This window comes from Oenanthe melanoleuca, chromosome 11 (genome assembly GCF_029582105.1).
Source record: "Oenanthe melanoleuca isolate GR-GAL-2019-014 chromosome 11, OMel1.0, whole genome shotgun sequence".
Lineage (NCBI taxonomy): Eukaryota > Metazoa > Chordata > Aves > Passeriformes > Muscicapidae > Oenanthe > Oenanthe melanoleuca.
Genome location: NC_079345.1, coordinates 3324235 through 3395364, shown reverse-complemented (window position 1 = coordinate 3395364; position 71130 = coordinate 3324235). Strand labels below are relative to the sequence as shown.

At 44.4% G+C, this 71130-nt stretch overlaps 2 protein-coding genes across 3 annotated transcripts; both read right to left on the bottom strand.

Moving 5' to 3' along the window:
- Positions 1 to 28154: 28154 nt before the first annotated feature.
- Positions 28155 to 32233, bottom strand: HSBP1 (heat shock factor binding protein 1). The gene is made up of 4 exons (XM_056500547.1): positions 32135 to 32233; positions 31615 to 31681; positions 30310 to 30429; positions 28155 to 29525 (listed from the first exon to the last, which is right to left on the bottom strand). The coding sequence occupies exons 1-3, from the start codon at positions 32177 to 32179 to the stop codon at positions 30311 to 30313; spliced, it is 231 nt and encodes a 76-aa protein (XP_056356522.1). The 5' UTR covers positions 32180 to 32233; the 3' UTR covers positions 28155 to 29525; position 30310.
- Positions 32234 to 54907: 22674 nt separating this feature from the next.
- Positions 54908 to 70754, bottom strand: KCNG4 (potassium voltage-gated channel modifier subfamily G member 4). Of its 2 annotated transcripts, XR_008841391.1 has the most exons (4): positions 70423 to 70754; positions 68715 to 69514; positions 55991 to 57170; positions 54908 to 55909 (listed from the first exon to the last, which is right to left on the bottom strand). XR_008841391.1 is itself a non-coding variant. In XM_056500757.1 (3 exons), exons 2-3 carry the CDS (start codon positions 69462 to 69464, stop codon positions 56385 to 56387), a joined length of 1536 nt encoding a protein of 511 aa, XP_056356732.1. In that variant the 5' UTR covers positions 69465 to 69514; positions 70423 to 70754; the 3' UTR covers positions 54908 to 56384. The 2 variants fall into 2 exon arrangements, 1 of the variants encoding a protein (XP_056356732.1); XM_056500757.1 differs by having other exon boundaries at positions 54908 to 57170.
- Between the last annotated feature and the right edge of the window lie 376 nt (positions 70755 to 71130).

Below are 71130 nucleotides of genomic sequence, written 5' to 3'. Positions count from 1 at the left end.
TTAAGTGTTAGGGTATGGGTTTGCTTGTGTAGTAATAGCATACTTGTTTTGTGAAGTCTGCAGAATTTTGTAATAAGAAAAGAGTTTCAAACATCAATCCCTGTTTATTTATAAAGGTGCAGCACACAAGGAGTTAATAGAAGGAAAATTTTCATTTCCTAGAGGGAGCTGTGAACATGACTTCAAACAAATCTGTGCCCAGCTGTAACAAGTGCCTGAATATTTCTGCTGTACCTGCTGGATGATTGTGATCTCTGTTTAAACAAAAGATTTCTTCTTTTTGATCCCTCTATTTATCCTCCTTTCAATGAAGGATTTTCAGCTCATTTAATTAGAAGCTGCTCTCTAAGAAATTATTGGGACACCATGGCTTAACATTATCACTTTGAGCAATGGTAACAAACTCCCTCAAGGAAATTTACTGAAAGGCACTTCTTAAAATACATGTTATCATCAATCATTATCATCAAAAGGTGAAATTCTCGTGTTCTGGTGTCATTTTTTTATCTAATACAACATGTTATCTCTTTCCTTTTGGTTTAGTAAGGAAACAAGATTTATGAATTCACTATCTCTTTGTTCCTCTAACAACTTTGGATTCTATTAGCTATTTTCAGTGGAACTTGATAAAGATATAGTGGCATCAAAGAGATTTTCTGTTAACACATCTGCAGGAGAAGAAAACCAGCCTGGTCTGGAGGGAGGTGTCCCTGCCCATGGCAGGGGGTTGGAGTGAGATGATTTTTAAGGTCCCTTCCCACCCAAACATCCTGGGGTTGATCCTGTGTTGTTTTTGCTATCAGACACCAGCAGGTGACAGATTTATGAAGGCTCAAGGAGGAACAGCTCCTCTGGATGACAAGATAAAGAGCATTTTTATGCAGATATGACATATTTCTAGTACTGTTTCCTCTACAGAGGAATCCTACACTATCTTGCCAAATTGGTGTCTGCTATTGCTCTGTGTGTTGAACTGAAATATTCCATTTTCCTCACTTTGGTCATTTCTGCCTTTCCCTGGATTTGAAACTGCCCTTTGTGGAACTCCTGCATGAAGTCAGGGGAAATTTGCATCTGATTTTGGTGGGAAAAGAGACCTGAGGGCAGTGAGAATTTACAGAATTCCAATTTTGTCATGCATCAGGGCAGTGTGGAGCCCAGCCCACCATGGGAATGTAGAAAGACTGAAAAGCAAATCCTGTTCAGGTGCTGCATAGGAAGCAGGATTTAATCCTGAATGTTCCACCAGACAATTAAATCCAAACCTGGTGAAATCCAGATGTACTTACAGAAGGTTACTGATCATCCTGATACAAAGTTTTTGTGGGAACTGCAGAAGTGAGGATTTCCTGGGAAAATTCCTGTTTAGAGATCTGAAATCCTTGGGGACACTGGCATCTCAAAAACCCTGAGTTTCCTTCAGCTTTACAGGGTGCCAGCTTTCCAAGCTGAGAAATCCAGAAGCAATTCAACAGCTTATTTCAACCTGAGGAAGGGAAAAAAAAAAAAAAAAAAAGTTTCACAGCTGCCATTTGCTTTTGTGGGGTGGATCAGCTGCTTCCCAAAAACAACCTGAGAGCAACCCAGTCATCACTTTCCCTTCATGTCCAGGGGCTGGAAGTCTGTTCCAGTGCAATCCACAGGCACAGACCACATTGCCTTGTTTTATCCTCTTGATGGAGCACACAGGGCTTTGCTGTCTCGCTGCCTCTGAAGGGATTTCTCTGCTGGCCACAAAGAAATGACTTTGCAAGCAGTGGTTTTATCTCCACCCCGCTGCTTCTCATTTTCTTTGGCTCCAGGATTTCTCCTGCATTGATTCTGTAAGGTTTTTCCTGCCATGCTCTGCTGGCTTGGACACTTTCCCCAATCCAAATACTGAGCCTGCAAAAAAAAAAAAAGAAGAAAAAAAGGGGGAAAAAAAACAAAAAAAAAGGAAAACTGCAAGCCACTGATTTGATATTGTGAAATTTGTTGTGTTTAAAGGGTTTTCTGCAGGAGGGGGTTGTTGAAGCCTTTCTGTCTCTTGGTTTTTCTACAACATCGTGGATTCAAATCTGGAGCAACATTTTCAATCAGAGAGAAGGTTTTTTATTTTCAGGGCTATAGATGGAGCATTCTGAGTAGCCTTAATCAGATACATCAAGGTTTTAGGTGGTATTTTGTGTGGTATTTTCTGTGTTAGTCAGAGCCATTTCTGAGATTCAGGATGGATCACATCACAGGGCTGAGATAAGAAATTTACATCTTTATGGAAGATGTAAAGAGATCTGGGATATAAGAAAATGGGGCATTTTATTAAATGATGCATTAATGAGGCTTTATATTTCCAGCATAGCACCTGTTTATATGCCAGCACTGGAGTCCATGGGTGTAACATTCTCATATTGAATATATGGCTTGTTCCTGCTCTCATTACAGCCTGATTATTCTGGTGTAAATGCACCACTGCAGGTAGATGCCTTTTTATTGTAGAACAGCCATCTGTGTTTTTAAAGTCTTGATGAGGCTCTGAAAAGCCAAGCAGCATCAACTGCTTACAACAGCCCAATTTTGATAACTTTAGAATCAGAGCATTCAGAAATAATCTCCAGCAATAAGTGAAACTAGATTGTGTGGTGCTATGGGAGGCTTGTGTGCTGATTGGCTCTGTGTGCTCTCCTCAAGCATATTTTTTCCCCCTGCTTACCAAATTTAGGCATTAGATAAAAGATTTTAAAATGGTGCCCTAGGCTCCACTTTGGTGGTCTTAATTATTTACTGCCTCCTTGCACACAGCCTTCCCCACTTAAGTAATTGCACTAACAAATTACAGTATTAAAATGTCTGTCTAAACAATTTGTAGGTGCAGCCTGATATTTAGATGCTTAAAGTGCTGCTCTGAAATCCACAGTTTATTGTGCATGTGAAATTACACTTGAAAAAGAGGAGTGTTCCTGAAAAATCAGGGTCATTTGTGTGAATATATCCAGTGGTTGGAACCAGGGTAATTTGCATAATTATAGAAAAGTGCTGTGCTGGAACCCAGGGTAACTTCACTGGGTCTGTGATAGCTGTCAGGTGAATAAGATGCATTACAGCCTTTGCCTCTTAAGAAACACACCTGTAAGTGATGCCTTGCCTTGATCCTGCCTCTTTCCTGGGATTCAGCATTGGCTGCACATTAATTTTACACTGGGCACTGCAATTTCCTCTTATTACTTTCACTTCTGGGAAGCACTTGAGGCACTGACCCAGCTGAGGGAAATGAAGGGCCCTGCCCAGGGTGACATGCACAGTCAATGACAAACCCAGAAAAGGAGCATGGATTTTTATTTTCCCTCAATTACTCCTTTGGAAAAATGGGTTTTTATCCCACGTCCATGTGCAGGATCATGTTCAGCACTGCAGGAAGGTGTGAGCTCTTTGCTGGGTGCTCTGAAAGGGAGGGTGGAATCCTTCAACTTCTCTTGTCCTCTGATGTTTTCCTCAAGCTGGAAGAGATTCCAGCAGTGATGGATCCATGCCCAGCAGTGCCCTGTGTCTCTGGGGGCAGTGGGGATGGGTGGCTCAGACCCCACACCCAGCTCAGCTCAGCAGAAAAATTCTCACATCCTGAAGACACAGCCCAGGTCTTCCCTCTTTGCAAAAAGAGCTCCCAGTAAATTAATCAAGCCAGCATTTATGGCAGAATTCAGCTCCACTGAGCTTCCAAATAACTCAGTTTCATCATGCTGGGAGTGCTTAGAAACCTCCTTGGGGGGAAAAGCAGAGCCCTTGGTGCCTCTCCTTTTTAAAAGGCAGGTGAGGCTCAGTGCAGGCTCAGGCAGTGACACAAGGACAGAGCTGGGATATCCTGAATTCCTGCTGGAGGATGCTCCTTCTGGGATATCCTGAACTCCTGCTGGAGGATGCTCCTTCTGGGATATCCTGAACTCCTGCTGGAGGATGCTCCTTCTGGGATATCCTGAACTCCTGCTGGAGGATGCTCCTTCTGGGATGTCCTGAACTCCTGCTGGAGGATGCTCCTTCTGGGATATCCTGAATTCCTGCTGGAGGATGCTCCTTCTGGGATGTCCTGAATTCCTGCTGGAGGATGCTCCTTCTGGGATGTCCTGAATTCCTGCTGGAGGATGCTCCTTCTGGGATACCCTGAATTCCTGCTGGAGGATGCTCCTTCTGGGATGTCCTGAACTCCTGCTGGAGGATGCTCCTTCTGGGATATCCTGAACTCCTGCTGGAGGATGTGCTCCTTCTGGGATATCCTGAATTCCTGCTGGAGGATGCTCCTTCTGGGATGTCCTGAATTCCTGCTGGAGGATGCTCCTTCTGGGATATCCTGAATTCCTGCTGGAGGATGCTCCTTCTGGGATATCCTGAATTCCTGCTGGAGGATGCTCCTTCTGGGATACCCTGAATTCCTGCTGGAGGATGCTCCTTCTGGGATATCCTGAATTCCTGCTGGAGGATGCTCCTTCTGGGATGTCCTGAATTCCTGCTGGAGGATGCTCCTTCTGGGATGTCCTGAATTCCTGCTGGAGGATGTGCTCCTTCTGGGATGTCCTGAATTCCTGCTGGAGGATGCTCCTTCTGGGATGTCCTGAATTCCTGCTGGAGGATGCTCCTTCTGTTGAAGAGCCCTTGGCAGGTGGGATGTAAGGCTGAACTGGGGACACCTTCCTGCCCATGCTGAAACCAGGCCTGGCTGAAAGTCCTTGGCAGCACACTAAAAATGGGCTCAAATACAGCATGAAGTAGTGAGGGGGAAGAGGGGGGTTAATTGTAGCAGAAATTGTGGAGATTTATCTTTAAATTGAAGTATCTTGATACAGATCTGTGAGTAAGTGAGGGGATGGTATAGAAAAGGAGTGAAAATCCTGCAAGAGCTGTTTTTTCATCTGGTTTGGTATTCTCAGCAGTGTTAGATGATGTTTGAAAGCATTTGCATTGCATCTGTCCTTTTTGTTCACAATGAGATAACAGAAGCTGAGGGATCTGATCAAAGCACAGCCCTGTACCTCCCGTTCTGAAAGCAGCAAAATATTCCAGGAAAAAAAAAAAAAAAAAAGAAAAAAAGTGAGAAAGCTCAGGCAGGTGTATAGAAACAAATTCACAGCAGATATGTGATGGCTCAGAGGAGACATGCAGAGGAAAGAGGTGCAAATGGGAACTTTGGGCCTCAGCTTTCTGCTCAGGTGGGATGCAGACACTCTCTTTCCACTTAGTTAAGTGCAAGAGGGGAAGTGTTTGTCCATCTGCAGGTGAGAGATGCCTGTAAACAAATCAGAGAGGGGAAAAAGAGAGGACATGTCCCTGCATTTAGAGTGGGATATCACCAGCACAGGCTGTGTGTGTTTACAGCCCTTTAGGGAAGCAAAGTGACAGGCAGGTGATGGTGATCTGTGATTCCTTTTCCCAGCAAGTCCATCTGTAGTTCTGCACAACTTCTCCAAGGATTTCTGGGTAAAGAAATGGGGGAAAGACCAGGTCAGTTCTAAATTCATATCTTAAGAGTAGAAACTATATTGATATTTTTAATATAGATGGGGTTTCATGCTGGATATTTCCTATATGGTCTTTCTCTCTCAGGATAAATATCAAATTACCCAACAAATTTCAAAGATGTAGCAGTTTGGTGTTTTGGCATCAAGAGTTTGGTAACAGATTTAATTTATTTCACAACAGCATGGATAAAAGACAAGATTTAAAGAATAATTCAAAGAATTCAAAGTTATTGAAACTAAAACTTATTATTGAGGCAAGTGTCCTTGTTGAGAGCAAAAACTTGCTTTGTCTGTGGAAGAGACTCTTGTTTTCTGAGCTTGTCAGTGCTGTAGGAGCTGCAGTGAAAGGAGATGACACCACCCCAGGCACTTAAATGTTGTCTTTCCAGGCTATTGAAGCTGAGAAAGATTAGACTGATCCCAAGAATAAAGCACTGCATGGAGAGCCAAGGGGCATCTCTTCATTTCCCAGCCCTGATACAGTTTTGTCCAACTGTCTCAGGCAAATCACTTAATGTCTGTGTTTATTTTCCCCTCTGTAGATTTACAGGAATGCTTTTCCAACTTGCTGTGGTGCTGGTTTGATTTCTGGAGATCTTAACAGGAGCAGGATAAGGTATATAATATAGAAAACTGATTTTAATAAATGTCACTTCATGAATAAGGGCCATGAGGAAATAGTATGGCCTCAGGGGATTTCTGATGGAAGAACTGTGCTTTATTCCTCAGAACTTTTAGAATAATGTTGACAAGTCTGAAACTGAAAGGTGCAACTTAACTGAAGCCAAGGGAGCTCTCCCAAGAACTGATTTATTCAAATTGTTTGAAAAATGAGATACTGGTGGAGTGGTGACTGAGAGATTAGGAAATATGGTGAAAATCAGACCCGAGGCACGCAGCAGGACTCCTGAAATGACATTTCATCTGCCTGAGAGGGGAGGTGAGACCTTCACCCAGTTACTGAGGGGAGAGCCTGAGCCTGGCTGGCAGCAGTGGGAACTGGAGCTGAAAGGATCCTGCCCTGAGGGTGCTGTACAATTGTCCTGGGCTGAAAAACTGAAAACACTTGAACACCTGCTTCCTTTTTCTATTTTGCTTTGTCCAAAGATGCCCAAATGTGAAATGGGCAGGGGAAACAACCAGTGTTTCCAAACACATCTGGTTCTGCCTGAAATGCCAAAAACCATTTCTTTTGAAATGCCAGCTCCTGCCCCCCTGTGCCCCTCCCTGTCTCCTGGGGAGCTCAGGAGGGTGTGCTGAGGTGAAATTCCCTCTGGCACATCCCAGGTTTTTAACAAGGCTTCAGGAGTGAGGGGACTGCTGTGACAGCAGTTTGTGAGCTGTGATAGAGCTCTGTGCTGATTCTGTGATGCTGAAAGCCACCACCCAGCTGCTGAGCACTGACATCCCTGCTGGCAGCGTGTCCTGGAGGCTCCATCCCTGTGAGATGTGTTAATGCCAGCCTTGCCAGAGGGGTCTGCACTCCCTCCCAGGCTCTGATCATCACCAGGGCATTCCCTTGAGCTGTTTTTTATAATATAATCTGCATGGAATCACCCAAAATATTTCCTTTCTTTCCTGGAAGAGCAGTCACAGTGCCCCACATCCATTTCCCCCAGCTCACAGCTGTGAGGGTTCCAGGCTGGTTCCCAGAATGAAATGGGGACAGAACTTTTGGTTTGGGGTCAGCTCAGCACCTGTGGTGGTGTCTGGAGAGGCTGACCTGGGACAGGCTGGGCAGGGATAAGGGAATAAAGTGGGGATTTATTAAAAGCCTTCAAAGGATTCACCTTGGGCAGTGCAAGAGCCCAAATGTGGCTACACCCAAGATGGACCCAGGTCAGGAGTTTTCACATTTTGTAAGTTTTGGTTCATTCCCATATTGGGGTCATTGTCCAATCCCAGCTCCAGGTTCTGCAGTCCCACCCTCCCAGATTCTCTCCTCAGTTCTCTCTGGTTGCACTTTTTGGGGCTGAAGCTGCAGCGTGTCCTTGGTTCTGGGCTGGACAAGGATTGTTCTGTGTGATGAGCTGGGAGGAGAACTTGGGACACTTTGTATGGAGTTCAGAGTCACACACCAATGCAGTGCAGAGTCTGGAAAATACAAAAGCTGAAATTTAAAGCCTCAGTGGCAGCACAGGGGTGGCACTGCCTGGTTTGCCAAAGTAGGGCAGGGCTCTGGCCCGCCCCAAACTGCCTGCAAAGGCAGGAAATTAATGAATTCCAAAGTCTTTTTGAAAACCTTGTGGGGCTGGCACTCTCCCTCATCTCCCTGCAATAAGGCAAGTCTTTAACTTTTTTAATTGCTTCCATTTTTTTTCTCCTTGATGGTGACATTTCTTCCCCAAGTGGCTCCAATGGTGGTTCATTTATCAAATTTTCCCTTTCCCAAGCCCATGTGACTTTGTTTTCCTTAATTTTATTTAATTGATTATAACTAATTGACTCTCACTTCACGGAATAGAGGTTTCTGAGCCTGATCTTAATTTATTTTTGGTGAAGTCTTTTTCTTCCAGTCTAGGCCTGAGCTACAAGGTTATACTTTTAATAAAAAAAAAATTAAAAATTAAAAGATGCCTTACCCCAGCCTCAGTCTATGGCCTTGGAAGACACTGGAAATTTACCTTAATATCCATTGACTCCTCTGTCTGCTTTTAATTTCTCCTTGCCTTGGATGCAAGCACAGCCAGGTCTCCTGTGAATCAGGCTTTTAGATTTTATCTACATAAACATTTCTTTCCTTTCCTTTCCTTTCTGGAGAGTGCATATGTTGTATTGAAATCTAGGAACAAGGCACAGTTGCTTCATCTCCACAGCACAATAGAAGCTTTGCTCTTTTAAAAGAGAAGAAAAACAGATTTCCTTGGCAGGGAAAATAATTTCAGTTCAATCTCTGGCATGTGGATAATTATATTTATTTTCTTATGTAAAATACTTGAAGATCCTCAGAGAGAGAATAGGGTTTATTTAAGAGAGGCATTTTAAAAACACTGGGTTTTCTGCATTGTGATACCAGAGCATCCCAGGACAATTTTGTGGTGACAGGGAATTTCTGGATGTGCTCTTCATATCTGACCACTTCCCCTCCCCTCACAATCTCTGCCACATTTCCTGCTCTGGGTTTTAGAGGACTCCAAGTCACCCTTTGATTCTGAGCAGATCTTGATGGAGCTGCCAGCAAAGCTATTTATTATTTTTGCTATTTTGTGGTTGTGTGCATGAACCCGAAGGGGTGAGGGGCATTTCTCAGTGGCACAGCCCCATTTCCACCCTGTGCCTCCCTCCCTGCTGCTGGTGATCATCACAGGATCCTCTGCAGGCTGGGAACAAACTGTGAAGGAGTCCTTGCTACACCCTGAAAGCCAAGGGAATCTTAATTTCGTTGTATTTTATTTTATTTTGGTCCAGACGCTGTGCTTTGCCCAAGAGCACCATCTTCTGGCTCTGCATTTCTGGGAGCTGAGCTAAATTCTGCTGCCAGGGGAAGGTGGCGAGGGGCAGGGAAAGCTGCCAGAGCTGTGCCTGGTGGGACATTCCCTGTCATTTCCTGTTTTAAAACTCCAAAGATCCCTCTGCACCATTTTCACTTGCTTTGGCACAGCCTCCTGACCTGTTCATTGGTGCAGAGCTGGGGAGGGTTTTCAGAATTCCTTGCAATTCTTGGTTGATTTTGGACACTTCTCTGCATGCTCCTGCTATTCCTGATGTCCTTGCAGTGAGTTCACACTGCTGGGCTCTTATGTGGCTGCTCTGACTTAATTCTGTTCCCCAGAGCTGCTTTCTGACCACTAAAATCTTGCCCAAAACCACTGAACTCCTCAAGAAGAAATTATCTTAAGAGCTCATTTTGATCACATATGAGATTATATCATTGATGTAAGATTTGTGAGAGATTTTTGGATGGAATTGATGCTGGTTCAGGTCAAGAGAAACATTATTAAAAGCCTGTTTTTAAAAACTGAGTGCATATAAGCATTATTTCCAGAAGAATCTCTTTTGAATCAATGCCTCTGTCACAGCAAAACCGGGTGGGGACATTAAATGTGAAGAGGGCCCAAATAACAATCAGGTCAGGATAAAATTTTAATTCATTTTAGCTTATAGTTGCAGTATTTACACAGGCAACAGTTTAAACTTTTTTTCTATTGTTCCTTTAGAGTGTGAACAATAAAGCCACAGCTGGACTGAAGTTCATCACAAAATTCCTGTCACTTGTTTGGTGTCTTGGACAGAGGAGGAGCAGGGATCTGTCAAATACATCCCAGCCATGTTCTAACTAAAAAACCAGCAAACCCCTGCAGTGAAATGTGTGGGATGGAGAAGCTTTGCACTGTTTGCTATTTCATGAGTCATTGAAACCAGGGCAGATTTCACTTCCTGGGAGAAGCTTTGGGATTGCAAGGGTGGTTAAGCATGGAAGAGATTTCCTTGGGGGTGGTGAAGTTTTCCCCTTAGAGGCTTTTCAGAACAGATTAGAGAGAGTCTGCCAAGGGTGGTTTGTGCAGCTGAGGCTGCCCAGGGCAGGGAGATGGACTGAGTGACCCTTGAGCCCTGTTTGGATGATGAATCCTCAGAGGGAGCTCACACACTTGGTGCTGCATGCTCTGGGCCAGGATGTGAGCACGGGGCTCTCAGCAGAGCCAGCTGAGCATCTGTCCTGGGTTACAATGTAAAGTGTGTGTTCTGTCACCACCTGCTGAAACCAGGTGGGGCAGTGACCCTGATCTCTGTGGGAGATATCTCCTGCTAATGGGCCATCTTTAAACCAGCTGGGCAATCATCTTTATCTTCCCACAGCCCATCCTCCCTCCAGGAGATATCTCCTGTTCATGGCCAGTGAGTCCCAGGGCATGACTGATAAAATTCCATCATCCCACTGGGAGATGCTCCAGCCAGGGGGAGGAGCCAAGCCTTTCCTACCCAGATAAAAACTGAGATTTGGAATACCAGAGCAGCCTTTTCCACTGGTTTCCAGAGGACAAGAGCTACCAGACCTTTCTCCAGGATCACTACTTTGACAAGACCACTTCATCTGGACTGTGTAACTAGTGGGGTTCAGGTTGTATTCTGACTCTGTCAGTGGTTTTTCTTTTCTACTATTGCATGTATTTTGTTTTTCTCTTTTTTTCCTATTGAATTGTGTTTCTGACTTGGGGTCTCTCACTGGTTTTGCTTTCAAAGCCATTACAGCATCACTCATGGATTTCACCCCAAGTGCCTGCCCTGCAGAGTGGGAGCTGGCTCTGCCTGGGTGGAGCAGCTGGAGGTGCCTGGGCTCCCTGGTGATCTCTGGCATCACTGAGTGGTGCTGAGCTCTGCCAGAGCCAGGAGGATGTCCCTGTTACAGGTTTGGGGTAGATTCTGATAAACCCAGCTACAGAACCTTGCTGCTGTGTCCAAACAGCTCATAGTCATGCCAGTGAAATCTTTATTCATACCAGTGAAATCTTTATTCACCCCATGTTCCTGTTCCCAGCGCAGACACTGCACATTGTTCTAGCAGGGCTAAATAAAACTGAGCTTCCCAGGGCATCTTCTTAGGCAAAACTGGAGAATTTAGCATGGCAGGCCCTCGGGGTGGATTTTTGGAAGACTTTAGGCATTGTTACAAGCACATATTATCGTGTGGGAAGAGATAAAATGGAGAATTCCTTTTGGAAACACTTGGAGACCTCCAGTGCTGCAGTTATCACTCCCTATCTCCCTGACTGACACAGCTGCAGAGACAGAATTACAAGATCTTATCACAGGAATCTCATTAGAAAATGCCCAGAGAAGTCTTTTCAAAGAGATTTTTTTCAAAATTCCATCTCCCTTCTCCTAAAAATGCATCCACTGTGTTTCTGAATAAAGTCAATGAGAATGTAATGCATCCAACCTTTTTTTTTTTTTTTTCTGGTTTTTTTTTTTTTTTTTTTAAGTTTCCCTTGATAAACCAGTATTTCACTACCATGAGCCTGGAAGAATAGTGCTCAAGTTGAACATGGAAAACATTGTTCAGCAGGACTCACTTTGGGTCTTACACACTGCAAATGAGGTCATATATTCAAAAGGGATCTAAGTGCTGAGGTTTGAGATAGGATTTGTATTGTGCTCTTGACAGGCACTATTTGTGCCTCTGTAAAAAAGTTCCTTGCAGATTAAAGTTACAGCAAGTGCCACAACCAGCTTCTGGTTCTATTTTTAAGCTGTGTAATGTGCTGCTCGATATCCTTTGATTATAGCAGAGATTTGGATTTGATTTGAAGAACATGTCCGTGTGTGAATGTGCTGCACGAGTTGCAAATCCATTATTTACAGCAGACACAGGGTTTTTCTTCATTGCTTTTCAAACCAATTCAGTCTGGTCCCTGTGTTGCAGCTCAGTGTGACACCATCTGGCAGCTCTGTGCTGATCCTAGACCTGTGTGAAAGCCACCAGCAGCACTTTAAAATTGTGATGTTTTGGTTTATTTTAGCAAATATCCTTTTGAGATATTGAAGCTGCAGGATAAATTGTTCTGCAAAACCTCCTAATATGCCTCGGTTCACTCATCCCCTATTCAAAATTTCATGTAAGTGTGAAAAAAAGAAGACAATTCCAACTGGCAACATTTGGGTCTGAAGGGTGAGCATCAACCAGCAGGATCTGGGCAGAGATCATTGGAACAGCAGCACCTCAGTTTCATCATGGCTGAAATACATTTCAGTTTAAAGAGGCAGGAGTGACTGTTACTAAAACTCATATTTGGATCCTAAACATTCTCCAAGCCCTAGAGATATTTGGAAATAGATTTAGCCTACACCAGACCCCTGAGGTGTGAATTCTGAGGTTGTTTTAGCCCCATTTGTTTTGTCATCTTGAAATACCTTTCCCTATTCATTTTTCTTCAGGGTGCCAAGGATTTGGAGAGATATGGAGTTTCTGGTAAAAGAGAGGGAAAGCAAGGATTTTGTCTGGATGTCACACAGCCTGGGGGCCTCAGGAAATGAAGCTGTGGCAGGGAGCAGTTTGTCTGTCCTTGAGGAGCTGTCCCTGGAGGCAGGACAAAGGACCATGGGTGACCTCTGTCCTTACAGATCTGCTGCTTCTCTCCAGATTATCTCTAACTGTGCAATTGTATGGCAAAAGTACTTGTGCTCCTCTTGATGAGAGTGTTTACAAGACCAGCATTTGTGATGGTTTGAAACCCAAGATTATTTAGTCTTCTAATTTTAGAGCTGTTCCCTTCTCTCTTCCATGCAAACCTGGTGTTAGCAATTGTAAATTGGCTCCAGCTTCAACTCAGAGAATTTAAAACAGTATGAAACTGATTTTTTAAAATAAGGAATTATCATTTTCCTCTATGTTGCCTTTCATGCAGACATACTTTGCACTGTGGGCAGTAAGCACATCATAGATTAAAGCTCCTCACAAGGTCCCAGCTTCCACCTGGAGGAAATTTGGGGAAATAGCAAAAAAGGGTCTCATGAAGCAATGGTTTCAATCAGGCTGATACACAGGGAAGTGTTTGCACTGGGTTTGGGCTGGAGTGGAGCTCTGGCCATCCCTGCTCTGTCACAGTGCAGCTCTGGGCTGTGTGAGCAGCCAGGGGAGCTGGTGTGGAGCTGCTGCTGCTGCCAGGACTCACCTGCTCCATCTGCAGGAGCTGGGAGCTGGGCAGAGGGGTTAAAGGCTCTCTGCAGGGTGTCACACCCCTGCTCTGTGATTGTCCTTCTGCCAGAACACATTCCGTGCAGGGGAAATTTCTCAGCAGTGTTGTTCATGCCTCTGGACTGTAAAAACTCACAGCAGCAGGACAGCAGGGAGCAGCTCAGGAGCTTCCCCTCAGAAAGCACTGAGCACTAAAATAAATATTTCTGGTCCAGGCCTTCAGCCTGTGTTAGCTCCCCTCTGGACAACACATTATGATCTCAGGAAAACTCTGAATTCAAGAGAAGCTGGTAATGGGAGACACTTCTTTGTTTAGGGCCAGTTTCTGAAGAGGTCATTGCCAATTATTGCCTTGCTCTGGCATCATTCATTTCTCAGCAGTCTGCAGTGGTAAGGAGATGCTAAAGCCATTCCTGAGTTTCTGGTGAGGATGTTTCCACTCCTGACCTGGGACTCCTCAGTGGAGAATCTTTGGTTTCTTGTCTTCCACACCCCCTGTGCCTCCACAGCAAACCTGCCCACACTTTTTTTGCTTTTTCTCACTTTCACCTTCCTGTCTCAGTGCTGTTCATTTTCCTGAAGCAAACCTTGCAAAGATACAGCAGCTTTGCTTGGGTGGGTGAGGGGAAAGCAGAGCTCTGCCATCCCTGTGGCACAGGGCTCTCCTGACTTTGGCAGTGACCTCCTGAGTGACTTTATCCTGCAGGGACCCCAAATAGCAGCAGATCCAATGGGATCTGCTCCAGGCTGCTAAATTCCTGTCATGTATCCCAATCCAGCCTGTCCTTGCTGGATTGGGTATGAATGGGCACAGCAAAGGTGAATTATTCTGTATTCTATTACTTATCCCCTTGGGCCGTGCAGTCTTCCCCTGCAAAGTTGAACTTTAAATATTATAGTTATTAAGGCTTGTCCAGGCTTGAGATTTAGCCCATATAAATTCTGACAGGAACAAATGACTCTAAATTGTGACCAAATCTTTCTTTCTCCCCATTCTCTTGCCCTTCCAGGTCTGCTGCTCAAAGAGGAAACTGAATCAGGACAGCTCAGGAAGACAAACAGCTGCTTTAAAACAAAGTTATCCAGATCTCTCCCTAATCTAAAAATTTACTGCAACGTGCCATGCTGCAGCTGAAAGCAAGATGTTTGTGACAGATACTTTTCTACTTTAAATTGGCTTTTAAAGCAGGCAGCAAGTGGAGGGGAGTGGAGCATGGCAAGCTGCAGGCTGAGCTCAGGGGGGAGGGAGGCATCGTGGAATTCAGTTTCCTGGGTCAAAGCTCCATCAGATAACACGAGAAAGTGTTGATGGAAAAGCAGGTAGACCAAGACAGATCAGTGAAACGTGGTGGGGAGCAGCTGGATCTGGGAATTAGGACACCAGGCACGAGGGACTCTGGGAATTATTTCTGATTGTGCTATTGAAGGTGGCAGGAAAATTGATCCACAAGCACCAGAGATTCATGTCCAAAAAGGAGACAGAGGAGCCATTTTACTTTATTCAAATAAAGGGAAAGGCCATGGGGCATTCCCCTGGGATCTCTCAAAGTTTTGGAGGATACAGCCTCCCTTTTTATCCTAATTTCCCTCTCTCTTTCCCCACTGACTGAGGTACTTGAGAGGTACAGACTTCCCTGAGCCCCTTTTAATTTTTAATTCTAAGAGAATTCATAGTTTTTCCCCATTGCTTCTTTCGCCTTCCAGTATCCAATTTCACTTATCAGCAAACCAACAGTTTATTTGTAAAGGCAAACATCTTTTTCCATTCATCAATAAGAGGAATCCTTCCCATTGTTTCTTTTATTTCTCAGTGCAGGTTTGATCCACCAGCAGACCTTTATTTGTAAAGACAAATCCATCATTCCTCTCAAAGGGCTGTTCCCAAGGACTGTGCGCTCCAGCCGGGCTCTGATCGCGCTGGGGATCGGGGGCAGGAAGGAACAAAACACAATTGTTGGAGAAGATGAAAAGGAGGAATCTTGCAAATATGAATGCTCAGATTCTGGGAATTGTTGGGGAAGGTAAAACAGGAAAGCTCTTGTTGCTGAATTACCATGAACACAATAGGATGGCTGGATGAAGCTAATCCACTCTTAATTAAACAATGCTTTTGGCCAGAGGGCAAGGCCAAAAGACACAAAAGACTGGCCAGCACCCAGAGATTAGATCTTAGAGTTTAGAATGTCACATGCTATGCTAATAGAAGGATTCTTATAGGCTACATGTAAATGCTATAGAATTAGTATTTTGTATTGGATTGGTTCTTAGGGATCAGAATATTCATGATGGAAATGGATTTATTGTGTTACAAACGGGAAGTCGCTCTCTTTCTCTTCTCCTCTTCTGCCTCTCTCTCTCTTTTCTCTTCTCTTCCCCTCTACCTTCTTTACTCTCTCTCTTTACCCTCCCTCTTCTCTCTGTCTTTCCCTCCCTTTTATCTCTTTAATCTGCATGTGGCTGTGCCGGGCAGCTCCTTGCAGACTCTCTTATATTAAACTACAACTGCAGCTTTTAGCATTTACAGAGTCTTGTTCCACGGGTCCACCCTGATACAAAGAACCCAGGAGTCTCCCGCACACAATTTTACCGAGCCTGAAACAGCGTGTCCTTCCACTCGAGATAAGGGTGCCCGAGCCTGCTCCCAGCCAATGGTCCCTGTAAAAACCCTCGGAGATGCTGCAGAGGGAAGAGAACAAACCCGCACTGTCCTGTGCCAAGCGATAAAACCTCCGCATGTGTTATTCTGCTATCGCCTGCCCTTAGAATGCCTTTCACAGAAGGATCTGGAGACGTTTTCCAGACCTTAGTTAATTAATCTCCATAACATCCCTGTGAATTAGGTGACTTATCTCCTCTTTTACAGACGTGGGAGCTGAGGCGAGTAGTGGTTAAGTGTCTTTCCCGAAGTCAAACAGAGGAAGAGATTCTGCACAGAAATTCTGTAGGCAGCTTTATTTCTACGAAGCAAAGCCCAAATACATAAAATATCAAGGGGGTTTTATAGGGTTAAGGTGGATTGAAAAGTGACCAATGGAGTTGTAAGTTGTCCAATTACTTTAAAGTTTTAGGTAGAAAATGACCAATTTTCCAGAAGAGATAAAGACCAATAAAAACTCTAAAAGATACCACGGGGGTCTACAGGGGGGTGAACATTTCTCTAGCATGAGTCATGCTAAAGAAGGATTTCTTATTTTAGGGGAGAAAGTTCCAAGGGGGCCCTAAAGGGGTATTTGAATTATCCACTCACCAGCAGCCCATAAAGCTGCCTGCCCTCCACACCCTGTCCTGTTGGGCAGCAAAGAGGTGAAATTCCAATATTTCTGTGGGTGTTTGCAAAACTTCAGCTCATTAGCAAGTATTTTACCTGTAATTTAAACTCCTGACATGGATTCTTGGGTATCAAGTGGTAGATTGTGCCGTGTTAAAGTGATTTCTTATTTGAGGCTAATTAAATCCTTCTCACAGGGGAATAAAATTGAGTTTAAAGACACCAACTGCATGTGTATATTCTGTCATGAAAGCATTAACACCTCAAATTGAAATGTGTATTTTTTTTAAAAGGCTTCCAGGTTTGGCAGTATAGGCTCTCCTGTTCCTGAGAGAAATTGATTTTCTGCAAATGTTCAGCAGGATTTTTTTATTATACTTCCCCCACCCCGTGAGAAAAAGGAATTACTGATTTGCTTCATACTTCAGCAGACATTCTGGAAATCTGAGAGCACATGGTTTATATTTACAACTTCTGGCAAGCTGGGAAAAGAAAATAAGCATTAAATACCTGTCCCACATGGTGTTGCCTGTCCAGATCAATAAATGCAGGAAGGGCAGCACTCCTGTAGACAGTTGCAGTTGTGGTTGCCACCTGCTTTTTGCCAAGTCCTATATTTACTGGCATAAAGCCCATCCATCTTTGAAATGCTCCAGCTGCTGGTGATCCATTCTGTTTTAATAAGGTGTTTAAAAACCTCCAGCTGTTTATGAAGAGCCAGCTCAAAGGGGATGATCAACCTGACAGGCACAACGTGAGTGTGGGGATCACAAACACTCCACTGTGGCTTTGTGATGAATATTGACACCCTGGATTTGGCAGCTCTGGTGGAAACAATCTGTGCCAGATGGGGAAGAAAGGAGAGGGCTGGAAGGGAAGGCAGAGGGATTCTCCACCTGCAGATCCACCCTCAGTGGCACCAGGCTGGCCCTGGGAGGGTGGGGATGCACTTTCTGCTCTTGCATCCCATCTCTTGTCCATGGCAAGCCCAGGAGAGGTTGTCAGTTCCTCTCCCACTAGAGAAAAAAGCATCCATGGCCTCTTTCCAACCCACAACAAATCACCTTTGTTCTCCCAATTAATTTAGCCTTCTGCTCAGTGTGAGACACGTGTGTAATTAGCTCCAGAAAGGCAGAAATGTTATTTCAAAAAAACTGTTTGAAATGTCCCAAAGAGGCATTGCAGCAGGCTTTCCCCAGTGTTCCTTTATCTCCATTCCCACTCTAATTACCAATGAGCCTCCTTCTTTAATACTGTGTTATGGAGCTCTTCTTCTCTTCCCTGCTGCTATTAGAAAGTTGCTGATGTGGAAAAAAAAAAACAAGAGGGAAAGTGTCATGAGAAGAATCATGGCAGACTGAGCTCACTTTGAAAAATCCCTATTCAAAACTGAAGTGGAGGCTTTTTTTTTTTTTTTTTTTTTTTTTTTTTTGTGTGTGTGTAATCCCAAACCCCTGAGGGATGAGGTGAATTCTCAGCAGAAGAACATTGACTCTGCCATTCTTTCCTGGCTTTGCTTGGAAAAATAGGAGCATCATGATGGGTGGAACATCATCTCTCCTGATCACTTATTCTGTTCAGAGAGTGCAGGTAGCAAAAGCACAACATAAATTTGACTTTCACTGCAATCAGAAATTGTACTCATCCTGTGTTTGTCAAGACAAAGTTGGAAATTCTAGTGAACACAGGAAGGCAGAAGGCTGTTATCATCCAGAAGTGAGATAACAGTGTGATCTGTGGCTTTCTTCTATGGATTCCCTGTCTCAGCACCTGGACTTATGGGTCTTTAATATTCCAAACTGGCACCTGAGCTGGGAGGAGCAGGAAGACATCAGCAATGCACCCATCCATCCCAGCTCACTCATGGTGCCAGCCCTCCAGAATCACATTTATTCCCTCACATCATTCTGATTCTGCCTCATGGAAGTGAGTTGGGTTTGATTTGTGCTGGTATAATAAAATACAAGAGGATTTTTTTTTTTTTTCCAGAGGAACAAAAAAGATGATACAGATTCTTGATTTGCTTGGAAAGAAGCTTGAAACATTCTCTATTTTTGTAGCACAAAGTAGGCCAAAAATGCTGCTCCCTGTTTGGTCACCAACACAATGTCACTGCTGAGCTTCTGACTGATTCAATCACCAAATTTACAGTAAGTAAAATCCCTCCTGATTGTTGTCTTTATCTCATGAACACCAGGAGCAGGGATCTGAGCATTTAATGAACACCAGGAGCAGATCTGAACACCCAATGAACACCAGGAACAGGGATCTGAGCACCAGGAGCATAAAGATCAGGGATCTGAGCATCTAATGAGCACCAGGAGCACGGATCTGAGGACCAGGAGCACCAGGAGCATAAGGAGCACCAGGAGCATAAGGAGCACCAGGATCAGAGATCTGAGCATATCAGGAGCACCAGGAGAAGGGATCTGAGTATCTAATGAGCACCAGGAGCAGATCTGAGCATCTCATGAACACCAGGAGCAGGGATCTGAGCACTTAATGAACACCAGGAACAGGGATTTGAGCACCAGAATCAAGGATCTGAGCACTTAATGAACACCAGGAGCAGAGATCTGAGCAGCAGGAGCAGGGACCTGAACATGTAATGAGCACCAGAAACAGGGATCTGAGTACCAGGAGCAGATCTGAGCATGTAATGAGCAGCAGGAGCATGGATCTGAGCACCAGGAGCAGGGGTCTGATCATGTAATGAGCACCAGGAGCAGAGATCCTAGCACCTAATGAGCACCAGGAGCAGAGATCCTAGCACCTAATGAGCCCCAGGAGCACCATGACCAAGGATCTGAGCACCATGAGCAGCAGGAGCAGCAGGAGCAGGGATCTGATCATGTAATGAGCACCAGGAGCACCAGGAACAGGGATCTGAGCATCCCATGAGCACCAGGAGCAGGGATCTGATCATGTAATGAGCACCAGGAGCAGGGATCTGAGCACCTAATGAGCCCCAGGAGCACCATGAGCAAGCATCTGAGCACCATGAGCAGCAGGAGCACCAGGAGCAGGGATCTGAGCATCCCATGAGCAGCAGGAGCAGGGATCTGAGCATCCCAGGAGAAGCAGGAGCAGGGATCTGAGCATCCCAGGAGAAACAGGAGCAGGGATCTGAGCATCCCAGGAGCAGGGATCTGAGCACCAGGAGCAGCAGGAGCAGCAGGAGCAGCAGGAGCAGGGATCTGAGCACCAGGAGCAGATCTGAACATATAATGAGCACCAGGAGCAGGGATCCGAGCATCCCATGAGCAGCAGGAGCAGGGATCCGAGCACCAGGAACAGATCTGAACATATAATGAGCACCAGGAGCAGGTATCAGAGCATCCCATGAGCAGCAGGAGCAGCAGGAGCAGGGACATGAGCATACCATGAGCAGGGATCTGAACACCATGAGCAGCAGGAGCAGGGATCAGAGCATCCCATGAGCAGCAGGAGCAGGGATCTGAGCACCAGGAACAGATCTGAACATATAATGAGCACCAGGAGCAGGGATCAGAGCATCCCATGAGCAGCAGGAGCAGGGATCTGAGCACCAGGAGCAGGGATCAGAGCATCCCATGAGCAGCAGGAGCCGGTCTCGGCTGTGCCTCGGTCCCAGAGCCGATCCCTCGTCGCAGAGGGGACAGTGCCATCTACAGCCTGACAGCCTGGCTGGGGACCTGCCTCGGAAATGTGAGAGCATCCCCTGCCGTCATCCCTTCACCCCGTGCTGGCTGCTAACACAGCACTTGTGAGCCCTCTGTGGGCTCTGTGCTGAGCACTGACAGTAAATGATGGAGAACAGCACAGCAGCCACACAGGCAGCTGAGGAACCACGTTATTCCAGCCTCTCTCCTCCATGGTTTGGTGTCATTTTGGACTGTTTGACATGGTTCATAGAAAATGCCAGATCTTTATCCAAATCACATGTATTTCCATGGGGTTTTGGGCTGTTCTGCAGGTGTACAGCTCCTGAACTCGGAGTGATTTGTGAGCGATTACTGCAGATACTGTAAAACTTCCCAGTTACAAACACACACAGATCCCTGTTCTGAGAGGGGAAGGGAACACAGAACCTACTGGATGGGCCAAGATCCCACAGCAAATGCAGATTGATTCTAAACTCAAACACTGAGTTTTCTCTAGCTAATTAATGAAACAATGCTGTCCTGGGTGTTTTTAAAGGCTGTGCACACCTGTCAGCCAGAGGAGACACGGATGAGATTTGCTCTGTTGCTGTAACCTGGGAGGTTCCTGTCCCACGGGCTCTGGCAGTGATGGTTCTAAATGTTTTAGTGCTGCTCCACTTCTTCCCTTCAGCAATAAATCTGTGCCTGCTCTTTGGAACAGGAAAAATCAATGGATTGGAAGATCTTGATTCCAGTGGAACAATGGCACATTTGTAGGGTGTGGCAGAATCTTGCTAAAGGTAGAGGAGAGGAAGTTTGGCTCTGTTTTGTTCCAAAATTCAGGGTTAGGTTAGGTCTGGCCCAAGTGATCCCTTCAGAAGAGAATCTGTTCTAGCAGCTGCACCTGAAAAGTGGTAAAATCAAAGCAATGGCTAAAGGAGATTTATGTGCTTTAGGATAACTTCTAAAAATCTGGATTAATTTCATTCTGAAGCAAAGCCTCAGCTCTAGCAAGCTCCTGTAATAGAAATGTAGCACCAGTCTGCTCAGGAAAAGAAAAATCCATATTTCTGCTCCTGAACCTATAGAAATATCTCCTGTGTTAGCAAGTTTTTTGCCACTCAGTTGACAATTCAGTTCTAGGCAGTGGAGCACAGTGGGAATCAAATCAGATCACATCACCACAGGAGGAGGATTTAACATGGTAATGAGTAGGATGGACTGATGTTTAAATAGCAAGAGATATTTGGGTGAAGATTAAAGGATTTTTTAGTCATGGATCCAAATTCCTTGGTTAAATAAAATTTCTAGTGACATTTGTACAACAATTCTGGGGAATTACACTGTGTGTATTCAGTTGGTGATAAAGCTTAACCTGTAGGATGTCCTACAAAGCACAAGAGCTGTTTTTACCATTAAAAAGTTGACCTGCTTGACCTCTTCTCCCTGTTTCTGGTTTCTGACCTTGGCATGCACCATCCAAAGCCCAAAGAATTAAAGGATGATGTTTATCCTTGAGCCTGGTCAACCTGGAGTGCTCCAGGATCACAAACCCACTGGGATTTCCATGGCTGAGCCTCTGTAAGAGTTAAACTAAACCTGTCAGACCCCATGGCACAGTTACTCTTTGGAGCACACCTGGCTTCTCCAGGTACTTTCTAGGTTTTTTTTTCTATTATTCTAAAGATAGAATTAGAGCAAACAAAGCTAGAAAACCCCTGCTATGGTGAGTTTGTGGCTCCCAGTTCCAAATCCCAACAAAAACAATCAGTTTTTGAGTTGGCTGGCATTGTGTGGCCGCAGCCTTTCCCACCTTTAAAGAAAATTTCTGGTAATTATTCATTTCTGCTGTGCTTTGGGTGCTGGCTCAGCCATCCCCTTGGAGCTGCAGATATGGTTTGCAGTACCCTGGGGTGCAGCATTTATCATCCCTGTCCTTGCAGCAAGGCCAGTGCCCTCAACCCCTCCTCCCCCAGAGGGCTGAAATTCTGTTTATCTCCAAACAACAATTTTTCTACTCAGGCTCAGTTAATGCATGCTAACCTTAGTGTAAACATTTTTTTTTTTCCTTAGATAAACTCCCTCAGGAAAAACTTTCTGCTTGATTTTTGAGGAGTTGCTCAGCTGTAATCATGCAGAATTCTCAGGGTTTCAAGCCGTGTGCCTCCTGCAGAGGTGCTCTGCCTGCTAATGACTGGCACTCAAGCTGTTCATTTTGCTTAGGCAAGGCCACTTGAAGGACAAATCTTTACTTTTGCCATCCCTTCCCATCCTGTGCAGGAGAAACTGCAGAACTTTTGCAAAATGTCACAGTCCCTTTGCTCAGCAAATCTTCCTTGGGAAATACACAGGTCTGCTCTCAGGAGTGAGCCCCTTGTTTCTGTGGATTCTCAGAGGATGCTGTAGGGAGATATTCCCATCCTTTATAGAGACAAGCTGTAAACCAGTAAGAAAAAGGCCAACTGATACCAAAAATGAAAGCTTTCTGCCCTAAGAGTGAAGATTCATTACACAAACACCAGGCAGTCTTTCAGAGCGAGTTTGGAGTTCACAGTGAAAATAACTGCTCACTTAGCTGCTGGCAAAGCTGCCTCCAAATTATCTGCTGCTTTTCATGGGAATCAGGCTCATTCTGCAGGGGTTTTGAGGCAACCCTGCTGCAAACATAGAAAAGCTGGTTGTTGTGCCACTGTGGAGCTTCCCACACCACTTAAATCCCAGTTCCAGTGCTGAAATGGGCACTGAACTCCACCTCTGTCTTGGGTTGCAATATAGAATGTGGCCAGAAATGTGAATTCTGTCCCCATCTGTTAAATCCAGCTGGGGCAGTGACCCTGATCTCCTGGCACACATTATCTGCTCATGGGCCATCTTTAAACCAGCTGGGCAATCATCTTTATCTTCCCACAGCCCATCCTCCCTCCAGGAGATATCTCCTGTTCATGGCCAGTGAGTCCCAGGGCATGACTGATAAAATTCCATCATCCCACTGGGAGATGCTCCAGCCAGGGGAGGAGCCAAGCCTTTCCTACCCAGAGAAAAACTGAGATTTTGGACACCAGAGCAGCCTTTACCCACTGGATTCCAGAGGAAAACCAGACCTTTCCACATCATCCCTGCACCTTCAGAGGAAACTGCACCTTCTCCAGGAGCACTGCTCCAGCTGAACCACATCTGCCCCTGCAGGAGGATGCAGCCACCATGGAATGGGACTGTGCCAACACCCTGACTGACTGACGGGTGTCAGCTTGGATTCTGACTCTGGCAGGGTTTGGGATTGTTCTGTGTAATACTGCATTGCTATTTTAATTTTCCTAGTAAAGAACTGTTATTCCTAATTCCCATATCTTTGCCTGAGAGCCCCTTAATTTCCAAATTATAATAATTTAGAGGGAGGGGGTTTCCATTCTCCATTTCAAAGAGAAGCTCCTGCCTTTATTGGCAGACACCTCTCCTTCAAACCAGGACAACCTCCATGTTCATTTGAAAGGGGAAAGACTTGTGTCTATTCCAGCTGGGATGTGAGCCAGGGATTCACGTGCTGCACATCCCCATCTCCCTGGGAATATCCCTGCCAGGGAATTTGGGAAGGACACAAAGAGTCCCCCCTGAGCCTGGTGCAAGGAGCACAGGTGTGTGCTCCATCCCTCTGTAGCAGGGGCTGGTCTGGGATGCCTGGGAATGCAGATTTCAGTGTCAGACTGTGTTTGTACACAAAGTGCTGGGACAGGGAAAGGGGATGAATCACTCAATGGGCTTCACACAGGCAATTAATAAAGCATTAATGACACAGGCAGCCCCTGTGCTGGCACTGCCTGCCAGATAATCCTTCCAAATAAACTTCTCCACGAATTTCCCTCCTTCCTTTGCCAGTGCTGGGAGCACAGAATCATTGAATCATTCACCCTGGGCTGTGCCAGGGCTGCAAACCCTGCACCAGGGACCCCATCCCCAATTCCCCAATTTCCTGCTCATCCCAGGGCTGGGCACAGCCACACACAGAGGAGGCTTTGCAGGAAATAGGGGAATGAGCAGAAATCCTGGCAGCCTGAGCTGTCTGGATCCTGGGATTTCTGTGCCATGGAGAATCTCCCTGGCCACACACACAGACCAGCCTGAAGAGATTTAATTGTTGCCTGACAACTTTAACACCCAGGAGAGGCTGCCCCTCCATCCTCCCTGCAGAGCTCTGCATTCATCTGGTGCTGATGTTAAATAATCATTTTTCCCAGGTATAAAACATGGGGTTCCAGTGGGCAAAAGCAGCAGGAAAAGCCAGTGAGGTGAGAACATTTGGGGATTAAACACGGCTGGGAGAGATTTCAAATTCTAATCATGACTTTTTTCTGAAGTATTTGTTCTGCCCTATCAGCTAATACAGCAATGGTGCATGCATTAACATCCTGAAATTGAAACAGAGATCAAGGGTATAGGGTATAAATTGGTTTTGGAGCATAACATTAAATAATCAAACCACGCTGGAGCAGCCCCTGTGACAAAATGACTTACATTTTTGGTGCTGCTTTTTAAATGTGATTATGCATTTTAATTGTTTCACTTCAGCCTGCAGAGTAGTTTCAAAGATGTTTTAAAATAACTCATGGCATGAACAGCCTCCTGGCTTTGAAATATGCCTCGGGTTCAATAATTTTGTTTTTAATTTTGTGTGATGTGTGAAGCAGTGACTTTGTTCAGTGTTTTCAAGGGGGTGGAGCAGGGTTTTCTAAAACACTGTGGATTGACAAGGCTACAAATGTGTAAAGACAGTAGAAATTTCCATTCAGTTTGTTGTTTTGTTACTCTGGAAGAGCACAGGGCTCCATAAATTTCATGTTTGGAAGAATAAGAATGTCCAAGGCCAGGCTGGACAGGGCTTGGAGCACCCTGGGATAGTGGAAGGTGTTAGGAATTAGAAATGCAAGTGTCATTCTGCTGATGCCTGTTGATTTGGAAATGCTCAAAATGGAATTTAACAGGAGTTTTATTGTGCAAGGACTTCAATTTCTGACATTTCTTGCTAATGAGCAGAATTAATAATCAAACTCATCAATTCCCTTGAATCCCAAAGTGTCTTCAGTGGGAATGTGGGGGAGGAAGCTTCAGTCATGTCTGGGATCTCTGTTTGAAACAATTCAAACGTCATGGACACAGTTGCTCAGAGAAAAGTCTTAAACTTCTGTCTTAACTTTTATTTAAAAGTGGTTTTGGCCTGAAAAAAAATCCAAACCCAATGTTAATATGAAAACCTTGCATGAAAACACAATTAAGAAAATTTAAAACCTGATTATCAAAACTTTCATTCATCATTAATTTCAACATTTGCAGTCCCATTCATTTTTTTATTTGGTCTGATTTATATTGTTTCTTGAGCTCAGTAGCAGATGGGCTGGTGTCCTTTTTTTGGGTTGGTTTTTCCCCCTTATATCACATTAACATTCATTAATAATCACTCTCTGCTCTTGGAAGATTTTTTTTAAGACAACAGCATGACTGAGAGCCTGCACTTGTGTTTCTCAGCAGGAATTTTGACCAACAAGCACTCAGGTTGTTTTATCTCTGCTGACCAGCCATTTGCACTGCCCCATAAAATTCAGGAAGAATTTCACAGGAAGAAATTCACATTATTTTTTCTAAAGTCTGGTGATGAGCATCAAAAATTCTTTCTGGCTTGACCACTGAACAAATCCTTGCAGACTAAATCAGTGATAGACCCATCCTTAGATATTTAACTACTGCTGTGCTCTTGGAGTTTTTATAATATCCTTCTACCTCTATGGAATACTTTTTGGGAGTGCAAACATTTTAGAGACAGGATTTGGCTGAGGTTCAGCCTCTCACAGTCAAACTGAATGGGGCACCTGCTGTATGACACAAAACTTCAGTTTTACAGCAGCTGGCAGACAGAAGGAATTGCTGTTCTTCTGAGCTGCCTCTTGAGTTCTAATTGCCTAAAAACCAGCAAACCTCGTGTCCTAAACTTGGTCTCTTTTTCTTCTGTCTTATCAGTTGATTCAATTTTCCAAAAGTAAAGGGTTTCCAAAAGAATCACTGTCCTGGATATCCTTGGCCTCCTGACTCCTTGAAGTACATGTAAAAATAATCAGAGAAATAAAATCCTCCTGGAAACCTTCTTAAGGAGCTGATGTTTCTGTTCCAGTGGATAGACAGCAGCTGAGTTCAGTGATTTCCTCCACTGTGGAGGTTAAAATGCAAAAAGCTTTAAAGAGACACTTTTGCTTTGCTCTAGACACAGGGAGCTGTGAAAGAAAACACTTCTGTAAGAGAAACAAGGGAAATCAGAAAGTTTCATTTATTGGGAAATTCATATTCTGAGATGAAGGATTTGGTCTGAGGAGGAAAAATTAAAACACATTGCACATTGCACAGCTCTGTAAATGGAAGGAACTTTTATATCTGTATTTAACTACAAGAATTAATAAATAAAAATGTCATGTCTGTAGCAAAACAACGTAAAAGAGCATATTCTATTATTACATGCACATTTTTCAGAGAGACAATTCCTGCTTAACCTTTCTGATTTCAGAGTGTTTATAAGAGGTAAAGTATCTATTCTCATTATTTATCTTCCTAATACCTAATTTTGTTAACTCTATATCAGAGTGAGCAAAAAATATCTCAGCAAGCATTAGGTATTTTGAAAACAGCAAGGCTTGAAGCCCAGGAAGTGATTTGTGCATCTCTTCATTTTTTTAATTGTAAACAATCCTGAGTGCCTTGTGTAGTACCCACATCTCAGCCCCAGCATCTGACCCCTCATTAGAGGCAGCAGTAATTAATCTGAGCAGACTGCTCCTTGCAGGGACTGTGCCACTAGAAGGCACTATCTGCTAGAAAGTTGGGAAAAGAGGAGTGTTTCCTTAAATGATTCTGTGTGGGCACCTCCAGGAAAAGTGCAGGCTCAGGTAACCCTAGAGAAATGCTGGGCAGTGCCTGGCTGTGGTTGCAGCTCTTTATCAGCCAAATACAGAATCAACATATTTCCATTTGGAAAGGAGTGCCAGGTGTATTTACAGAATGAAGGAGTGAATTCCATTTGAAGTCTGGAGGAAGAGCCAGTGAGTGGTTACAGGGTTTGGACAGGCAGGTTACACCTGATTTCCACTGGCTCAATCCCTGAGGCTCAGCCCCTGAAGGGAGCCAAGGGGACTTTCCTGGGGGTGTTGAGAGAGCAAATCTAGAGGACAGGAAACATCAGCTGGCACAGTGTGCCAAAAGCACAGTGCCAGAGGGGCAGGGTGGAGTCCAGCAATCCTCTGTCCCACAGTGACACCTGCCAGGAGCTGGGTGACCTGGGCTCACCCTGTGGCAATGGAGATCCCAAACCTGGCTCTGCCAGGGGTGGTGCCACAGGTCAGTGTGTCACTGGCTCTCTCCAGATGCTGCTGGCTGAAAGCTGGGTGTGCAGTCTTATTTACTGCACATTGCCTTTAGAGATTAAATGGGAAATCCTCTTAAGGATATCATAATTCTGGATTGTTTATCAGCAGGCCTAAGTGCTTCAAAAGTGTTTCAAAGGATGCATTCATTAGGACACTGTTCCTCTATCCAGAGTAATATTCCTGCTATAAAAATAGGAATTAAGACACCAGGAGAGACGAAAAAGCAGTGTCAAATTTCACAGAATTCACAGAATGACTAGGTTGGAAGAGATCTTCAAGATCAAGTCCAACCCAGCCCTAACACCTCAACTAGACCGTGGCACCCAGTGCCACATCCAGCCTTTGTTTCAACACATCCAGGGATGGTGACTCCACCATTCCACCACTTTATCACTCTTCAATTTGTGCTGCCCAGTGCATAATACACAACCAACACAGCTCCTGTGATATTTGACTCATTTCTTGGTTCCCAAGTCTTAATTCCAGCATTCAAAACCAGCACTGCTGTTAAATATTCCTGCACAGCCTGTGGCTGGACACTTGCATTAGGTCACTCCAAATTTCTGTCACAGAAACACAGGGCATGAATCACCTTTTTATTACACAGAGCACACCTGGATTTTTAGACTGTATGCCATGAGCAGCAGCTGTGCTTTTTTTTAAACAGTCCTTTTATAACTTACAACTAAATATAATCTCCCACATAATTATACATTCATGCTAGAGTGTGCTTTAACACACATGACCTGTTTGTTACCACATAGCAGTTTATTAGATTTTTTTGAAATGACATTACAAAGGACCTAAGGCCAGTATTACAAGTATATATCGATACATTTCTCATGTTCACAAAATTCCCCTGTTATTATGAGCTTTTATTCCAGTGAGTTTAGAAAAATGACCTGTCATATTGCCTTCACAGCACTCAGGTGCTAATTTGGTGGCATTTCAGGAGCAGTTTAAGTGTGGTCCACCTGCAACTGCTGCATTTGCATTTGCATTTGAAGCTGGAGCATTGCAATGATTGTCAGGAATAGCTGACATTGGTCATTTTTCTTCACAAGTGACACAGTACAGACTCTCCCAAATACACCTTCCGTGGCCAAAATGTAATAAACACAGACTCCAGGCTCAAAGATGTGGGTATGATTAGAAAAGCAAACATTTCTTTAAATCAAGTATTTTGAAGTTATTCCAAGAAAAACAAGGCTTTAAAAATCGACCTGGATTCTTTTTTTTTTCTTTTGTTCCTCATGTCTCACTGCCTTGTTAGCAAATCAAGGCAGTGATTCCCACTGAAAACCCCCACACAGACATTCCCACACTCCATCCCTGCTCTGTCCAACATCAATCCCAACCCTCTTCAATCCCAGTCATGGATCAAAGGCAGTGCCAAAGGACAGTGCCAGAGCAGAGTTAAAGACTTTCAGTGCCACAGTGAGACTGTTCACAGCTCCTTAGTGCCCAGGTGTCACAGCAGGGGGTGGCAGTGGTGGCTCAGATGTCTCTCATGGTCAATCTGCATTTCTGGTTTATGCTCCAGAACACACAGCTCGGGTTACACCAGGAGTAGGAGAGATGATTTCGATGCTCAGTGTCTCTTGTTTCCAAAAATCACCTTTATTACATGAATGAAAGACAACACAATCCTCAATAGTGAGTGCCTGATGCTCAGAGCTACAATTAATGAAATTAATTAAGTTTCAATCTTGTGCTTCACTCCACAAACTCACGTAGGACAAGGCAAGATTCCCATTTGGTGGGAGTCACTAAATGCTGAGCTATCAAACGTGAAACATCTAGAAAAGTACAGGAAAGAGATAAAAGTGACTCCACAAAAAAATACACCCAGGAGTTGAGATCCATAAGATCTGTGTTTTAATAACACAGCCAAGTGATCCTCATAACAAGAATTCAAAAAGTGAAATTACAGTACACAAATCAAAATAGAAACTAACCCTACCCCACCTATACAATGTACATTAGGAATGCAAGCTCTGTAACAATATAAAAATGCTTTCACACACTGGAATTGCAAAAAGCCATTCTTTAATTCCAAGGATTTGTAGAAAAAAAGAAAAAGTCATCTTCCATGATTTATCTGGAGTTGTTGGCAACCTGTTGGGGGAAAAAAAAAGAAAGGAGGTTACTGAGAATTAAGAGAATCATGTTCATCAAAGATTCTCATTTGTGGGGTTCAGGCTACTAGAAAACACACTGAGGGCATAAAAGCCAGTAATAATTTGTATTTTTAACAACACAAAAGTAGATACCTTAACAAGCAAGAATATATCTGTTCCAAACACACTGTAATATAGGGGCAGGTCAGCAACCAGAAATGCTGTAAGAACACATCACACAATTGACCTTTCAGGAAATCTCTCTGTCCAGGGAGCACTGCCCTGGGACATGGACTGCCCCATGCCTGAGTGCCCTGTCACACAGCCAGGACCTGCAGCTTGGCAGCTGTGTGGGAGTCACTGCTCCCTGCCAGCTCCTAGGTTACACACAGGAGGAATTTACAGCTGAGGGACAGTTACTCCTCTGGGCACTCTGTTCCAAAGCTGCCTGCCTTTTCCAAGCAGAAATCCCTCCTGGTGTCCAACCTGAGCCCCTCTGGCACAACTTGAGGCTGTTTCCTCTCCTCCTGGGAGCAGAGCCTGATCCTCCCTGGCTGTCCCTTCCTGCCAGGGAGTTGTGCAGAGCCATAAGGGCCCCCTGAGGCTCCTTTTCTGCAGGCTGAGCCCCCTCAGCAGCTCCTGGTGCTGCAGCCCCGTTCCCTTCCCCAGCACAATTCTCTCTCTATGTGATCCTGCTCTGCACAACTCCCAGACCCCTCACAGACCAAGGAGGAAGTCAGTAATGCCAGAGGCCCAGGGGTTTGTCCCAAGCAGCAGTTTACCTTAGCCCTTGTTGGAGGCTGGGGTCTTGTTCTCCCCCTCGAGCTCCTCCACACCAGCCTGCATCATCAGGTCGGCGATGTTCCTCTCCAGGTCGTCAATGCGGCAGCTCATGTCATCGAGTGCCCAGGGTCAAGGGAAGGGCAGAGCCTGCCCCGGGGAGCCACAGGGAGCCACAGCCCCTCACCCTGCCCCGGGGAGCCACAGCCCTTCACCCTGCCCCGGGGAGCCAGAGCCCCTCACCCTGCCCCGGGGAGCCACAGGGAGCCACAGCCCCTCACCCTGCCCCGGGGAGCCACAGGGAGCCACAGCCCCTCACCCTGCCCCGGGGAGCCACAGGGAGCCACAGCCCCTCACCCTGCCCCGGGGAGCCACAGGGAGCCACAGCCCCTCACCCTGCCCCGGGGAGCCACAGGGAGCCACAGCCCCTCACCCTGCCCCGGGGAGCCACAGGGAGCCACAGCCCCTCACCCTGCCCCGGGGAGCCTCAGGGAGCCACAGCCCCTCACCCTGCCCCGGGGAGCCTCAGGGAGCCACAGCCCTTCACCCTGCCCCGGGGAGCCACAGGGAGCCACAGCCCTTCAAACTGCCTCAGAGAGCCACAGGGAGCCACAGCCCCTCACCCTGCCCCGGGGAGCCACAGGGAGCCACAGCCCCTCACCCTGCCCCGGGGAGCCTCAGGGAGCCACAGCCCCTCACCCTGCCCCGGGGAGCCACAGCCCTTCAAACTGCCTCAGAGAGCCACAGGGAGCCACAGCCCCTCTGACCCTGCCACTGTCCCAAGCTGCTCCAGCCCCGTGTCCAGCCTGGCCTTGGACAGATCCAGCTTCTCTGGGCACCCTGTGCCAGCCCTCCCCACCCCCCCAGGGGAGAATTTCTTCCCAATATCCCATCTGACCCTGCTCTCTTTCAATCTGAACCCATTCCCCCTGTTCTGTCACCCTGTGCTCATACAGACAGCCCCATTCCACCTTCCCATGGGCTCCCTTCAGGCACTGCAAGGCTGCTGTGAGGTCACCTTGCACTTTCACCTCTCCAGGCTGAACAATCCCAATTCTCTCCACCTTTCCTGCCAGCAGAGCTGCTCCATCCCTGGTGCCTCCTCTGGACCCTGCAGCAGCTCCTTTCCCAGGCCCCAGCACTGGAAGTGGATAACATTCCTCTACAGGTGGGGAACACTGGCTTGGTTAAATTGTTTTTATCATTACAGTTTTGATCAACCTTAAAATTTATCTTACAAACCCCACTGGCAAACAGACTTCGTGACACTTGTAATCCTGCACCCATCTGAGTTTAGAAAAGGATATTTCTTCCAATGATTTGGTCAGACATGGTTTGAAACTTGTCCTGCATTTGCTGGAGCAATGTCTGCACCTGATAGAAAGGGAAAAAAATGGAAATGTTTTGTTTCCTTCAGAGGCTGTTACCCAATCTCATGTAGGACACTGTTCTTTCACTGCTAAGCTCAAAACTCTGCATACAATTATATCCATAGGTAAAAATGGTGTTTAAATACAGATATAAGGAGGTGAAGTGACGCTTATAGGAAACAACTGTGAGATGCAGAAACCGCCGGTGTTCCCCAAACAAAACCCACGACAGCGCACGGCCCTGTCCGTCACACGGGGCACCTCGCACGGCCCTGTCCGTCACACGGGGGCACTTTGTGGGTGACACGGAATGGTTTGGGCTGAAGGGACCATCTCCTTCCACGGGCAGCGACACCTTCGGCGGACAAGGCGCACCCAGGACAGGGTTTCCCCTCTTTTCCCTCCTTTCCTCCCGTCCCACGCCCCGCAGCCCGTTCCCGGCCCGCCCGCCCCTCACCACGGCCGTCAGGTCCTGCACGCTCTTGGGGTCGGTCTCGGCCATGGTCGCTCCTGAGGCGGCTCCACTTCCGGGCCGCGCCCCGCCGCTTCCGCCTCTCGCGAGAACTTCCGCCCCGCGGCATTGTGGGAAATGTAGTCCTTCAGCCCTCCATGGTAGTCCACAAATCCGGCACAGCTATTAAAGCTTTTCACTATTTATGCGTTCCGGCTGAAAGTTTCGTAGTTATCTTATTAATTATCCTTCTGTCTGAAGTCCTCACTTCTTTACAAAAAGAAAAAGAATAATTCTTTATGTCCCACTTTTCTTATTATTTTTTAATGCACAGTATTGAAGTGTCCCTTTATTTTATTTATTGCTTTCTTCTGGATGAGCAGTTCAGCTTAGGTAGGTCTTATCTCTTGGATGTTAACAATCTACCCAGAATTAGATGAAAATTTAAAGGATGACATTTCATGAATATTTCTTAGGGAATCCATTGGCATTTCTGCTGCTTTGAATAGACAAAGCTGGATGATTTGATTATAAATACTTCATGTGTGGAGGAGAATAGGTAATTATTCTCAGTGCCTGCTCCACTGAGATGTTTTTTCCCCTCCGTTATTGAGTTAAAAGGAATTTGGCAAATCAATCACGAATTTACAGCTACAGATCTCAGACTGAAATTAAAGACAGCTGAAATGTTTTTCCTCATGGAAATGTAAAATGTGTCCTTCCAACTCCAACTCTGTAAAACCAGGAGAAAAGCACCTTTTGGAGATGGACAGAGGTGCCATCTGGAAAACAAATGGACACTCGTGGAAACCTGGCCAGGAGAAGGGGAAAATTACACTGTGCAGCCACTCTGAATAATGGGCAATTCCACAGGCTTTGCAAAATGTGCAGATCTGTGACCCTGCAGCAGTCACAGCCATCCCTGCTCTGGCTGGGTCTGGTGTTACTCTGATCACAGTTAGGTCAATGCTGAGCTCCTTTTGTGAAATCCATTGTTTGTGCAGTGTCCTGATGGGAGAGGAAAGGGTTTCCAGCTGCAGTTTCCAGGCTGACACTACATCTACCTTCCCAAACTGCTCATTAGAACTTCTGCATTTTGTGCCCAAACTCTCAGCACTTGGAAATCTGCAGTTGGCTGTGCTGGGCAGAGATTGTGCTGTTCCCCTGCTGGCAGCACACATGTCCCTGCTCTGACCCAGACTATTCTGAATTTAGCAACCTCAGAAGTGATGCTGGTACTTTCCTGCAGCTTTCCATGTGCTTAAAGAGTTTTCCATGATGGACAACAACAAAAAAATAGCCCAAGTTCATCGTGGCTGTGGTTCTGAGCCATGTGGCTGGCAGTGCAGCATGAGGCAATAAATCCTGGGCTGCAGGCTGCTGCTTGCCTGCTTCTGACAGAGCTGCTTTACAGCTGTGTGCTTGGCACCAGCAGCTCCCTGCTGCATCATTCACTCTGCTCCTGCCCAGCCTGCAGGGTGCCTGAGACATGGGAGTGAAATTCAGTCACTCCAGTCCAAACAAACCCTCAGGAGCTGTCTCTGGGAGGAAGAGAGCTTTGGGAGATGTGATCATCCCCCAGGCTGTCCCTGCCCTCCCAAGGGAGGCACTGATGGAGCCAAGGCAGGTCCTCTTCCTTTAGTGCCTCCCCCCAGGCCAGCCTGGATCAGGGTGGGCTGAGAATGAGCAGGAATCAGAAAGGAAAAGGGGCCACAAAAAATAAATAAGAGGGAAAGGGTCTCTCCAGCAAGCTTGGTGGGGTCTGGGGCTCACATGGATCCTTTTCAGTGGGGCAATAAAACACAGTGCATCTATTTCAGTCATGTTTGGGGCAATCCTGTGGGAGCTGCAGCCTGAGTTCTGAGTTTTGAGTCTCCAAGCCTCTGGCACAAGGCACCCACCAAGTTTATAACCATATCAACACCCACCACATTTATAACCATATCAACACCCACCACATTTATAACCATATCAACATTCACATTTATAACCATATCAACATCCACCACATTTATAACCATATCAACATTCACATTTATAACCATATCAACATCCACCACATTTATAACCATATCAACACCCACCACATTTATAACCATATCAACATTCACCACATTTATAACCATATCAACACTCACCACATTTATAACCATATCAACATTCACCACATTTATAACCATATCAACATTCACATTTATAACCATATCAACACCCACCACATTTATAACCATATCAACACTCACCACATTTATAACCATATCAACATTCACATTTATAACATATCAACATCCACCACATTTATAACCATATCAACATTCACCACATTTATAACCATATCAACACTTACCACATTTATAACCATATCAACACCCTCCACATTTATAACCATATCAACACCCTCCACATTTATAACCATATCAACATCCACCACATTTATAACCATATCAACATTCACATTTATAACCATATCAACATTCACATTTATAACCATATCAACACCCACCACATTTATAACCATATCAACACCCACCACATTTATAACCATATCAACACTCACATTTATAACCATATCAGCATCCACCACATTTATAACCATATCAACATTCACATTTATAACCATACCAACATCCCCCACATTTATAACCATATCAACATCCACCACATTTATAACCATATCAACATCCACCACATTTATAACCATATCAGCTGCCTCAGTGTGAGAGACTGGTTCATGTTTTGAGCTCCCAAGAAGGGGTTAAGGGATGGAGTGAAGTGTAAGAGCCTCCTGTTGTGTGCCCCTGTTGCTCCTACCCCAGGAAGGGAAGGCTGTGTGTGTTAAAAGGGATGAATTTTAGCATTGAAACCTTGAGATTTAGATCTCCTCCAGTTGGAGGAAGCCACACTTGTGTCACCTGTTCTACCACACAGCCAAAACTGATAGCATGAGTGAGATTGGATTTTTTTTCCTTCTAATACTGGGGGGAAAATACTATCACTTGTTCTACTCCCTTCTCTTAGGCAAATTTTGAAATGTCTTCTGTAAAAAAAATACAGTAAATTATTATCACAGACAAACTCAAAATGCCACCAGTAAAAAACCAGTACTTCTTCAAGCCCATCAGAGCTGGCAATGTGAAGTGCTTTGAAGGAAGAAAACAAACCTGCTTTAATTATGGACAGTATCTCATAGCCCCACAACAATCCTGGATTATCTCTTTTTTGAGCCCCATCACTTTGCCTGCAGGAGGAATGACATTCCCCCATTTTCCTGAGCCTGCTGTGCCAATGCCCAGGCCAGGCTGTGCAGGAAGGTTTGTGGGAAGGATCTGTTCCCTTTCCACGCCCTGCCTGGGGAGCAGGAGCAGCTCCCAAATCCTGCCCCTCGTGTTGCAGGTCAGTCCTAACACTGGGCTGCAATAAAGACTCTCAGTGCAGGGAAATCAATTCACACTGTGAAAAAATGACCACGGGTCCAAATTTCTTCTGCCTCTGCTCCCAAGCCAACATTTCCCATGTGAAGCTGTCTCCAGCTCCTCATCCTGCATCCAGTGAGTTGTTTTATCCCTGACAGTGCTAGGATCATGCTCTAGGCTGTTCCCTTGCCAGATATGGAGAAGAACTGGTTTTATCTCCCTGGTCTCTTTTCCCATTACATCAGTGAGTGGCTAATACTGAAAAGAGCTGGTTCTTGGTGTGATGAACTGTAAAAAGGTGTTTGGAGCATGTGATGAATGAGAGTTACACTTGTGAGAGAGCATAACTCATTTTGTGCCTTAAAACCCTGCCTGTTTTCCAGCTGCATTGATAGTACATGATAATTTCCTTTTCTGGGATGCCATACTTTGGCAGTGCTTATCTGTGCAGTGAAATGCACAAAAATATACAATATCAGGCCAGCAAAGTGTGGGCAGGACTGCTGCCATCATCTCCTTGCATGATTGTAGCTCTGCCTAGTTGTGTGCCAAGCAGGATTTGGAAAGGATTACACAGCCACAGCCCACTGGGATGAAACACCCAGCAGGTTTAGGAAGAAATTAAATTAAACTATAACCCTAATTGCATGGCAGGAAAATCCAGCTCCTGTAATTCTGGTTACTCTAGCTTAGAAAGGTTTTTAGTGTATTTTAAGCTGTAGAATGAATCCATTAGAAGCATAACCTGGAAAGGACATAGTGGTCATCTTTCATTTTCCTGCTCTGAGGCTGAAAAATTTTGAGTTATGTATTGTTTCAAACATTGTATCTGCATGCACAAGTGCCAAGGGAAGAGTTAAGGTTAATACATTATCAATTTCCTGCTTTCAAATGTCAAAACACATAACTTGAGCAGGGTCAGCAACACAGTCACATAAATAAGAGGATGATGGCCACTGAGAGGAATCCCATTTGGAAAATAAATTGGAGGTGGAAAACAACCCTAGAAATAACGTGCTGAATGCTGGTGAATCAACACTTGTCAGTGTGTTATTTGTGCTTGCTGGGGTTTTGTTTCCCAGCCAGCCATGAGTAAAGCTCCATCTCAAGCTGCTGGCTGCTCCCCTGCACATTCCATACTCAGGATCATATTGGCTGTTGGCATCAACCTCGTGCAGAATAATGACAGATTCTGCTGCTTCCATTATCCCTTCAGACCTGCAGCAGCAGGGTCTGGGCAGCTCACAGAGGAGGAGACTCAGAGCACCTGGAATTATTGCTGCAAATGACTGAATTGACCTTGCCAGAAAAATAAAATGGATAAAAATTTCTTTGTGATTTCATTTTCTGGTGTGGGGATAGACCTAGATAACTAAAGAAGAGGCAGGCACCAAGGAGGTGCATTAGGGTGTTAAATGGGGGATGAATTTCTCTCAGCAATTTGGCAATTACATTTTTGCATCTATTAGCTTGAGTAATACCACAGTTATTGCGTGCCAACATCTTAAGAGAATTAGTTAAAATGTTATAAAAAGGGTTAAAATAATGGCAATAAAAAGGACTTGTTTCACCATGACAGTTTGCAAGTGAAAGTTCTGTTCTGGTGGCAAGAGACCTGTGGAATATTCCTGGAGCTCATTTGTCACTGTCCTGCAGATTTGAAATCAGCATCTGCAGGCAATCCCTGTTGTGATAAAAAACTTTCAGAAATTGGGGATTCAGAGAGGAGCTCAGCCTGGAGCAAGGGCATCTCAGGAATCTCTTCACCATCACTGTCCCTCTTGGGTTGTGTTTTCAACCCTCTGTGAATAAATGAGCCAGCACAGCCAAATGTGAGGGGACAAAAAAACCTCAGACAGCAGGAGCAGGAAGGGTCCCCAGGCTGTGCTTCTGCCCTGCTGTTCAGCAATGCTGCAGAGCTGCATTGCCAGGAGCTGCTCTCAATGCAGGACACTCTGAATTTTGATAAACTCTGAAATCAACTTACTGAGAACATCCTGGCTGTGAGCAGCCTGCCTCAAAGGATCTTTGGGTATCAGAAAAAAATGGGCAGATCAGACTTACCTATTTTTTAAATTTGTGGTTTTTTATAATCCCAAATGTCCACTGTGTTCAGTATTGTAATTTCTGGGCCAATGGGACCCTTTGCTGGGCTGTGGATGAGGCAAGTGCTGGTGCTTTGGCTGGACCTGGAAAGGAGAAGGAAAAGCCTTTTTTCCATCCTTTAAACCAAATTGCAGCCATTGATTTCAACAGGAAATTACTGCTCCCATCAGGAGGAACTCTGGGGACATTCCTCCCCAAAATCCCCTTTGCTCCCAAAGAGTTGCTTCATTTCACAAAGTCCCTTGAGTTTAATTTTCTGCCCTCATTTATTCAGAGTGGAGAGCCCTGGCAGTCCCTGCTGTTCCACTGGGCAGAATTCCTGGGATAAAACTGAGGCAGGAGCTGCCCAGGTGGGTGCCAGAGCTGCTTCTGCTGATGTCACAGTCCCCAAATTGGAAGAGCTCTGCTGCTTTACCAAACTGCCTGATGCACCAGTTAAATGCTTGTTGCAAAGTCACATCAGAGCACTTTAAAAAAAATCACAATGCACTTGTTAATTTTCTGCTCTGAATAGTTTAGGAGAGCTCAGTGGTGCTGGGGCAACACAAAAGCAATTTTGCACCGAGCCAGGATAATCCATCATGGTGTTGCCAGCACTATTGATGTGGTCTGGGATGGAGTTTGACTTGAAAAATGAAGAGGAAATTAAGTATAGCAGAGTGATAATGGAATGATCAATGCTGCTTGCTGCAGACTTTGTGTGTGCACTGGAAAGGAAGATATTCTGTCCTGCTGGCCTGTGTAAGTGAGGTGATAAGTCTTGTCTGAAATGCAGAGCTAAATGGAAGTCATTAGTGTGGCAGAGTTAACACTGGGGCTTCACTAGCAGAAAGAGTAAAACAAGAAGGGAGAGCAAGAAGGATGAGATGATGTCCCAGTTTGTCTCTTTCAAGAGAGCATAAATAATTCTGTCACAAAATTCCCTTTTCTCAGTTCCACGGTTCTGTTCTCGCTCATAAACACTGAGTGTAAAGATGGGATTTGTGAAGTCCCTTCCCTCCAGCATTTGAGTAGCCTGGGTTGCAAACCAGAAACCTGTTGTCATAAAAACTCTTTTTTTTTTTGTTATTAGAAGTCTGATTTCCATGGGAAAAATCCATCAGTTTGGGACAAGAATTTTCTTTTTAATGGGACTCTCTGTAGGAGGAGTCTTCACTCAACAGGAAGAACTGTGCTGAGTATTTTGGGCCTCAGAGTAATCTACCATGAAGCTTTTTGGTCATAAGTGCTCCTGAAAACTGATCTGGGCAGGAGAAGCTCTGTGCCCCACCTTGGGAATCCTCCACAGTCAGTAGGGCTGCTCTCTGTGGCAGACATGCCTCCAAAATTCTCCTTGGGCAGCGCCATTTGGAATTCTTGATGATGTTAATGGTTCCCACAAGGGCAAAGGAGACTTCTGAATGTCTGATTGCTGGTAGGATGTGGCATTTATTATTTATCCTACGTGCTTTTCTTGCTGCTTGTTGCTAAACATCCTCATCCTCATGGGTTCCAGTGTTTTATGGGATGTCAAGTTCTCAGGAAGTCATTATGGGCTGCATTAGGGATCTCCATCTATTTCCCATCCTTGCATGCATGTAGGAGTTTCAGTGTCCCCCTAACTGTTTTATTTGGGCTTGTTGCAAAGCCCAAGGGATGGATTTCTGCCCTCTGCACTTTTTATCACAGCCAATGAGGTCTTTCTGGACAGCATCTGATCCACTCTCTGAAATGTTTTCAGCTACTTTCTTCAGTAATATCAGATTTTGAACTAGATAATGGGATTGCCTTATCCCAGTCATATGGCTTAAAATATCTTCTGGGTCCAAAATTTCATTATTTTAATCTTCCATTAACCATTCTATGAACCCTTGCAATTCAGTGTGGCTTTTCTACAAAACTAAATTTCTTAGCAGTGGCTTGTACCAAATCTCTTTATAACATCCTTGAAGAGTCAGTAGCTTCCTAAAACAAGACCTTCTTCTAAAATTCCTTTTCCCCACAGTAAACTTTTATTTCTTGGCATTACTGGCCATTCAGATGCTGTGTCATTTACTTTTTCTATTTAATGCTAAACCAAGTTTTAAGCCATTCCTAGGGCAATCAGCATTTTTTGGCTTTACATTTGTGTAGATAAATTGCATAGAAAGTTTAATTAACTAATTATGTATCCACAGTGAGTCATAACAGCTTTGTAATTCAGAACTGCAGCAGCCTGACCATCACCAGAGCAATTCTGTTTGTGCTTTAGGGGATGCCAATCACTCAACTGGGGCTCTGGAATTGGCAGTTTTGGTCAAAACAGGAAGTTTTGAGGCAAGCAGAAGAGAATTGAATTGATATTTGGGGAATCATTTGAATATGGAAGCCAGCCACAGGTTTCAGAGATCATTAGAGTTTTGAAAGCCTGGGATGAGCAGGAATTTTTCAGAAATTAGATATTTAGAGAGGAACTCTCTTAGCAAAGGCATGAAGCTCTTCACCATCACTGTCCTCCTTGGGTTGTGTTTTCAACCCACTGTGAATAAATTCCAGTTTCCCTGTACATGGCTGCATGGATCATTAGTTGCATTCAAAATTAGAGTTGTTTGGGATTTTCTCCCTTTTCCTCTATTTTTTGTAAAAGTATGTGCATTTTTAAACTGGATGCAGCCTGAGAAAAAACTCTGGAAAGTTTACTCCAGAAATCTGGATTTGGTCCAACACATTATTTCATATCTGCATGCCCCTGATTTTTACCATCCCTTCCCCATTTGAAGCATCAACAGTAGCTGGTAAAAATCTCACAGAGCTGGTCTAATGATCCCTTCAAAATGAGCAGGAAATAAATTACAGCAGGAACCACACTAGGTGGATGACATGATTTAACTGAGTCCCTGAAGAATTAGTCTGGTGATTATGGGAAGTGTCTTTTTAAATGAAGTAATTTGAAATTAAGTCTCTTTTTCATATCTACTTAGCACAGTCTATTGTTCAGATTCTATGGCTCAGGTTGGTATCTGATGTTGAAACAGCATTGCCTAGAGTGTCTCCTGATGGGTTTAAAGTAATTTGAGACCTTCTCATTATTGAATGCTACACTTGCAATGAGATTAGGAAGCAGAGTGGTTAAAGTGAGTTTTTCTGCTGCTAAAAAAGATACTGCTGCATAATTCAGAACTTCTCAAAAGAGAAAATAATTTAAAAGGCTGGAAGGCTGAAAATAATCCACCTTGAGAGACTGCCTGCTGTCCAGAGCATGGAGCTCCTGCAAGCTGCAGCTCCCTTTGCTTCCTGAGGATGTTCCCCAGGGATGGCTCAGGCACTGCTGGTTAAAAATGTGCTGGGGAGCAGAAATGCATGAGAGCTTGGGCACTGTGCTCTGTGCAAACAGGCACAGAGCCATTCTCACTCAAACAGCCAGAGATTTGTGATTTCAGTGTTTCAGTCTGCCTCTTACACTCTCCTGACAGAAATCATTATTCCACTGAAATATCCCATTTATCTCAGTAAATTCAGATGGCTGGTGACATTAAAGGCTGTCATGGGTCTGGGTCATGGTTGTTGCCAGGCACAGGCATGGTCTGGCTGGGTGAGGGGGCAAAGAGCTGAATTATTATTATTTTTATATTATATTATATTATATTTTTATTTTTATTTTTATTTTTATTTTTATTTTTATTTTTATTTTTATTTTTATTTTTATTTTTATTTTTATTTTTATTTTTATTTTTATTTTTATTTTTTTTTATTTATTTATTTATTTACTTACTTACTTACTATTTATTTATTTATTATCTCTCAGGCCTGGTGAATAAGGCCCAGATTTTCCAACAGCTGGGTGGACAGGGAAGTATTCAAGATAAGTATTGTCTGCCTGAGGATGAATTCAGGATCAAGCCTTGATGCTTCTGCTTGGGTAAATCACAATTGTCTGAGCTCTCTCACCCATCCCAAATTGCAATTTTTTTTGCTTCTGCAGTGACTGAGACCAACCCCTCTTTGTGCACAGGAGAGAAAGCTGGAGCTACACAGCCATGAGGTCACAGGAAATTACACTCCCCACTCCAAACATACCATTATCACAAACCAATAAATGATTTTTCTCTGCTGCTGCACACTGTGTGTCCAACAGTCCTGGCAATCTTGCTCTGGAGTTTGAGTGAACCTCAGCCTTTGATTCCATCCTCCACAGGGAGGTTTTCAGCTGGACAGCCAGAAATCAGGCAGCTTACACACCAATTCAGTGCCTTGAGTTGCAAGCACTGGCTTTACAAATTGCAGTTTCATTATGTAAGACAAAGCAGTTTATGAATTGGCAGTGGATGTGATGCTCCAGTGCACACTGCTGGGCTGGGTGAACCTGACAGGCTGAAAGCAGCTGCCTTCCAAAGGAACAAGTCCTGCTCCATGATCCTGCTAATCTTCCAGATTCAGGTAGATCAGGTTTAAATTCTGGGTTAGCTATTTTAATCTGAAATGAAATGCATGGATGGAAACTGTAAATTGGTTTGTCTCGCTCAGGTTTCTCTTGTTATGAGGCTGCTTATCAGAAATAATAAATCCATGCACTTTTTTCTTCTGAAAAACTTGTAAGGTATAATTATATCATGATTTATTTTACAACATCAAGACCAGGGCTTGAAATATTTACTCAGGAAAAAATTAGAAACCACAGAGAGTAATCAATCATTCACAACTGGAGAGCTGAAATTCCTTCTGTGTCCATTCAGTAGACTGAGTACAGAATAACCCTGTTAAAGGTAAAGAATAAAATTCAGGCTTTTTGATTTCTAATGCCCTTTCAGGCTGAGCCTTATTAATGCACCTCATCCTGAGTAACAGGCACAAACAGTAGCCCAGGATTTTTAATGCCAAAACCACAAGGGATTCCTGGAAATAGTAACAATTTGGGGCCCAAATAACTGAGTTTTGTGGCATGTTATTGAGTTTTTGGTTGTTTTGGGTTTTTTTTTTAATAGTCAGATCTCCTCTAAAACTTCCAGTTGTGTAGGATTGTGTTTGGGTTTTGGGGGAGGGATGTGCCACTGATTTTTGCCTGGAATATTTCCCCCTTCAGGTCCTGCTGGGCATTCCTGATGGATTCATGTCCTCCTGGGTTTGTTTTCAGACCTGGCTGCAACATCAGATGCAAACAGAAAAACTTCTTGTGGCATTTAACTGTGTGGGGAGGCAGAAATGCATCCCAAATCCTCAATGGGTAAAAAAGTGCCCACCACAGAGCTGTAATGGATGGGAAGCAAGCTGACCTGAGAAAGAACCATCAGTCTGCCTCTGAAAGAATTATCCCTATTTTCAAGCCTGAATTTTCAAGTAACTGTAGACCAGTGTGCAGAAAATTATTTTTCATATCTAATTTATGTTCACTAAAAGGATCATAAAATTCTCCAGATTCTGCTTCTTTCAATTTCCAGCTGTCTCAGGAAGACTAAGAATTGCCACCATAACTCTAACTCTTGATGTGTGTTTAGTTATCAAAACACTTTGTTACATCACTCCAGAAGCCTTGACATTAATAGTCAATTCTTCACCTTCTTTATTCAAGTGAATGGTGAGCTCAGAATTATAAAATACAGTGGAATCAATGTCAAATTAATTGGTTATTCAATGAAAATCCAAATAACTGAGCAGGCAGATAACCAGACCTGAGTCACAGACTGAGGTCAGCTACTGGGATGGGAGTCATTCCTGTTTCATCATTTCTGGAGGTTCTTGGGGTTTGTTCTGTAGCCTGTTAAAAATGAATTGTGCTTTTGTCATGGTTCTTGTCCCCTCAAAACGAGCTGTGCAGAGCAACCTCACACAGCTCATTTCAGAAGTTGTTCACTAAATCTAAAGTTTATTTATTTATTTTACTGGAGTTGTGCTGGTTTACATCACCTGGGGATAAAATAGCCATTTATTTGGAGTTTCCACCAATTCCTGCAGATCCAAGAGTGAATGTGAATAAAAATTTCTGACTGTGTGTGTTTTGAGATGTCCTGTGTCTGGAAGGACTCTCAGCCCCATCTACCAAATATATGCAGGTGCATTTTGGCCAAAACACCCTGGAAATGGTGCTGTTCATAGCTTTGCTTTTGAAATGGAACATTCACTGAAATTAGAATGTTGCAGTAAAATTGAACCTTTTGATTTGGAGTCTGTTAGTAAAGTTATTTTCCAAAGGAAATAAACCCCAAATCTGCCATTTTATTCAGACTGCAGGAGATATTAATCTTCCAAACTGGCTGTTTGCAAACAGGAATATCTGCTAAGTTCTTTCTTACAGCTTTTTTTTTTTTTTTTCTTTTTCCCTGTTCCTCACCCCAGAGAAGCATTTTCCAAATTTCCCTTCCAGCATGAGCTTTGTCATCTCACTGCAGGTCAAATGAAATCCTTCCTTGCCTCTTTCCCTAAGAAATTCATTAGGGAGCCATAGAAGAGCTGATGATTAGCTGTGAGGGACTTGCAGCAGATGCTAAATATTGTAGCACTGATAGTTTTGTACTCGGAGATCTGAGATGCTGGAAACCTCATTCATTACTGAGGAATGGTTACTCTCATTTCCAGGCACTAGCTAGAGGAATTTAGGAGATAAGTCAGCCAGTGAATGTATGAGCTGATTAATAAAAATTCCGCAGCCCTTAGCCTGGAGTATCCTGAATTTAGAGCTCAGACTCTCAGTTGTTGATGCAATGATGCTTCAACACCGACCTGAAACCACAAATCCAAGATTTGTGCTCCAACCAGCTGCTCCCTGAGCTCTGATTTGGGTCGAGTTTCTCTATAGAGGTCCAAGGCAGCAGCAAGCTGGGTGCCAGGAGTGGGAAATGCAGGAGATGGAGAGCAAAACCAGGCAGAGATAAAAGCAGCAAGGCCTTTGGAGCCTGTTTGATGTGCCTGACCCTGCTGGGAGGAATGTTCCACCTGCTTTATTCTGGATAAGCAGTGCTAACATTTTCCTCCTGCAGATCATCACAGCCTGCTTTGCCAGTCTGTGCTCAGCTCCAGGGACAGAGAGCTGTGTGCAGCCAGGCTGACATGGAATATTGAAATTTGTGCATTCAGCAAGCCAGAGCTGGTTCTGAAGCTGGAGAGGAGGTTCTGTGCAGCCCTAAACCCCCAGCCCTGCAGCATCCTTCTCCTCACAGGTCACTGCATCCCTGCAGAGCCTCCCTGGGGCACAGAGCACCCAGTGCCAGCTGCTGGGAAGGTCTGACCCTCCCAGGTGACCTTCCCAGTGCCTTTCATCCCAAGGAAGGGCCTGGCCCCTGTGCATACCCATTAGGATCCCTAATTTTAGCAGCTGCATCTGTTTACTTGGAGCTCTCAGCAGAGCAGGGAGCCTGGGGCCAAGAAAGGCTTCACTCAGATATGAATTGCAAATGTTTTAAAGCTTCCTTCTGTCCTGCATAAAACCTTCCAAGGTTTTAAAACCTTCTGATGTTTGTGCTGCTCCCATTCCAGGTTGGTCTCCTGCACTTGGATAGGAATCTTCTTCCTGTGCAGAAAATATTTAATGGATGTATACAAGAGATCTGCTTAATGTGTGCTGTGGCTTTGTTGTACAGCAGGATAATAAACATTTCTCAGAGCTACTATAGATATTTGTGCGTTTCAAAGGGTATTTTAGACCATTTTCAGAACTTTCTGCATGATGGAGTGCTAAACTCTTTTAAAAAAGTCCCATAACCACTAAAATCTCTTTAAAAGGTCCAAAATCTAAGCCACCTCCCAAAACTTTAAGCATTTTGTAAGAGTTTCTCTGTGTTTTATGTTACTAAAATCTGTATTTATCATTGTTACTTTTACCTGTTTATCAGTACTGAATGTCACTGATACTGCAATAGAGAACTTGGTGGCACATGCTGCTGAAAATGTACTAAAAATAAAAGGCAAACCTGATGTAGGATTGTGCTGGGAGGTTGGCTCTACACTCATCATCTCTCTCATAAAAAAACCTTAACACATTCTAAATATCTTGATAAATTATCACTTCTCACAGCATTTTGCCAGTGGTTTGCTGACACCTCTTCAAACTCTGCAAACCCTTCAAACAAAGCCAAAAAGTTTTGCCAGCCTCTGATCACTGGTGCAAGCAGAGAGTTGCCTGATATATAGAAAAAAATATTATTATTATTATTATTATTATTATTATTATTATTATTATTATTATTATTATTATTATCATCATTATTATCATTGTTATTATTAGTGCTAAGTTGTAAAAAAAAAATTAATAACACCAGTACTTCTGTATCCCTACTGCTCTGTACACACAGTTTTTACAAAATGAATTATTCTGGAAGAGGTAAATGGGAAAATATTGCTGTTGTAAAAAAAAGTCACCTTACCAAGCCAGCTTTTGAGAATATGGGAATCCTTTATCCTGAAAAAAGAAACAAAGATTTTTGTCCCACTTTTCTGGAGATTAGCTTTTGTTTAATCTTCCAATCTTCTGGCATCCTGAATCACTGACTACTCTAATAACAACACACTCCTTAATCCTTATGAAACATGTAGTGATAATTCAGCTGAAGAAACAATTGGTGCTTTACTTTTAGCTGCCAGCTAAAAGCTTGAGCTAAACTTTCTGCTTTTACATTAAAAAAAAAAAAAATTGAGGGTTTTTTCCCCTTTTTTTCCCCCAGTGAATTCTCTAATCATATATTCCAGGCATCTCCATCATAGATGGCCAGCTATTACTGTGTTTTATTTTATATTCTCTTAGGGAAAACTGAAGATTTACCCTTCCACTTTCTCACTAAACAAGTAAGAAGAGAAAACCTGTTAGTTACAGGTGGTGTTCATATCTAAAGTTCTGATCTTGTTTCACATAAATCAACATTTGTTGTCTTTGGAGGAAAACAATTGTTTTGTAAAGAGAAAAAATATATAGATTAAAAAAGGTCTGCAGAATGTCATTAGTGTTTTCTGATGATATGAGGAAATATGTTTTGAGAAAAGAAAATTCATATTAAATCACTCTCCCTTCTTCACCTTCTGTGAGCTCCTGTGAGCAGACACCCATCCTCTCTAGAGGTACAATTTTACTTAGGGTAAAATTTACAAATCTCACTCAGGGTAAAATTTGCTGGACCTGCAGAGGAGTGAAGAGTAACCCAGGTCAGACCTCAATTCTGTCATTTCACAGCTTCATGTGAAACAAAAATCTACAGGCCAGGCTGGGTGATGATCAAAATCATATTTGCTCTTACCTGACTGACTGGAATTCTCCTTTGGTTTTGTGGTTAGATTTTTAATCTGGTTTAATTTCAACAGAGATTTATCTGCACAGGAAAGACTGAGGTCTAAAGATCAATTCATTTTGCTCCTTCTCCCACCCACCTTTTCAGGAGTAATTTGTTTGCCTTTCTCTCAGCCTGCACACGTTGTATTTGCATTTGTAGATGATGAAATACCTGACTGATTTTTAATACTTCTGTAATTTGGTCCACTTGTTCTCATCCATGAAAAGAGAGGTAATTTGTTTCAGCAGGAGCTGCCAGGGAGCTTTCAGCTCTGAGCTGGAGCTCCCATTCTGGAAAGGCACACATCAATAACCAAGGCTATTTGCTGCTTTCAGAGTGAATTCACTGTGAAGGAGGGCTGGGCCCGAGTTTCTCTGCAATTGATGCCTCTGAAGTGTGAAAGGACACAGAATAAAGTGTGTGACAAAACCTGACTCTTCTAAATAGGGCCAAAACCTCCCTGAGTGTGCCTAACACAGCATTCTGCTGCTGCACTGTGTCCTGGGAAATTTACTGAGCTGTTTTTCCTCCCTGAGGAGATTACCTTCACACAAAGATGGAGCTTTGGATGAGTGCCACCTGAAGCTTTTCCCTTTTTCTTCTGCCTTTTGCTTCTCTTTACACAGGGTGCCCAGAGGGGCTGTGGCTGCTGGCTCCCTGGATCCCTGGCAGTGTCCAGGGCCAGCAGGACAGGGTTTGGAGCACCCTGGGACAGTGCAAGGTGTGTCTGGCCACGGCAGGGGTGGGACTGGATGATTTTTACCATCCCTTCCAACCCAAACCAGCCTGGGTGCTCACAGTCTGCTGTGGGGTTTCACAGGCCAGAGACATCTTTCTGTCAGGTTAAGGGAACTCTGATTTGGTAATTCAAATGGTAACAAAACAGAAAAGATAAGCATATGAGGATGGGATGGGATGGGATGGGATGGGATGGGATGGGATGGGATGGGATGGGATGGGATGGGATGGGATGGGATGGGATGGAATGGAATGGAATGGAATAGAATTAGAATAGAATAGAATAGAATAGAATAGAATAGAATAGAATAGAATAGAATAGAATAGAATAGAATAGAATAGAATAGAATAGAATAGAATAGAATAGAATAGAATAGAATAGAATAGAATAGAATAAGAGGACCCTCACAGTGACCTGACTGGGGGTCCTGTTTATTAGCTCCAGTTTTGGGCTCAGATCTATCTGTGGGAGCTGGAACACAACCCTTGGAGAGTGAGCACATCATCCATCCATGTGTGCTTCACTTCCTTGAGGGGCTGGAGGAGTGGGAGCAAATCCTCAGCACTGCTGCCTCAGAGCCCCAGATTCAGCTGAGCTCTCAGGGACCTTTGGAGCATCTGGGGATCAGACATTTCCTCAGTCATTTCCTCCTGGCAGGAAAAGTCACCGAGGGGCTGGGCTGGAGGGGAGCCAGGTGAGGGACCATGAGCTGGAAATTGTAATTTCTTACAGATAAATCCCCAGGTTTCATGAGGAAAAACCCCATTAGGACACATCCCTCTAGACCTGCCTCCCTGCATGCAAACACAGCACCTTGGGACAATTTCCTTGGATAGATTTTGGCAGAGTTAAGCCCATCCAGAGTGCTCAGCTTAGAAGCCACTTGACTTACCCACCACATTTTCCAAGAGCAATACTTCCCAAACTATTATAAGCTTGATTATTCAGCAGAAAAGCAGTTAAGAGAAATGACTGCTGTTTCTGCCTTGTTCAGTGTGCTGCTCCAGGACATTTTGGCTGTGTTTTCTTGCTCTCTGAATAAAACAGGAGGATCACATAAATATTGGCAGTCCTTGGTGGTGCCTTTTATCCAGAGCTGAGCCAGCAAACAGCTCTGTCTGTGCCAATTTCTCTCTCAAAATGAACGTGCCCTTGTCAGCACCTCCTTGTAGTTATAAATGGAATTTGTTCTGTCTCATACACAGGGACAGAACTATTGCCTGGTAGTTACAGGCTGGGAATTCTTTGGTGCTGGTGACCCTTTGGTGGACCCTTTTTCTCTATGTTTGAAATAGAACAAATCAAGAATTCCATGGTTTTGTTTTTTTTTTTTTAATTCCTCTTTCCCACCAGAATCAGCCATCCTGGAAATCTTTGAAGAAATTCCCTCCCTTTTGGAAATGCAAGTGCTTGGGAGTGTTCTGTATAAATCATTAGATACATGCAGTCTTGTAAAACTACACTGTGCAGAGGTAGGAATAAAGATAATATCAAAGGCTTGAGCTTGTGTCTGGGTTTGCATCTTGTGAACATTTTGCAGCCCAACAAAACTTGTGAGCCTGGAGTGTTGATCTCAGTGGTAAAAGAAAGGTTGATCTTTCTCTTCAGCTTCCTGATTGACTTGTTTTACATTTCAGAATCCCTCAGGGGAGGATGGGGGCAGCAGTGACCACAGAGAGGTCAAAGTGCTCCCAGCCTGCACTGAGCTGTGATTTCAGGGGGACACAGATTCACACCACACCTGGGCTGCTTTCCTTCCAATCCCACACTGAGAGGGGCAGGCAGGGAGGAACACCTCTCAGAATCCCTGTTATTTCACTAAAATGAAGTACAGCCCAGCATAAAATCTAACTACCTCATCATAATATTTAGTTCTACTTTTTAGAGATTTCAGTGTGCTGGGTGATTGAAGTTCTGTAGACTTTCAAAAAGCTGGAAGCACTTTGAAATTAGCCCAGGAATTGTCCCAGAACCTGTAGAAATGAGCCTTTAATTTGCTGTTATTTCAATAAATGGATTAAAGCCCAGCAAATGTATCCACTGACATATTTTTGCTCTTTTGGGAGATAATTTGAAACTTATTTTTCTTCTGTCTATTGTTCTCTTCAATATCCTTGCTCTAAAGATTCATTTCTGTGTATTTTCATTGTTGTTTTGAGTTGTTGTTTTTTTTTGGTTTTTTTTTTTTTTTAATGCCAGTTATATAATAACACAGAGAAATGGACCCTTGTCACAGTTTTATTCAGAAATGCATCATTTCTGGAGTTTTAAATTCTGTTAGAACATTTCTCAAACTCTGAATCCCTTATAGGATAAACCTCTTTGACCTTCAATTTTCCTCAGATATCTTTTTATCAGAATGAAATGAGTTTAATTTGTTTAAGCATGCATACTCACACCCTAATGAGCTGATAGTGTTATCTTGATCAGCTCTGGAAATGACTGCTCTAAATCCTGCCAGCCTCACCCAAGGTATGAACCCTTGGATCCAGCTTGGAATTACAGATGAAGTGCATGGTTTCACCCTCTCTTCCCTAAAAATATCCTCTAAAAATCAAAGTAATTCTGCTGGAGGAGTATATTCATGAATCTTTGCTGAACTGTGTAATAGGTTTTTTTTTCTTTAATCGTGTGTTCGTAGCTTTTTGTCTCTCAGAAGCTTTAAAATTTCCTGGAGTTTGCTGTCTTTGAGCTGAGCTGATTTTTGTGAAATTCTCATATAAGAGTCTCTCAGAAGGAGAAGAGCTCTGGCTAATTTGGTGTGGAACAAGCTCAGAAAGCTTTGGGAGAGCCAGGAGTAAGTATAACATCAGACCTGTGAAAATACAAATTACTTGGAAAATCAGATCCTCGAGGCATAAACTTGTGATTGTTTCCTGCTTTGTTGCTCTGGTGAAGATAGCTCAAAACCAGGGATTTGCAAATGAAACTTTAATTAGAAAATTTTAATGGCTATTTTCTTAAAGGAGGGTCTAACACACTTAAAGGGCAGTAAAAAGCTGCTGGTGGAAGAACATAAAAGCACTTTCTTTGTTTTATTAATATTCTTTATTCATGAGTGCAGCCCAATTATCTTTAGCATTTCTCACACAGTACCTTTAAGATGATGAATGTTAATAAGAAATTTCTTCAACTTTGTGGAGCAAAGGATGAATTCCTGATGTGGGCAGGAGAAAACAAGAGAAGCCATGGAATTGGGGAAGGACTTACCTGTGTCCTGTCTGTCTGGGGAGGGACATGGACCTGGATGCTGAGTGAACATCAGCAAAAGCTCCTGCAGTTGGTCTGGAATAAAGTGAAACATCCTTGGATTCCCAGAGAGGCTTCACTGCCCTGCAAGTTCACCATTGTTCCTTGTCTGCTTGAGCTTCAGGCAGCAGGAAAATTCTGCATTGGTCCATTTGCTCTCACTGAGAACAGCCTCTTGAAAGTGGATTAAATTATTCTGAAGAAGCTGAAACAAAACCTGGCTGGTTAATATCTGGCTGAACATTAGAACTGGAAAGAAAGAAATTTTGGAAGACATTAGGACTTAATTATATGCATGTCTGGAGTTCTGTGCTAATACATTAAGTCCTAAATGATTTTTTTTAAACACAATTTGTCAGGATGAAGCAGTAGAGCTTTTCATTAAATCTGAATGTTGTTTATGATGATTCTGTTTTGTGATGATTGTGTTTTATTACTGATGGTGTAACAGGCTGTAACTTGCAGAGAAAAGACCTGAAGGGTCTTTCACAGCCCTTCCCTTTTAGATTTGTGCTTGATTTTTACAGCTGCTGTAGTTATGGCAGGAATTGAGTATGAAAATCATGAAATCCGAGTTGGGTTTTTATCCCCCTTGCTGAATCTGCTGTAATAATCTGCTCAAATGCTCCTTTAGCACTTTTGCTTAGTGCTGATAATCCAGGCTGGGATTTTGTGTGAGTTCCTGTGATGCTGGTGTGATTGCAGATCTTTCTCACAGCACACAAGCTTTGGGTTGGGCTCCTCTCTGTGAGCATTTCCCTGGCATGAGGGAGCTACAGGAACACTAAACTTTGGGGGAAATCAGTTCTTTGAGAGCTGCCTTCTATCAGAAATGAAATTACAAAAACAAGAGCACAGGGGGAGGTGAAGAACCTTGGCTCTTTCTCTTCATCTTTTTCTTGTGAGCATCATTTCAGTCATCCAGGAAGAAAATATCCCAGAGCATTGGGTTTCATCCTAATATTGCAAATTAAGAACTGGAGCTTTGCTGCAGACCTCAGGGCATTGCTGGGTGTTGTGCCATGGCTCAGGGAAGGGGTGAAAGCCCCACTGCTGCCAAAACAAATAGTTCACAGCAAGGAGTTCAATACTTTCAATAAAATGTGCTAGAATAGCTTCATTTTACCATGCAGAAACCCTCCTGCATTTGGGAAACATGACTTTTATATCAGTTTTAACTTCAACATGTGGCTAATAATTTATTACTTGTAGAAGTAAAAACTGGGAATGTGCTGTACTTCTCCCTCTCCTTGACCTTCTAGGTTTTCATCATTATTTATAGATTACTGCAATGTATTAAAATAATTTTCTGAACCAAAAAAAGAGGGAGAATATCTTTCATGGGGAAAAAAAAAACCAGAAGGGACATGCTGAGTGTAATTTGTGTCAGCAGATGTGCTTAATTGATCAAAATAACTGCACAACGTGTTTGGGTGTGTTTGAAATAAAACTGTTGACCAGTGCAAGTTTTAAATAGTTCTGCTATAATTAATGCATGGCATATGCAGTCCACTCCCTGAATTTTTTTGCAGTTTGCTCCTAAAATAAAACACTGTTCCCTCAATGAATTTGTGACTTAATCAACCAGCTAACTTTATGTTATGAATGTTACTGGCTGGATGCAAAGACAGAAAAAAAATAGATTTCAGGAGTTCTAATAGTAGGCTGAAATAATTAAATAACCCATGAAACTAAAGGAAGTTAATTAGTGAGATAATAACATGTCCATCTTATGTAAGGCTTCTCTGCCAGAGGAGCTGGTGAAAGTCACAGAGGAGAAACAGCTGGAGAGCAGCTGGGAGGTACCAGGGCTGCAGGGAAACCTGGAACAATCTGCAGAACCCCTGAGGAAATGAGAGTCAGGTCACAGCAAAGGTCCCAGCCCCTCACTGGGACTCCAACATCACAGAAAATTTGCATTTAGCCCCTGATGAGAGCAAGGGAGAGGGTCCTGGGGTGTGTTCTCACAGGCTGCTGTCCACAGCAGGGCTGCAGAGCAGGATACATTCCTCATTTTCCCCAAAAAGCAGCACCATGGGGGTTTTTAGGTTCCTGCAGGGGGTGTTGCTGTGTCAGACTAGCAACTGGAAATCTCAAAAGAGATGCAAAGCTCTGCTGAGGGCTGCACAGTGTGGCTCCCCTGGGTGATGGGTGCTGCTCCTCTGCTGCTCCTGGGATTTGGATCCAGGGAACAGGCTCTGAAGTCAGAGAAGCTGGGTGCCAGGCAGCTCAACTGCTCTTTTAATTAAATCTGGTTAGGAAATGATACCATCTTGGCAACAGCAGCATCTGCTAATTGTGACTGCTTGTTCTGAATTTGTTACTCAGTTGAGTTGCACGGGCACTAAATGTTCCTCCCAACATATTTTTCCCTCCCCTGTAACACAGTGAATCATGCTGGACTGTTTTTTTTTTTTTTGTTGTTTTTTTCTGTGAGAGCTGGTGCAGCCCAGACCCAGCTATTAGAGGAGATTGAAGTTAAAATCAGAAATACAGTGCTGGTCCAAATTCTGCTGGAGGTGCAAACTCTCAGTTCCCTGTCAAGCACTGGTGTTTTGTTTATTTGTTAGAAGTCTGTGGTTCAGCACATTTTGGGTTGTGTTTGGGAACTTACACAGGGTTAAACACTTGACTGAGTCAGGGTTTGGATTTCTGTCACTGTCCACAGCCCCACCTGTGTGACAGAACCTGCTGGGCACGGAGCTGTTACAAACACTTGAGCAGTAAAACCGCAATATTTCACCAGATCCATCTTTAGAACCACTCTGCTGCTCTAATTTTATGTGCAACCATGCTGAACTAACTCCTGCTCTAATGAGGAAATTGTTACTTGGATAAAAACAAATCAGCTGTCCTACCTGATTGTTTGTATCTCCAAAGTGTGTGTCAGTGGGAGAAGTGTTTTTTTAAAAGCTGCAGCAATTCTGCCCAGGATTTGTGTACCAGCAGGAGCAAGCACTGATTTGGCACTGCCAGACCACAGGGGCAGAATTTCCAGAGAAATGAGGGTGGCATCACCACTCACAGGACCCTGGAGAGGACTGGTTTATAGCCCAGGCCAGGATTTTGTCTGATTTATCATCTCACTGTAGGGAATTGCCAGCCAAAAAAATAAAAATAAAAAGCTAATTGTGAAAAATAAAAAAGATCAGATGGACCTGTGCATAAACCAGCAGAAATTGCCCATTTAATGGGGCAAATGTAAATGCCTGTCATCTAAAATCAACTTGTTCCTCTTGTGTTGGAACATCCCTGTGAATAATCCACTGCAGTTTCTCTGGTTTGAATCATAAGGTCAGTAGCAAGATAAGCCCAAGAGATTAATCCCAGCCAGGTCAGCCCAGCTGTGCCTGGGATGTTCAGCTGTGCTTTTCTGCACTCCAGCTGTGCAGGAGGGAGGGGAGCAGCCCTGCACCAAGGCTCCCAACGCCTGCAGGGAGCTGCAGAGCTCTGCAGGTGCCTGGTTTGGGTGTCCAGGTGGGAGATGGGGCAGGGCTGGAAATGTCCCCAGGCTCCCAGTGGCACAGGGCTGGCCCTGGTGGATGGCCATTCACTGAGCTTTGCCTCATCACAGGGACATGGGGGCCTTGGCAAGATTGAAGGAATGGGGTAATGAAGGCTGAAAGTCTGATTAGAAACTAATTTAGTCCTTGGTTAATCTCAGTGTTTAAATGCAGACCCGAAATTCAGCGTGGGGATCAAGAGGGTCTCACACACAGGTGTGTGCACACCTGCCCTTTGTGACCTATGGGATTCACTGGCCACACTCACCCCATCTAAGGGTACAACTGTACAAAACCATCCAGTCTGTCCCTAAAGGAGCATTGCTGACCTCTCCAAAGCCCTGTTGCTTCCTCCTGGCTGGACATCCCAAAAGGGGCATCTTCCATTCCAGTCAGGAAACCATTCCCACTCTTCCCTGGCAATCATTCCCTTCATTCTTTACTATTTATACCTTTGGACACTTCTGAGCTATCATCACATTTTCAAGAAGTCTATTTTTTTGTCTTTCTTCCAGAGAAACCATCACCATTCAACAAAAATTATAACACCAAAGCTTTTTGGTATGACCAGTAAGCTTGAGCTTTTTTTATTCCTCGTTTTTATTTTAAATAATTATATGAAAAAGAAGTTAGAAGACTTTTGCTGTCTAGTATGATATGTTTACAGTCTGCAGACCACAACTGCATTTCAAGCAAATGCTCTTGCAAACAGTATGTGTTTTATACAAAGCAGTGCAATTTGTTAGGTACAGATTGATCGTCTGGCTACAGGCAAACTTTGAAAGCTGTCACATACAGCAGTTTTATTTTAAGCTTGTTACTGGCTTTAAATACAGAACTCAGATTTGTATCTGTGTGCCTGGTGGATGAGCTGTGCATAACCACACTGGTGTGTAGCCCTGAAAGAATGTGTCCTAACGCCTGGCTCAGGATGTTCATTGCAAAAAACACTGGAAACTCAAAGGCAAATAAAATAACAAGTGTGCTTGCGCCAACAGAAGCTGATTTGTTTGTTACTCATCCAGTATCAGGTATCCAGCAAGATGCATGAGTGGTAGAGGCAAAGTTTATTCTTAGTAGCCATAGAGAAGAATGAGCATTTATCACTGAATAAACTGACTTTCTACATTCTCCCAAACTCTAGCTCCATGGGGATTTTTTGGAGCTGGCTGTGTTGGCTTGGCTGCTGCTTATACCTATGCCAGGAGAGGGGATAGCACTGTAACCTATGGTGTTGCTGTGCTTTGTGCATTTTGCTGACACATATGTGCATGTTCCTGTCAGGGGTTTTGGGAACACCCCATGCCAGGCTCAGCTCCCTGTATGGATTTATCTGATGGGAGATGCCAGGCTCATTCCCTGTGTGGATTTATCTGACTGGGGACTCCAGGCTCCATTCCCTATATGGATTTATCTGATGGAGGATGCCAGACTCAGTTCCCTGTGTGGATGTATTTGATGGGGATGCCAGGCTCAGTTGCCTGTGTGGATTTATCTGATGGAGGATGCCAGGCTCAGATCCTTGTCTGGATGTGTTTGATTGTGACTCCAGCCTCAGTTCCCTGTGTAGATGTATTTGATGGAGGACTCTAGGCTCAGTTCCCTGTGTAGATGAGTCTGATTGTGATTCCAGCCTCAGTTACCTGTCTGGATGTATTTGATGGGGATGCCAGCCTCAGTTCCCTGTGTAGATGTATGTGATGGAGGACTCTAGGCTCAGTTCCCTGTGTAGATGAGTCTGATTGTGACTGCAGGCTCAGTTCCCTGTCTGGATGTATTTGATGGGAATGCCAGGCTCAGTTCCCTGTGTAGATGAGTCTGATTGTGACTCCAGCCTCAGTTCCCTGTGTAGATGTACTTGATGGGGGATGCCAGCCTCAGTTCCCTGTGTAGATGAGTCTGATTGTGATTCCAGCCTCAGTTACCTGTCTGGATGGGTTTGATTGTACTCCAGCCTCAGTTCCCTATGTAGATGTATTTGATGGGGGACTCCAGGCTCAGTTCCCTGTCTGGATGGGTTTGATTGTGCCTGCAGGCTCAGTTGCCCGTGTAGATGTACTTGATGGGGGATGCCTGTCCCTCCAGCCCCAGGCTGTCAGTCTCGTTGAAGGTGTCACTTTCCCTGGAGCAGTTGCCGTCCTTGGCCCGGCTCAGCCGCGACTGCAGCCGCTCGTGCTCCTTGCGCAGCTCGGAGTAGGAGTGGGAGAAGGTGTGGAAGATGGAGGTGGCGGGGAAGGACATGATGAGGATGCCGCTGAGGATGCTGCTGAGGGCCACCATCTGCCCCGGCACGCTGCGCGGCACCATGTCCCCGTAGCCCACGGTGGTCATGGAGATGATGGCCCACCAGTAGGAGGCGGGGATGCTGGTGAACTCCAGCACCCTGCCCGACTCGTTCTCGGCCAGGTAGACCAGCGGGGAGAAGAGGGTGACGGCCACGCAGAGGAAGAGCAGCAGCAGGCCGAACTCGCGGGTGCACTTGCGCACGGTGAGCCCCAGGGTCTGCAGGCCCAGCGAGTGCCGCGCCAGCCGCATCACGTACAGGATGCGCAGGGCCCGCAGCACCCGCAGCACCAGCCCCACCTTCTCCAGGTACGTGCTGCTGCTCGGCCTGTCCTCCTCCTCGCCCGCCTCGTCCTCCGAGAAGATGAGGGAGGCGTAGTACGGGGAGATGGCCACGAAGTCGATGATGTTCAGGGGGCCTTTGAAGAACTGACACTTGCTCCTGGCCTGGATGAAGCGCAGGCAGAACTCCAGGGAGAACCAGGCCACGCAGACGGTCTCGATGACGAAGATGTAATAGCACTTCTGGGAACACTCGCCCTGCCACAGAACAGGGAGGGGATAAACAAGAACAGTCTGTCAGCCAGCGTGGGGTGCTGGTGAAAGCCAGGGAAAGATGCAGCTTGGGTTGTGTTTGCTCTCCCTTGCACGGGAGAACGACAAACGCTTATTTTTTTAAGTTTCAAAAGGGGGACTTGTAGGTACTGTGAAGAGTTAGAGAGAAAGAAGCTTGAGTCTTTCTCAAGCCACTCAAAGGAAAACAGAAGAGAAAGAATTAATAACAGAGACTAGCACCTGCTGTTGGCACAGGACATGAGAGATGTGATGTTTGGGTGAAAGCGTGTTTGCAAGGGGTGTTACCTTCCTTGGACCAATCAGTGTGTCTCTATCCTCAACTCCATGATCTAGTCTATATAAGTGTGATTGCTTCCATAATAAATTGCTTTTCCTCTGCCTCTGAGGGAAGTTGTGTGTGGCTGTATTCTTTCACTGCTCCTAGCTCTATAGCAACAAACCAGCATCCAAAAACACCAACATGGCCCTGCCTGAGTCACTGGTACCAGAATAATCAAACCCCAGCTCACAGGGAGTGTGGCAGCTGTGCTTCAGCTGTGTGCAGAGAATTTTGAGCACATGAAATAGCTGAACAAACAGATCTACCTGCCTGCCTCCTTTCACTGTGCTGCTTCTTCCAACCTACTTGAATGAAACCTGTATAGAGCCTGGCATGCAGGCTGTAAGTCCTGAATACTTCCCAATTTCTGCTGCACAAGCAGTAACAAGTCATTCTGTGCTATGGAATTGGCCAGCAGAGGTTCCCCCTCAGGAGTGTGTTTCACCCTGCCCAGCCCTCAGAACAATTCAGCTCTGTAGCACCACTTGGGGATTTTTCCTTTCTGCACAACAAGCTGTCGAGTCCATATTTTACCCCTAAAATGGAACACCACAAATAAGGCCTGGCCCTGGCAGGGCTCTGCAGGCAGGGTCAGGCTGTGGCTCCATTTGCAGTCCATGCTGGAGTGCAGTGATGTTTGCAGAGCTGCTGACTGGGCTGGATGAGATTGCCTGCAATCAGCACTTGTGTTGTGACTGCTCACTCCTCCTGAGCCCTCAGTTCTGTACAGTGCAGCCTGGGCTCTGCACAGACCTCACTCCAGAGATGTGGCCTCTCAATTATTCATTGCTCCCATCAAGATTTACTTAATTTTTTGTTAGCTGGGCTGAATTTCCAGTACATCTGTTATTTATTTGCCTTTGGACATTTGCTGGTGACATTGCTCTCAGATCATCATGGGGTTTTCCCTATCCCTTCCTTAGAAAATAGAAGAAAAGAAGTTTAGTTTGCTGGAAGGTTTAGCTATTAAAATGTAGGGTGTCTTTTTAACTGAGCAGGAAATGTCAAGGTGTAGCAATATAGAGACTGTTTTGGAGATTTTTAATTCTTGCCACCCTCAGTGACCTCAGTATTCCCTATGGAAATTTATATTTACTTAGTGAAGGCAATTTATGCTGTCAGCATAATGAGAACACACTCATTGACTTCACATTGGGAGATGGATGTCATCCCAAGAGTTTGTATGTGAATGTTTTATATATTAGGAACATTTGTATATATTATGGAATGCACCTGACTTGACTTATGTAGAATATCCCTCTAATGTCAGTCTCTTCAAACATTCTTCATTCTTTTGAATATCTTGTTCAAAAGCAGCAAATATTGAAGGAAGGGAGGGTGGGGGGATTTCAATTTTTTTTTTTGCCACCACATTCCCATTAGTTACTTTCAGTGTGGCCCAAATACCCTGATCCATTAAAGGCTTTTTTTGCCTAAATGTCCAATAAAGGAATCTCTTTATGACACAATAACTTCTCTACAATTCCTCTTTCTGAACAAACCAGACACATTTGGATATTCTGGTATTCAGCACCTGCCAACACAAACCACTACAAAGTCCCTCCCTTGACCTCACCATTAACTAAAGTAGAATTTTGGGGTTTTATTCCCAGATCTTTGAGTCAAATTTTCACTGAGCTCTTTCTCCTCCTGCTGCAGTTGGTGGAGTGGGAGCTCTAAAAGCTGCAGGCTGGTGTTGATTGTGAGCAAGAGGGGGAGATGAGGTTTTATTATAACTGACCACAGCATATTTTGGGAGGGCTTTTTCAACAAAACCATCTGACATCAATCTGTACTCAGCCTGTCACTGACTGATGGGAGAACAGTTTGGACAGGCCCAGCAGTGAGTATGTAACTCTTTATCCTTTATTCATCCTGCAGATTTACTTTTCAACAATGCAAGAATTTATCAGGATTTATGGAACTTGCCTCCAGCAGAAATTCAACAACCTATGATATAAATGTAATAAAATGAGTCCCTGGTATTGATCTTCTGTACGAAATGAGCATTTGGCTCAGCAATGAATGAAACAATATTTTGTGTAAAAAGATATTTACTGAGCCTGGTGCCTGAAATATTGAGTGGTTTCTTAGATTTATAAACTATCTCAAAGAAGCAAAGGAGTTGTTTCAAACTCCTCTACCACCAGAGATAGTCAAAAATTCAAGCCTCCTTTTAATTATCCCCCTCTGGTGTGTGAGAGTGGCTTATTTGCCATGTTCTCTTATGTGCTGGAGTTTATGATGTTACAGTGAGATTGCTCATTTTAGGATATTTCTGTTAAATTCTATTTAAATAGGAAAAAAAAAAAAAGTAGGTTCATAATAAAATAGAAGAACAGAAGTACTGATTCCAGTTAACCCAGTTCCCTCAACAGCCAGAGGAAACAGGTGCCCAAGGCAACTCTCCTGGCTTTTGTTTTCCACTCACAGAATCCCAGAATGGTTTGGGTAGAAGGGACCTTAAAGACCAGGTTGCTCCAAGCCCTGTCCAACCTGGCCTTGGATTCTTCCAGGGATGGGGTAGCAAAAAAGAAATTTATTCACTAATTGTGAATTCCAGTTATGTGCCATTCACAAGATAAAAAGAGATAAATTTCCCAGCCTCTTAGCTTGCCAGGAAACATTAATTAAAGTGTGATGACATCTGGGATAACAAACAAAATCAGATCCCAGAGTCGTGCAGCACTAGCTTAACTTACAACAGGTATAAATCTCATCTAGTGAAAATAATACCTTTACATGCATCAATAATTCTAGTTATGCCTAGGGAGACTGAATCAGAATTTCTCTTGAAGAACATATCTCTCTTCTATCCATGCTGGTTTCCAGATGCTGCTCACTTTTTTAATGTGTTCTACACAAGGAAAAATTTTATTATCATTGATTAACTGTGTGATACCACCAAGGAACTATTCTTGCTCCTTCAGGGTCTGCTCTGTGCTCTTCAATGGTGCCCCACCTGTCTGCACTCTAAGACAACTGGCGATTTAAAATATACTTTGGAAAACTTGTTCTGGTGCACCAATGAATTTCCACTGCCAGAGATTTACCCCACTGCCTTTTGCAGTGGGTATTTACCCTTCATTCCCTCATTCTGAAGTACAGTGAGGAGAGAAATCTGTGCTGCAGCTGTGTGAGGATAAAACTGGTTTGGTACCAACTTTCTGTCCTGGGTGTGATTGACTCTAAGTGGAAGTTTATTGGCAGCAATCTGAGCCTGTTTTCTGTGGTGTGTAATTTGGGGTTTCCCACAATCTATAAACCTCTGGGAGGTAAAACAAGCAAAGCTACAGCATTTCCTGTGATCTCCTTCCTGTGCTTGCCAGGGGACCCTGCTCAGGATGGTGTCAGTGATTCTGGGTGTTTCTTGTGTCAAATGATCTATTCCCAAGTTAAATAGCAAAAATTCCTCCAATGCTTGTAGAACACTTTGCTGATAAGCACAGCTTGATCAGTATCTGGATTATTTCAGAATCATGTCTTATTTCCAGAGCCTTAGAGTAGAAATCAATACCTCAGCACAAGGTATGGATGCTGCTTACACAGCACACTTGTGAGAAAGGAATCTCTTTATGAAGCCAAGCTGATAAAAGTCCTTGAACCCAGCTAGAAGTCATGACTGAACCCCTGCATGCAAACACTGTTATTCCCAGGGCATGTTTATGGCAGGCAGCTGGCTCATCATCATAAAACAAATGAGCTGAAAGGATCTGAGCCCTGTTCCCAGCCAGCTGCACAGTGATCACTCCCAAGGAAAGGCTGTCCTGGTGCTCTGTGACCCACCCCTAATGGAGCCAGAGCCAGGGAAGGAGCTCAGCCAGCACGTGCTCCATCCCATTGGAGTCCCTGAACACAGGACCTGCACCTTCCTATCCCTCTGCAGGGGAAGGACAGGCTGCAGAATGTCACTGCTCACAGCAGGAGCGTGCCTGGCTGTGTGGCTGGTGCAAGGGCAAGGTTAAAATTTGCTAAATTTGTCCTGGCAGTGCAGGTTTTGTTTGGTTGCTGCTCAGGTCCTTCCTGTGATGCTCACACTGCTCTGTGGGCAGAGGCCAGCGTCCACCAGAGTGGCAGCAGATGGGATCAGCCTGTCCTGTGGTGCCTGACCTGCCTTCTGCCAGCCTGGGCTGTCCAGCACTTATCCCAGCCAGACTGCTCTTCCTGCAGCCTGGCCCTTTGGCAAAACCAGCCAGCCCTCTAGGTGCAGGATTGAGATGCAAACCTGGCAGGAATTTCCCTCTCTAAGCCCAGGGTTGCCATTTCCTGGGTGGGGGGCTGTTTTCCAGCCTTTTGCATTTCTCACACCTGGGCAGGGCATCCTGGTATCAGCTTCTCCCTGAGCAACTCCCTCTGTGTGAAAAGTACAAACTAATGGGATGGTGAAAAAACAAGCTTTGGTTCTTGCCCTTGCCTGCCCACAGAGCCAAGGCAGTGGGGATCCAGGAGAGGCTGCAAGGCTAGAGGAGGGTTAGGAAGGAGCAGAGGCAGGACAAGACCTGGGCAGAGGGAACTGAGTGACCCAGCTGGCTCTGAGCTGTTCTTATCCCGTTGGCAGCAGGAAATGAGCAGATCCAGGGCAGAAATTTGGCTGTGCAGGGGTGGCTTGGCTGGGAGGTTGGTGCCAGTCCATGTCCCTGCATACCTGAGCCCCGGGACCTGCAGTGCTGCAGGCACTGCTGAATCACCGCGGCCGCACTGAATCGTTAAACCACGCTCTGCTGATCGAATGATGGGGAGGGAGAGCCTGAAAACCCTGTGCTATGGATCACATCAGCACTTGGATTTATGGTTTCAGCCCCATGCAATAAAATCAGAAGGTTACAGCCTGCTGAGAAAGACTCTAACCTGATTTAGGGAATGATGAGCTTGTTAAAGCAGTGCTGCATATTCTGAGAACACAATGAGCTCCCACTTGTTCTACTTGATGGGAAAGAAGCCTGGACTTAGGAAAACAATTACCACAACTACAACATTTGAGGGAACTAAACTAATATTGGCATTGTATTAATGTGGACATTAGAAAGAGCAGAGAAAGTAATTAATGCTCTGTGTCCAACAAATAATTATCCCATCTGAGACAGAAGTGTACCTAAAATAAAATGTTACAATTCACTTTCAAACTTGGGTCTTTAGTCTGCAAACACTGTGAGAGTCAGTCTGAATAATCTGAATTTGATTTAAACCAGTTGGTGACACCAAAGTGTGGGTATTAGAATGATGTGAAGGAGTAAACTCTTTCTTGTTTTTCTAGTATGGAATCTTACAGACAATTTTGTAACTGTGAAGAGCAGTATAGTCAAAATGACAAGGAATTCATCTGGACTTGGGAGGATAACCTTCAACTGACAGTTTTGCTGTTGGTCAAAGCATTTTGCCTGTTACTGTGTCTTTATTTCTTTTCTCACTGTGTTGTTAATTCTTCAGAGCAGAAATTCCTTCTTACTATAACTCTGGAGTCCAGGGGTTCCCAAATATGCTTGAATCTGTTTTAAGGGAAGATACTGGTGCTAATGAGAGGTGTTGACACTGTGGGAAGGAACTTGCAGGATAGTTTCAAAAGGAGCTTTCCAGAGGTGGAATACCTCCATGAAAGGGAACACAAATCCTCCCGAGCATTTATTAAACACCCACCTGTGCTGAACAGGCTTTTGTAACTATTACAGCCCTGACAGCAGCAAGAGGGGAAAGAAATCCTGATTCCCAGTGAGGGACACACGTGCTGGCCCAGTGCACAGCTGTTGGTGCCCTGCCCAGTGCAGAACAGCTGGAACAGCTGGAACAGCTGGGTGTCCCCCAGGATGGCGTGCAAAGCTTGCAGCCTTGGCACTGCTGGGACACAGCCAAAAGGGGATGAACATAAGGCAAACTAATAATGTCTAATTGTGCTTCCTGAACCCTGACACCCTCTGGAGAGGCAGGCAGGATCCATTCCCTCCCTGAGGGTCAGGAGTTTGTGCAGACATTTATTTGGGGTGAGCCAGGGCACAGATGGTCAGCACTGGCCACCCCCACAGTGCCTTTTTTGGATTCAGTGATATGAACTTTATCAGTGCTGTGCATCACAGACTCAGTGCTGAATCAGGCAATTCTGGGTGTGGATACCTGGGGAATGATCACTGATAATGTGGGACTCTGAAATCAGGTTCCTAACACAGCTGTGCAGTTTCAAGGTCAAAGCTCCTGGTTTTTCTGACCTCAAAAAAAAGCAGATCCCATAAAGCAATAATTTACAAATATATATCAAAAATCCCAGGCTTGAATATTCTGATTTCTGTTTTTAAATGGCTTCTTATTAAACCTTTCTTCAATCATTATTAATTTATCTAATTTAGCCCATGGAGCACACAAATTAGCTGGGTTCTACTATGCTGAGTACACCTAGACCAGGAGGTTTTTGGTGCTCCAGTGAAGCACATTTTCCTACATTCCTTGCTGATCAAAACGGTCAGAAAAAATCAGAATTGCACTGGGTGTTTGCACAGTTTAAGAGAGGGATTGTCTGCAGAAAATGACCTGAGAAGAACCCAGAATAAAGTGCTTGAGCAGATGCAATAAAGCCAAAGCACATCCAGCTTTATTTTGTTCCAAATAATTTCAAGTCATATGTATATAGCTGTATATTTATAGATAGGCATGTACACATGTGCCTTTATAGTCTTACACTTTAAATGAGCATCACATTTTCTTTCTCTTCACAGTAAGGCAAATAAATTGGGTTTTTTCCTCCTGTAAAGTAAAATTATTCCAGTTTTTAAAAAAACTTGTTTCTTGGCAGTTTCCCCCAGTGTGCAAGCCAAATATTCTTTAGAGTCATACAGAAAACTTCAGCAACATCAAGCATTAAAAAACTAATTGGGACCTCCAGAATAATGGTGTAGAATTAAAAATAAAATAAATAAAAGTGGTTCTATATATTAAGTACTGGGTTCTCCTCATCTGTTCATGTTTTCTGGATTCTGAGTGCAACCAGAGACTAGAAACTTACTCTTTTAAAAGGAATTTGATTTTCACATAATCAAATTATGCTAAGAAAAGAAGCTTTTAAAAAAAATGAGTATTCTGTGTTTCAGGATGGAACCTTCACATGAAACAGTGGTTGCAGCTCATGATGATTTTTGTTTCATTGAGTCCTATAAAATACCTAAAGCAATTCCAAGCTTCTCAAAGCCAGTTAAGAGCAAACACAAAAATTAGCAGTAACAAGGTCAGGGAATGGAAATGTCTGGGGGTTTTCTTCCCCCTGACCTTAATTTGCTGCCTCCTGAAGCACAGACCTTGCTGCAGCCTTTCTGCAGAGTCATTTCTCAGGAGGATGCCAATTTTAGGGACTCATTGAACAAAATATCTCGTCCTAAGGAAAGTCCCAAGAGTCCTTCAAAGTGTTCTCCCTCTCCAGATCTTTCTGCACTGGTTTTATCCCATAACTTTCTGCTCTAATGATGTTTTGTTTTTTTTTTTCCTTTGGGTTGGGTGTGCTGAGCAGAGGCTGTTCCAGTGACCCCTCTTAGATCCTGACTGTAACTCTTGTGTGGGACTGGGACTTTCAGGGGTTTTGATAGGTCTGTCCTGTCCCTAGTGGGATGATCTGAATCTCTTCATTTGAGGGTAATGCTGGTGAATTTTGTCACTTCAGCTTTCCTACCCTGTTTGGTCTCCAGATTTGCAGTTCTCTCAAGCTGCCTGTTCAGATCAATAACAGATTTCCTCAACTCTAAATAAGCTTTTTTTTCTATCTCTACATGCCTTGATTACTGCATGCTGATGATATTAAATCTGCTTTTTTACCAAAGACAGTTTGAGCTCCATAAAGAACTGATGCAAATATCATGGACAAGGATAAATTCCCCCTGGAGAACGTGATAATTCTGTTGTTTTATTCCTAAATAACACAACCTTGTTACTGATGACTCCTCTTTCCTTTGCCTCATAAATGATAAAACCTTTTGTATATTTATTTCATGGTCAGACCCAAACCTGAGCTCACCAGAGCTGTTCCTTTTCTACTCCACATTTTCACTGAACTTTTTGCTCACCCTTTACCTGGGACTGTTCTCTCTGGGTTGGGATTCACACCATGTGCATATAAAATACAAACTTACAGATTTGCCTAAATCTCTGTGTTTTTCTTTCATGAGGAGGTTCCTAAATGGCATTTGGAGTATTATGGGGTGTGAGCATGGTGCTGCCTGTAGCAGCTCCTCCTTCATTTCGCGTTCAGCCGCATTCCCGGCTCTCGGCTCCCATCCCCTCTGCTGCCCCTGGCGATGCTCCTTCCCTCCCCTCTGGTTGCCAGGGTGACTGCCAGGGTTTCCCTGATGCAGATGCTCCCTCCTGGCTCCCTTCCATCCCTCTCCCGGAGACAGAGCAGAGTTTTCGCTTTCCCCTCCCAGGGAGGACTCCAGGCTGCTCTCCTCCCTCCTGAGCACACCTGGCTCAGCAGCTGCTGGAAGGAAAAGGGATCTGCTGTGCCTGCAGGGTGGGAGCAGCAGCCTCTGAGCCAAGTGAGTCCAGTGCAAGTCACCTTGCATTATTTTTACTTTCTTTTTGTGACTCTGATCCTTCTTGGGCTGCTGTCCAGCCAGTTTTCACTCTCTTAATGTGGCTGTGATGAGGAGGAACAGGACCCTAGAGTGGTACATATGCAGCAGAAGTAAAGCCTTTTTTGTCTGTTTTTCAGGATGGGTAGTATGGATAAATTCAATTTCCAGTGTTAGTGACATTGGAAAATGGATCCTTGCAGTACTTTTAAGGACATTTACCTCAGAGCTTTTGCCAAGCTTTAACTCAGAATTGAACAAACCTCGCGAGAGGGCATCTCTGAATTCAGGTGTGGAATTTCAGCTTGTTCAGAAACTTTGTGAAGGAATTTGACTGTTTCCTGTCACTGAGCAAACAGATATCAAATAATCTTCATGTTCCACCCAAAAATTTCAGGTCCTGGATGCCTGTCTCAGGTGCAGGTAAATGTGGCACCATTTTGGAATCAGTTTCTGAGGTCAGTGAACAGTTCTGAGTTACAAATCAACAGAGAGTTGATTTTATTAAGTATGACTCAGCTGCAGCCAAGAATCCTAATTTTAGTCAATTTACTTCATGGAGTTATTTGTCCAGCTCTAGTTTAAATGCTCTTTTGAGATCCCAGCAAGGAAATCTCAGTTGTTGCAGGCTAAGAATTTGGGGATGGAAATTTAGGGATGCCAAAACTGCTTGTTAGCAGTTCAGATTCTCTGCTTTTCCACAAAGCATGAGCATTTTGTCTCATATACTCCCCTGTGTTTCCTGTGGCAGGACATCACATAATTCAAAGAACAGGGCTTTTAATACTCTGTATTCTGGGGCACAATGACAAAGTGCATTAGGCTGCTGCTGTAAGCATAAATTATGGGATGTTTCCAAATATTTGGACAAATGTGGTTCTTTCCTCAAGTTCATTCTTCATCCTCTCCCCTGCACTTGAAACAATCCATCTTTTGAGCTTGTTTCAGTGCAGTTTTCTTGTTTTTAAAATGCTGATATGTATGCAAATCTCTAAGTAGTAATGGCATCCTTGTTTCATGGGAAAGCCAGGAACAGCAGCTTCACTGCAGCTCCCAGACACACTTATAACCCTCAGCATGCTTTTCTTTCTGACTTAGTAAATTATTTTTAAAACACACAACCCCTTATGAGCTCTGCTCATGTGCTGGTTCTATTGCACGAGATTTATTTATCAATATTTTCCTGCAGTGGTTGGGAAATGGAGATAAAAAGCATCAAGCCACTTCCATTAACAAAGTTAGTAGGAAGCACTTGCTGGAGCAGAGTTTGTGATGTTTGTACATCGAGCTGGAAGAAGGATGTTCTATATTTGAAGTACTTCCTTGGAAGAAGCACTGGAACAGTGTTAGCAGCTTTTCCTGTGAACACAGTTTTTCCTTTTTTTCAGCTAAAAAGTAATAGCTGAGGAAGGCTGCAAGAGCAGCAGGCTTATTCCTGACAGGTTAGAGCCCTCTTGAGCAAATGGAAGTTAATAGTTAATATTCAAGGGGTTAAAATGGAACAGGGAATGATCTTGGATTTCAGCCTCCTGTGCAATCCTCTGTTTTATCCAAAGACATCAAATCAGGACATATTTTAACCAAGACAAGGCTGCTTTGACCAATGGCTTGAGCAGTAAAATAGATACAGATTTTTGTAGTGTGCACACCAGGCTGTGCTATAAATATAAAAATGACTTTATTCATCCATATATGACACTCTAAGGAGTTTCTTATCTTACAGCAGGGGTTGGGGCAGGGGGTTCATTTGACACAGATTTCCTCAGCACTTTTGGAAGGGCAATTTGCAGATGAAGTGCAGGATTCATTACAGAGATTAGTCAAGGTTATGTGATGAATTTGGATGCTGCCACATCTGAAATAACTTTGGATTCTTACTTTTCCTCTGGTCTATTATTACAAAAATAAATCTCTTAAATGCTGAAATATTTACAGCAGTGTTACAGAGAAGATCCTTCATGTGTGATACAGGCTTGATTTATTTGCCCTGAATTAATGTGGGTGAATTCTTTGGGAAGGGTTTAAATGCAGTTAGCAGTTCAGATAGAATTTGGTATTGCTCCTACAACATGTACATATATATGGGGCAAATACAGAATTCTCTTAGCATGGAATTGTGATTTTTGGAGGCACAGCTTTTATGTATCAGTGTGTGCAAAAATACTTCCTCTGCCTCTCATCCTTCAATCTTTATGCAAATACTGAAATGTAACATATGAAAATTAATGAATATTTCTCCCTCTTTAAGCATCTGAAAGTTTTATCACAAGGGAAGATACCCAGCTGTTTTAAAAGCAAAGATATCAGAGGGAAATATTTCTGTAGCTGATGTGTCCAAAGGAGAGATTGCCTGCAACTAGAGAGTGAAGCATCTTGAAAACTCCACAATGTCAGTTTGAGAGACTCAGTGCTAACAAGTTAATCTTACACTGGCAGCAGCTTCTCAAGAAGGAAAACCACTCTATACTGGAGAGCTCTGTCCAAAAGCTTTCTTGTATTTTCGCTAAAAATCAGTATAATATTAGTTCCCATTATTCTTAACATGATATCACTTGAAAGTAATAGATCTAATCTGAGCCCTTGCTGAGTTTCCTGTCACACACTGTGCCATTAACCTGTGGTTAGACCAGTTAGGAAGGACTGACTTACCCTGTCCTCCTCAGCTCTCAAGTCTGGCATTGTGCTCACGCAAAGGCTGATGGCTGTGGTGGCCACAAAGAGGATGGAGAGACAAGCAAAGACTTTGCCTGGCAGTCCTGACTGGGGATTCTCCACCATGTCTCTGAGTCTGTTCATGAACTGCCCAAACCTGGTTTTCTCATCCAGGACACACGACGCCTCCTTGCTCCTGCGGAGCTCCTCTTCCTTGCGCACCTCGGCCAGCTCCTGCAGCTTCTGGAACAGCTTCCGAAAGCAGCAGTTCTCCAGGTTGGACTCCTCAATGCCCCAGTACCTCAGCTCCTCCTGGAAAGACAAGGCACACATGTCTCTCAGCAGCATCAGCTTCCCCGCCGCCAGGAAGCTGACAATCATCCCGAAAGCGTTGGGGTTCCTGTCGAAGAAGAACTCGTGCGTGTCTTCGTCGTAGTCGTCACACAGCTGGATGATTTCCTCGTAGCTGCTGCAGAGCTTTAGTTTGCTCAGTCTGGTCAGGGGAAACTCGTCCAGAGTACTCCAAGGCAGCAGGTACTTGATGCCTCCAACGTTGATCATGATCTCTGTCTTGAGATCGGCTGCAGACACTTGGTCAGGGCGGTAAATCCTCCTGGCTCGCTGGTAATGGACCCCCTTGACAGAAGGGGTTTCCACGCAGATGGGAAAGAGGTGGCTCAAGGAATTGCAGGAATTGTAGCTAATGTTGCTATAGTCTTGGTCACTGCCTCTGGAGAGAATAGGCATCTCTGGGAGTTCTCACCGGGACATCCAGAGCGGCATCAGAGCAGGGGGATCTGTCAGCCAGAAGACAGGGAGGAGGAGAAAACATAGCAGAGGTTACTGCAGGGGAAAAGGTGCTTCCAGCCACTTTCCTCAGTCACCAAATTGATGGGCGCCTGTTTGGTAAGTAAAAGTCACCTCTGTGCTTCCTCCTGACGCCTGCAGCCCGTGAATGAGCTTTGCTTTGCAGCCTCATTGGTTGTCTGGCAACATCGGCACGGAGCTACAGCCTCATTCATAATTAGCACCGAGCCTGCAAACCCGAGCGGGAGCGCCCCGGGCTCTTCTCGAGCAGCTCTGGCCACCCCCGACATCGTCATTGTTATTGTTTTATTGTTATTGCCATTGTCCTTGCGCTTCGCTTTATTTCTACCAACCCTTAACCACGCGCTAACTCAACTAAGCTGCTTAATAGTCATTAGAGACAGAGTGGTTAATTACCTGCCGTCAAGTGGGTGCGAAGTTCTAATTGCTTTAACTGGACTGCTCAGACTGCGATTCCTCTGCCTGTCGCCCGAATCTCGGGGGGATTGCGAGGATTAGCCGGGAGAGGTTTACGAAACGCCTCGAGTGGGAAAGTTCTGTCTAAAGGATGGTTGTTCTGATCAGCTCAGAACTGACACTGCAAATTGCTGAGAAGTTACAGGGGAAGCTTTGCCCACCGCGGGGAAAACTTTGTTAGGCAGGCAGAAAGTGTTTGTGTTTTAGAAAGTGTTTGTGTTTTAGAAAGTGTTTGTGTTTTAGAAAGTATTTGTGTTTGCAGAAAGCGTTTGCTCAGCCCGGAGCGATCGGGACCATCCCCGCCTCCTTCCAGGACAAACCCCTGGGTTTGCCCCTAGCCCCTAGAGATTCGAAACCACTTCTTTTAGCCCATATCAGCGAGGTGCTACCAGTGCAAGGAAAGTTTGGCGGGGTGACTTACCAGCTCCGGGAGGCAGGCTGCCCCCGGGCGATGCTCACATTCCGCACTCGGAGCCGCGGCCGGCGGCAGCTCCCGGGGGCACCGGCCAGCATCGATTACACGGAAAATCCCTGGAGAACTCTGCAGCTGCCTTCTGTCCCTTCCCTCTCCCTCCTTCTCGTCTTTCCTGGCAGGGGAGAGCAGCCGTGCGTGTTGCTGTAACATATGTCGTGCTAAGGGATGCTCAGCAGAGGTGTCCTGGGGGGCAGCTCCTCTCCGCGGGTTTCCAGGTGGGAGATGCTGAAGGAGAGCTGGTGGATCCCGTCCTCTCCCTGTCTCTCCTCTCTTCCCCCGGGACTGTCAATGTTGTCCTGGAAGAGGAGGGGAGAGGGAAGGGGGAAGGGCTTAGCAATAATCTCTCCAGCATCCCTCCGTGTATCCAGCAGGCAGCAGGCAGCAACTGGGTAAGAACATGGAGTACAAGTTCCCGGCTAATGAGGTTTAATAATCAGTAAATTCTGGCAAATCTACTTAATAAAACAATTTCAGTCTCTATTAACTCCTTCCATCATAGTCATGCTACAGTCGCTTGGTCTGGGGAAACCACTTACATCTCTCAGCAGCAATTTCCATGACCTGCATCCCTCCTAAAACCGGGATTTGCTCCTTAATATTCCTAGATGGAAAGGGGAAATTGTAGTGTCCATGGATGCTGTGCCTCAGCATTCC

Excerpts from the sequence above, each read along its gene's own strand:
- KCNG4 (XM_056500757.1), bottom strand. The coding sequence starts at position 69,464 with ATGCCTATTCTCTCCAGAGGCAGTGACCAAGACTATAGCAACATTAGC. Across the intron at positions 57,171-68,714 it reads TGAGAGCTGAGGAGGACAGG|GGCGAGTGTTCCCAGAAGTG; the intron begins GTAAGTCAGTCC and ends GTTCTGTGGCAG.
- HSBP1 (XM_056500547.1), bottom strand. The coding sequence starts at position 32,179 with ATGGCCGAGACCGACCCCAAGAGCGTGCAGGACCTGACGGCCGTG. Across the intron at positions 31,682-32,134 it reads TGCAGGACCTGACGGCCGTG|GTGCAGACATTGCTCCAGCA; the intron begins GTGAGGGGCGGG and ends CCTTTCTATCAG. Across the intron at positions 30,430-31,614 it reads TGACCAAATCATTGGAAGAA|TCGATGACATGAGCTGCCGC; the intron begins ATATCCTTTTCT and ends GACCCTGGGCAC.